General features: G+C 55.1%; 6 protein-coding genes and 1 pseudogene across 21 annotated transcripts; 3 read left to right on the top strand and 4 right to left on the bottom strand.

Annotated features, from left to right (window-relative positions):
* Nucleotides 1-2,945: 2,945 nt before the first annotated feature.
* Nucleotides 2,946-4,439, bottom strand: GPR3 (G protein-coupled receptor 3). The gene has a single exon (XM_037017714.2). The coding sequence runs from the start codon at nt 4,437-4,439 to the stop codon at nt 3,288-3,290; it is 1,152 nt and encodes a 383-aa protein (XP_036873609.1). The 3' UTR covers nt 2,946-3,287.
* On the top strand, nt 4,273-17,064 carry CD164L2 (CD164 molecule like 2). 7 transcript variants are annotated; one of them, XM_017675197.3, is made up of 9 exons: nt 4,273-5,808; nt 9,079-9,228; nt 9,632-9,742; nt 12,151-12,252; nt 13,669-13,836; nt 13,937-14,008; nt 14,481-14,525; nt 16,069-16,213; nt 16,486-17,064. In XM_017675197.3, the coding sequence occupies exons 4-9, from the start codon at nt 12,192-12,194 to the stop codon at nt 16,499-16,501; spliced, it is 507 nt and encodes a 168-aa protein (XP_017530686.1). In that variant the 5' UTR covers nt 4,273-5,808; nt 9,079-9,228; nt 9,632-9,742; nt 12,151-12,191; the 3' UTR covers nt 16,502-17,064. The 7 variants fall into 7 exon arrangements, with proteins under 7 accessions (XP_017530686.1, XP_073089565.1, XP_017530696.1 ...); XM_073233464.1 differs by having other exon boundaries at nt 4,275-5,417; nt 12,145-12,252; XM_017675207.3 differs by having other exon boundaries at nt 4,275-5,808; nt 9,079-9,166; nt 12,145-12,252.
* LOC108406460 (small ribosomal subunit protein eS24 pseudogene) lies at nt 8,802-9,167 on the bottom strand (annotated as a pseudogene).
* A 1,220-nt stretch (nt 17,065-18,284) lies between the features above and the next one.
* Nucleotides 18,285-22,792, top strand: FCN3 (ficolin 3). Its single transcript, XM_073236228.1, is given in 7 exon segments — nt 18,285-18,496; nt 18,792-18,906; nt 19,729-19,842; nt 20,891-21,075; nt 21,132-21,191; nt 21,962-22,201; nt 22,204-22,792. Coding segments are annotated over 7 exon segments (954 nt in total). The 5' UTR covers nt 18,285-18,405; the 3' UTR covers nt 22,353-22,792.
* Nucleotides 22,793-22,973: 181 nt separating this feature from the next.
* Nucleotides 22,974-34,283, top strand: MAP3K6 (mitogen-activated protein kinase kinase kinase 6). Of its 5 annotated transcripts, XM_017675258.3 has the most exons (29): nt 22,977-23,649; nt 24,929-25,068; nt 25,158-25,181; nt 25,455-25,645; nt 25,756-25,924; nt 26,317-26,423; nt 26,843-27,013; nt 27,105-27,217; nt 27,594-27,753; nt 27,856-28,018; nt 28,094-28,201; nt 28,315-28,364; nt 28,444-28,539; nt 28,684-28,771; nt 28,851-28,984; nt 29,344-29,471; nt 29,720-29,856; nt 30,198-30,303; nt 30,787-30,944; nt 31,046-31,238; nt 31,345-31,483; nt 31,780-31,939; nt 32,075-32,251; nt 32,528-32,633; nt 32,877-33,045; nt 33,127-33,239; nt 33,331-33,404; nt 33,683-33,759; nt 33,969-34,283. In XM_017675258.3, exons 1-29 carry the CDS (start codon nt 23,307-23,309, stop codon nt 34,057-34,059), a joined length of 3,885 nt encoding a protein of 1,294 aa, XP_017530747.3. In that variant the 5' UTR covers nt 22,977-23,306; the 3' UTR covers nt 34,060-34,283. The 5 variants fall into 5 exon arrangements, 4 of the variants coding, with proteins under 4 accessions (XP_073089562.1, XP_036873672.2, XP_017530747.3 ...); XR_005061241.2 differs by having other exon boundaries at nt 22,974-23,649; nt 33,331-33,759; XM_037017779.2 differs by adding an exon at nt 24,686-24,843 and having other exon boundaries at nt 23,513-23,649; nt 33,331-34,283.
* Nucleotides 34,284-34,418: 135 nt separating this feature from the next.
* On the bottom strand, nt 34,419-42,777 carry SYTL1 (synaptotagmin like 1). 5 transcript variants are annotated; one of them, XM_017675284.3, is made up of 15 exons: nt 42,651-42,777; nt 40,345-40,573; nt 39,215-39,363; nt 38,916-38,988; nt 38,787-38,832; nt 38,297-38,354; nt 37,870-38,045; nt 37,678-37,791; nt 37,336-37,502; nt 36,962-37,058; nt 36,461-36,619; nt 36,093-36,171; nt 35,873-35,972; nt 34,846-35,051; nt 34,419-34,653 (listed from the first exon to the last, which is right to left on the bottom strand). In XM_017675284.3, exons 2-15 carry the CDS (start codon nt 40,533-40,535, stop codon nt 34,514-34,516), a joined length of 1,755 nt encoding a protein of 584 aa, XP_017530773.1. In that variant the 5' UTR covers nt 40,536-40,573; nt 42,651-42,777; the 3' UTR covers nt 34,419-34,513. The 5 variants fall into 5 exon arrangements, with proteins under 5 accessions (XP_017530773.1, XP_017530783.1, XP_017530756.2 ...); XM_017675294.3 differs by having other exon boundaries at nt 37,945-38,045; XM_017675267.3 differs by having other exon boundaries at nt 37,678-38,045.
* Nucleotides 42,778-46,270: 3,493 nt separating this feature from the next.
* On the bottom strand, nt 46,271-55,554 carry TMEM222 (transmembrane protein 222). Of its 2 annotated transcripts, XR_005061245.2 has the most exons (7): nt 55,329-55,554; nt 51,415-51,499; nt 50,178-50,209; nt 48,622-48,718; nt 48,406-48,536; nt 47,501-47,608; nt 46,271-47,285 (listed from the first exon to the last, which is right to left on the bottom strand). XR_005061245.2 is itself a non-coding variant. In XM_017675240.3 (6 exons), the coding sequence occupies exons 1-6, from the start codon at nt 55,523-55,525 to the stop codon at nt 47,198-47,200; spliced, it is 630 nt and encodes a 209-aa protein (XP_017530729.2). In that variant the 5' UTR covers nt 55,526-55,549; the 3' UTR covers nt 46,271-47,197. The 2 variants fall into 2 exon arrangements, 1 of the variants encoding a protein (XP_017530729.2); XM_017675240.3 differs by lacking the exon at nt 47,501-47,608 and having other exon boundaries at nt 55,329-55,549.
* Between the last annotated feature and the right edge of the window lie 2,786 nt (nt 55,555-58,340).

Below are 58,340 nucleotides of genomic sequence, written 5' to 3'. Positions count from 1 at the left end.
AGGCAAGGCTGCTCTATAAATGCTTATTCAGGAGGAGTGTAGCAAGGTGTGTTGAATGAACCATATTTTCACAGCCACTGGAGGGCTTAGCCAAGCAGGCTTCCAAGTGGAAGCATGGAGGGGGGCGTGGTACAGGGAAGATCTGAGCTCTTATCTGCAGGATCCTGGGAGGAGGGGAGCCAGCCAGCTCCACTGTGCACACAGGCTCCAGCCTAGGGGCAGATTCAGATACCCTTCAGGGTAGGCCCAGGGCCTAGGGCAGAGACCCCAGAGGCAGGCTCCAGAAATGCCTCAGGTCCACCACATAGCTACACCCAGAGAGAGGAGACCTGAAGCCTGGGGATCCACCACAGGCCCTCCCAACATGAGGCTGGCAAGCAAAAAGCCCTGCTGGGTCCTGGAGCCAGAAGGTGTGGTGGGGAAACAAAGGGCAGAGCCTGCCCTGGGGAGGATAGGCATTGGGCCCTTCCCCTTCTGGGCCTTGGAGGGAGGGGGCCCCTTGGGTGCATGGGGGAGGCAGCAAGGAGGCCTTTCCCTACAGTACCCCTTCAAAAGGTCATGGGGTAGCCTGGGGACCCCCAACCTTCTGCAAGCCTGGGGACAGGGCTCTAGTTCCTGGTTTCCTTGCTGTTTCCAAGCTGCTCCTGAAACCCACTCCTCACTGAGGAAAAATACATTTGGAATCAAATGGACCTGGGTTCAAATCTCAGCATAACTCCTTACTAACTGACTTGGCAGATTAAATGTCACCTTGAGCAATGCCTTGGGCAAGCGCATTTAAAGGTAACATGCACTCTCCATGCCCTTCCCTACTTCTCTGAGGACTGTTCACTCTGACATTACCACATTTAAATTTTGTTTTTTAATTACTGTGTTCCCTGGCTGTCATTTACACTGTGCACAAGGATAGCAGTGAATGAATGAAGGCCTATTACTCTCAGAGCCTCCACTTCCTCTTCTGTAAAATAGGGAGAGCAATAGTACCACCCAGTAGGCCATGGTGATACATGAAGTGTTTGGCCCAAAACTTGGCACAGGGGAGGTGATTGCTGAAGGGGGTGTCTTTTCCCAGGGACCTTCCAGGAGGGTGGGAAGAGATGATCCTGCTTGATTTGACCTGGTGGGGCCTCCTCACTTTCTGTCTGGATTGGAGTTGTGTGTAGTACTGCCCAGGCCTGCCCTCCACTAGCTCTGACCCAGCCCCTGTTGGTATATCCATTCCCCTTGGATTCCTGTAGCCATTGTTGGGTTGGGTCTTGAACACCAGGGAAGAGACCTCAGGCCAGGAAGATGAGGAAACACCTAGGTCCCAGCCTGGCACAGTCTAAGTGGCTGTTTCTCTTAGGGCCTCAGTCTCCCCATCTGTATAATGGAGAGATAGGCCAGACTGCTGTGCAGGCCACACCTCCAGGATCTGCCAACTTCTACGGCCTAGGAGGCGTGGCTAGTCAGAGCTTTCTCTTCAGCCACACCCCAAATCTGCCCCTACCCTTCCCTGATGAACAGATTCTCTCTGGTTTCAAAACACTCAAAGCTAGGGTCCTGTACACTTATGTCCATGTGCACACACCATCACCCACCTTTGCACAGAAAAGAAGCTCTTCAGCTGCAGAATGACCAGACCCCATCTACCACCTCCCAAATGTGACTGCTGGCTCTGAGAATGATCTCCAACACAAATCAGGGTCCGGAATCATCCTAAGAAGATGAGAGACCATTGGCTGAAGGAGAAAGCACAGGTTCTGGAAACAGATGTCCCATTGGGCCAGCCCCTCACCCTCCCTCAGCTGCAGCTTCCTCATCTGTAAAATGGAGAAGATAACCTGTGCCATGGGATGCTTGTTAGGCATAAATCAGGTAACACAGTGCCTAGCACAAAATAAACACCCTGAGCAGAAGGTACTGTTGTTATTAAGGAAACTGACATGCTTTGAGTACACGCATTGTGCTATAGACTCAAATAAAGCTAATGCGGGCAGGATGTAGGCATCCTCAACCCAAGAAGGGTACGATAGTCTGGCTCCTGTCCCCAGGGAGAGGTGGAGTCTTCCCCTGCTTGGGTCTGAGCAGAGGGGCCCATCAAATTGGCTTCTGGGGGTATGGAGGTGTCACTTGCCAGTTACACTCCACTCTGGGTCTCCAGCTCTCCAGATACCCCAAGACTGCCCTAGGCCTGGTCTAATACTCCTATTCCAGACTCTCCCATCAGGCCCATCCCATTTGCTACACATGCACACACAAACATTTATCACAAAATCATTTTTTATTGAGGGTTGGGTCAGGGACAGGACTAGGGAAGCACTGGGGGCCATACCCTGGCTGGCAGGGGGGTCAGGTGTTGGCTTGCACCCTGCCTCCTCTAGGGCACCACAGGGTGAGGCCTGGCCTCCAGCCCCTGGCTGAGGTGCTGGATGCCAGGCTGGAATGGAGTTGGGGTTGTGATCTGGTCCCGGCTGCCTGGCCGGCTGCAGTTTCCCCCAAACGGCCACCAGAGGGCAGCCAGCCCCCAGAGCAGAGGAATTCTCGGTTGCTCAGGTGATGGCTTCTTAAAAAAATAAAAAACCAGAGGCTGGTATGTTCCCCCTGCAAACCCGAGGTGGGTGGGCCTCGGGAGAAGGCTCTGGTTTCTATGATCTCTTCGATAAAAAATAAGCAAAAATAATAACAAAATATGTGGTTTCTCTTTCTCCCTTTTCCCCTTCAGGAACTGAGGTCCGAAATGGGGGTATGGGGACTGAGGGTACCCTGGTATGGCCTGGATTTCAAGGTGTGGGTCTTTTTTTTCCCCTTACTACCCATAAACTAAAAAATAAGTAAATGAATAATAAATAGATACTCTCTTTGTATGTGCATATATATATATATATATAGATAGATAGATAGATAGATAAATCTCTCTCCTATCTAGGCAACTGAGTGACTAACCTCTCTGACTCTTTAGCTCAGAAATTCAGAAGTAAAGAGACATGGTCAAGGTCAAGGGAGGAAGATCAGGAACTTGGAATGGCACTGTAAAACACCCAGCAGCATTCTGGATCTCCAGGCCAGCTGGGCTGTGGGACATTTCTGAGTGGAATCCTGACCACCTGAACATTCTAGAACCATAGAGCCTGCTGGGCCCTGCAGGGATCTGGACAGAATCCTGTGAAACACCCAATGTCCTAGAACTCCAGAACCAGCTGGGTCTTGGGGGTGTGGAGCTGGGGAGTTGGAAAAAAGCCCTGAAGGGCCTAACATTCTGGAATTCTGTAGTGATCAGGGCTGAAGGGTCGGTCACCAGGATGTGACTAGACATCACTGGGGGAACGGGATCTAAAGGGAATCTTAGAAGAGGAACAGCAGCAGCAGACAGCCCACAGCACCTTCTGCACGTCCTGGTTGCGGAAGGCATAGATGATGGGGTTGATCATGGAGTTGTAGGTGGCAGGGAGCAGGGTGAGATAGGTGTAGAGAGGTGGGGAGTGGGCATCACCCAGCAGGCAATAGACAGTGAAGGGAAGCCAGCAGGCAGCAAAGGCGCCAAGCACCACGGCCAGGGTGGCAATGCCTTTGCGGGTGGCCACATAGTGGGAGGCAGGCAACAGATGCCGCTGGAGCGCAATCTGCTGGGCATGGCGGCAGACGATCCGGCAGATCTGGGCATAGAGCTGCAGCATGATGCCAAACACCATGAAGAAGGCAATGGCCAGGACCACCAGATGGTTCTTGGAGAGTGGATATACCACACCACATGTGGCCTGGGCATCCAGGCAGTTCCAGGCCAGCACGGGTAGCAGCCCCAGGCCCAGTGCACCTCCCCACACCAGAGACAGCATCACGTAAGTCCGAGTCACCGTTGTCTCTGAGTAGTAGGTGAGCGCATTGTACAGAGAAAGGTAGCGATCAACAGTGATGGCCAGTAGGCTGCCGATGCTGGCAGTAAAGGCCATTGCCAGCACGCCAACCAGCACCAGCCTCATCTCCGCCGAGCCAATGCAGAAGACAGCAGCAAAGTGGAGGACCAGGCCCAGGCCTGCCAGCAGGTCTGCCACAGCTAGGCTGCCCACCAGCAGGAACATTGGGGCACGGAAGGTTGGGGTGCCCACAATGATGGCCACCACCAGCGCATTCTCACAGGACACCAGGGTGCCTGAGATGCACAGCACCACGTCCCAGGCCCTGGGTGATGGCAGTGGTGCTTCTGGGCCTGTAGGCCCCTCTGCTGAGCCCACACTGCTCATGTTCATGCTGCCTGAGCCAGCGGAGAGCCAGGCCAGGGGTCTGCCTGCACCCCACATCATGGTACCTGTAGGGAAAGGTCCTGTAGTGAGAAGCTGGCAGGGCTGGGTGCAGGGTCTGGAGGGGGTTAGGTGCCTCTCAGGATACACGTCTGGGTACTGATGCCTTGTCCCCCACTCATGCTCGGGGGCTCCTTCTAGGATACTTTTGTCCTCTGCCATGCCCCCAGGCCAGCAAGGGTCTCTTTTCCTGGGGATCTCTGTTCTTGTGTCTCTTCACTTTCCCTTCCAACTCTCTGGGTCCTGCAGACCTCTTTCTACCACGTGTGTGAACAGAGGAGAACCAGATGAGGGGCAACCATAAATGGATGGGGAGATGCCCAGAAAGGCCCAGGACTGGGGGAGGGAAACATCTCAAGACTAAGGGCTGCTCTGCTCCACCCCCATCAGGGAGGATGACGCTCAGTTTCTGAGGCTCGCCAGACCCCTCACGACTCTCAGTATTACCATACCCAGACTCCGCCCCCAGGGAATGTGCATGAAGCTCCAGCTGGCCCCTAACCTGCACTCCTGGGCTAACAACACCCACCAAACCAGCACCCACCAAAAACACACCCTCCCAGACTTCTGTCCCCGGTCAGACCCTCTTTCTGCCTGAACCTCTGGGTCTTTAGAACAGACACCCTCTGCTGTAATCCTGGATCCCAGAGTCAGACCCCTCCTGCTCGGATACCTGGATCTCGGGCCTGACTCCGCCTCTTGCCTGGATGTCTGGATCCTTAAGTCAAGACACCTCCTCCTACTCAGACACCGGGATCCCTGCCTCAGCCGCCTCCTGCCGGCCCAACCTCAGATGACCATCAGTCCCTCTAGGGCCTTGGGTCCCTGTAGAAGTGCCCACTCTCCACCTGGTCACGCAGCTGACAGCTCTCCCACCCGGACAGTGTGTCCCCGCCTGCTAGCCCAGTATCTGGGTTCCCGGTCTCGACCTCCGACCCCGGCCAGCAGCTGAGAGCCTTACCACGGCCCAGCGCCCCAGCATCCTGCATGCCCTTCCGGACGCCTGGGGCCCGCGGCGGAGCCTGCTACTCACCTCCTGAGACCTGGCGCGGCCGAGCCGCGGGGAGGCTCCGCTCGGGTCCGGGCAGCGCTGGGTGTGCACGGACCCCAAGAAGCCCCCGCGGCCGCGGGAGAAGAGGCGTGAGTCACCCCGCCCCGCCCCCGGCCACCGGCTCGGTGACGTTAGCAGGCCGGCTGGCCAATGGGCACGTCGCGCTGGGGCGCTGCGCGCGTCGCGCGGCATAGTAATAAGGCCTCGCACCGCCCGCTCCCCCATTCATAAAAAGCGACCGTGGCCGCGGCCCCGCCCCCTCCAGAGACGGCCCGCGCTGTCCTTGACTCGGCGCCCTCTGCGGGCAGAGGGTCTCCGGGGTGCTGGCGGGAGAGCGTTGGAGAAGTCTCAGGGAGGCTGCGGGGGGTGTGCGCGGGGAGCGGAAAGGGGACCCGGACAGGCTGTGGGGCGGTGGGACCCTCGGGTGGCGGAGACAGACTGATGGAATTAAGGTGATGGAGACCGAGTGATGGATGCCGGGTGAGGATGACGGGGGGTTGTCAAGATGAAGGGGTCCTGAGGTGATCGTGACAGGAGCACGAGGGACTAGGGAGGTGGGTGGCAATGACGAGCATTGTGACAGGATCCTAGGGGATGGTGGCCGGGGAACGCTGATGTAGAGAAGGAACCATGGGCAGAGTGAGGGTGACTCTGTGGCAGGATGGAGTTCAGGGATCCCAGGGATGACAGAGGTGGTGGCAAAGGAAAGGGAAGATGGAGTGTCCTAGTGATAGGACTTCAGGTCACCATGACCCTGACATAAGTGCTGAGGTACTGAGGTGACAAAGCTAAGAGGTGAGGTTTGCATGGTCCTGAGATGACCGTACCAGGTGACTGTGGTGAGTGGGCCCCAGGATGAATGGGACAGGGTAGAGCATCTGGATTGATGGTGACCAGGCAGGTAAGTTGCTCCAGGGCAGGTCCTCGTGATGCTGGGGCTGGGATAAAGAGTGACAGGGTGACGTCACTCGTGTCAGCCCAACAGCGCCCTCATGGCACGGGAGGGGTGGGCCTGGCAAGATTTCAAAACCTGAATTATTTATTCAAGGATCTGGAAAGCCAGCAGGGTGGTGTGGTGGGGAGGCACTTCCCCGAAGCAGCGGGAGAGGGAGAGTCAGGAAGAACTTGGAAGCAGAAAACCTAGCAGCTGAGTCCCCAGGGCACGCCCCTCTCAACCTCCTATCTTTGGCATCCTGGCAGGGTAGGACACAGAGAAGGAGCTCTCCCTGCCCCAACCCTGCCTGCTCTTAGTCCCAGGGAACACCCCCTGCTGACTTCTCCCCATGTGGCCGACAAGGCCAGGCCTGGGGGAGGGGACCTGACTGCTCTTCCCCCACCTGTCTCTAGCTTTGATGCTCACTGGACTCATCTAGGCCTGTGGGTTGCAGGTGGGGGGCAGGAATCAGGTTAGAGCTTGAGGGAAGCAGGACAGCCCACATCCCAGGCTGTACCAACTACTACTCCCAACATCGCCACCACTGCAGCTCCCAGTCAGTGTCGGTCAGGGGGAAGGAGGTGGCAGGGTACATGGGAGAGGAGGTGGTTGGGGCTTGTGGTGAGCTTGGAGTGTTTAGCTGGTGGACGCAGTCAGGAGTATGGATTGGATTCAAATTCCAGTTCTTCCATTTCCTTGCTGCGTGACTCTGAATGAGTTTCTTAGGCTCCTAATGTCTGTTTTCTCATCTGTAAGATAGGGATAATGTAAGTATACTGCATAGGCTTGTTGGGAGGGGCTGGTGTGTTATCAGCACTGGCCGTGTTGGCTACCAATAGTATATCTGCCAGGAGGACATCTGGGAGGCCTAGGTATGCAGGTAGTAACAGGTTCTAGGGGAAGATGAAATCACCCAGGGGAGGGAGCAGAGTGATGTGGGGCCTCAGGGAATCCACCACTGAGAGCACAGACTGGGTGGCAGTGTTTCTGCCCCTGGACCTTTGCACTGGCTCTTCCCTCTGCCTAGAACTCCTTCACTTTGTTTAGATCTCTACACCCAAGTCACTTCTTCAGAAGCAGCTTCTCTGGCCTCTATCCTAGATTTAGGGCTTGAGCAAGGATCACCTTGTCCTTATGTTGATTGCGGAGTCTGCATAACAACCAGAGTAGGAGCATGAGACCTCCAAGCATGAACACGCCCATCCCAGCCATGCCCGCCCACTCCTTGACGTGGGAGAGAGCTCTGAGGAACCAGGAAGAGAGTCCTTCTGCTACGGAGATATCTAGACGGGTGGAGTTGATGTGGATTATTTCTCGCCGCAGTTCTTCTAGTGCTCCATCAAAGTCCTGGGACCAGTTTCCTGAAAGATACTGGGACAGGCCTCGTGACAGATTAGTGAAAGCATTTAATACTTCTGTTAGTGATCCTGGCTTGTTTGTGGCTCTGTAATATGGCTGCGGCTAGGCCCGCGTTGGTGAGTGGCCCTCCTATTTCTCTACAGGCTTTCAACCAAGCGTGTATCCCTTTCTGTTTCCAGGGTGTTATCGCCTGTCTGCATTCCTTGGTACATTGTTCAAATACTAATTGCTCTACCAGGGGCATCGCTTGTTCCTGATCTCCAAATATTCTGCCTGCGGCCTCCATCATACGAGCGACAAAGTCAGAAAATGGCTCGCTCAGCCCCTGAATAATTTTTGTCAAATTGCCTGATACTTCTCCTTTGTTGGTGAGGGCTTTCCATGCCTTGGCAGCGCACGTGTTGATTTGTGCGTACACTGACTCCATAAGCCCGAACGGATTCTGCTAACTCCTTAACTTGTTTATGGCTCAGGGGCTGGTGAGAGCGTACACCGTTATCCTCAAATACAGGAAACATTTGTCTAATTGCCTGAAGAGTATCTGGGTGGCAAAAGGAGAGTGCACTCCCCTCCCCATCACTGAAGGGTCCTCCCTGTGCCGGTGATGTTCTGGTTCCCGGGATTCGGCACCACTCTCTCTGCTTTCCCTGATTTATTATTTTTCAGAGCACTTATACTCCCAAAATTAAAAAGTTATTCATGTATTTTCTTTTTTACTGTGTATCAGCCCTACCAGAATATAAGCTTCAGGAGGGTATAAACTTTGTAATGTTTTCTGCAGGAGAACAGCACCTGGCATGTAGTAGCTGTTAAACAAATATTTGTTGACTGGGTGATTAAAGAAAAAAGCAGCCTTTAGAGAAAGAGAAGGAAAACACAGAGGGCATAGCAATATGTGCTGGGCCAAGGTGAAGTGTCAGAGAGAATACAGTGTCATGAGCACCCTAGGCCCCAGGCACCCACTTTCTACCCCATTAGCACTGGGTCCCAGCAACTGCCCAGAGAGGGTGGTCTCAGAGAGGGTGAAGACTGCTAGGAGGTTGGCATGAAGGGGGTGTATGAGACAGTATCTTCTGCTATATTGAGTGGCAATGATCTTTTTTTTTTTTTAATTTTCAGAGGTTATTAATCCTTTCATGAAACATCTGCAGTCACTATAGACACAGTCATTGCAGAATCTTCACTTGTTCTTTCTGCAGCACCAACATTGATTGGCCTTTACCATCCCCCTGACTTTCTTCATTCTGGTCTCACATTCCATTTGCCGTTTTCTTGAGCAGCCATGTCTTGCAAGGTTGTGTTAGGGTTCATTTCTCTTTGCAAAATTCAAGGAATTATAAATCATGCTCAAGCCAGTTGTCTTGCACCACCAAAATGGGTTCTGACTCCAAATATCAAGATGACATCTGGCGTGGTCTTGTACATTCTGGCTAGTTTTTCTCAAATTTCTGTTTTAGGTACTGTTGCCTTTCCAAGGTGAAGAACATCAGTGACCATGTTTCCACTGAAAAAGTTGGTTGGTCATGAAGCTCCTGATCCGGATAGGTACTGTGTGGTTCTTGACGGAGGGCACTCCTCACACAGTCAGGGAGGAAGAGAGTACATTGGTACGTCTAACCATGAGAAATCCCGGAGATCCCAAAGACTTGAGGGAGGCTGTGGATTTCACATGGGAGCTCTCTCATGTTCCCAAACTACCACATGCCAACAGGAGAGTTGAGGCCTTCACTGCCAACCAAGTCACCTCCCCGTAGATTTGCTGCCTAGAGGAAGAGGCAGTCCTTCCTCTCCTCTCCTTCTCATGCCCTCTGCCCTCCCTCCTTGCTTCCTCCCCACCACTGACACTCCCGGATGCCAAACCAGAGCCCAGTGCTTACAACAATTTCAAACCCATTTCATAGGTGAAACCCATAGAAGCCAAAGGACTTGTCCCAAATCACACAGTAAGTGGCAGACTGGGCTCTGACACCCGTTTGCCTGTAACCAAATCCAGCGTGCCTTCCTTTCTAGGCTAGATGTCCCCGACTTGCCAGAAGCAGCTGGGAGTGAAGTTTGACCCGGGCTGACAACACCTGCAGTTCCCCAGATTGCCACCAGGTGGCTGTGAGTGCTCACTGCCAGGTAAGACTTCCTCCTTACCTTGTCCCTCTTCAAATCTGGGGGATCCTGGGAGGCGGGGCTCTCAAAGGAGGTGTACGTGTGTGTATAATAATATCATACACCACTGCGATATAACGAGTTATGAGAAATATATATATGGTCATTCAGATGATCAAAAATATATTTCTCAGAGATACTGGATCTTCATTCACAGTTCCTGAAAATGCTTCCGAGCCATAAAGGTCAAATGGGTGTCTTGTTCTTGCATCAAGAGTCTTTTGGACCCCTCCTAAGGGTAGGGGCTTGTTACCAGGGGAACCAACCGAGGTGGGCACTCTCAGTCTCCAACCCCAACGCCTGGGAAGGGAGAAGGTTGAGGGGCTAGAGACTGAATCGGCCAATGGTCAATGATTTAGTCAGTTATGACTATGCAATGAAGCTCTCGCAGAAACCCTAGAGAAGTGCCTTTTGCTCTCTCTCTCTTTTGCACCCTGCTTCTCTGTCAGAGAGAGCTTCTATGCTTGGGGAACCAGAATGTTTCCACTTGCCACTAAGCCAAGCCCCAAGGCTCCACGAGGATAGAAGCTTCTTTCTTTGGGACCTTGCCCTATGTCTCTCTTCATCTGGCTGTTAACTTGTATCCTTTATTAAACTGGTAAAAGTAAGTGTTTTCCAGAGTTCTGTGAGCCACTCTAACAAATTAATCAAATCTAAGGAGAGGTCCTGGAAACCTCCAATTTATAGCCACTGGGTTAGAAGCAAGATTAACAGTCTAGAGCTTGTGACTGGTATGTGGAGTCAGGGGTGGAGGGCAGCCTTATAAGATGGAGCCCTTAACCTGGAGAATCAGTGCTATTTCTGGGCAGGTAGTGTCAGAATTGAGTTGAGTTTTTGGACACCTGCTGGTGTTTGAAAAGTGCTCTGTATCATGTATAGGAAAGCCCCCCACCGCACACGTTGAAATTAGTTTGGGAACCCTTAGAGGAATTGGTGTCAGTATAGTTGGATTTGCTGGGAAGGAGTTGGGGTCAGTACAGTGGGATTTGCTGGAATGGCCCCATCACACAGAAATATGTGGTTTTCCCAGAGGAAGAATGAAAGGTTGGGGGATGAGGAACCTTTGTTGCCTGGGTGGCTGCTTAGTCACCCAAGGTAGAAAACCTTAAAGGAACCACACAAGAATCTGTGTGTCAGTGCACACTGTTAGCACAGACTCACTAATTCATTCAGTCAATACTAACTGACAGTTCCCCTGGGCTTGAGTATGAGTGGGTGCTATGGACAGAGAGATGACTAGCCACATCTATGCATTTTTAACATTCAATAAATATTTATTGCATATATTCTATTTGCCAGATATGGTTCTAGGCACAGAGGATACAGCAATTAACAAAAATCCCTGCCTTCTTCATGGAATTTCCATTCCGATGGGGAGAGATGGACAATCTACAAAGAGATACTTAATATGATATTAAATAGGAGCCCCTGAGGTTCTCACAGACCAGTGGGACAGGTAAACATGTACACAGTTACTACATGGTACAGTATGGTTACTTAACATGTGCCCACTTAGCCCTTACATGAGCAGGGAGTTAGCTAAAGAAGACAAACATGCTTCCTACCCTCATGAAACTTACAGGCTAGGAAACACATGAGTCATTAATTATACATTTGATACATGTTCTGAAGGCAAAAGGAAATGTCATGATATAGAGGAACCAGGAGAGCTATGTGAAGAAGGGAGGTCATGAAGGAACTCACCGGAAGAGAGAATAAAAGCATTTCAAGGAGAGGGCACGATGACTGAGTCTCTGAGGAGGGAAAGGGTATGTTTGAGGAATGGAGAGGAGGCTAGTGTGTGGGGCACAGTGAGCCAAGGGGAGAGGTGGGGGTTGAGCTCAGAGAGGTGCACAGGGAGACGATCACGTAAGTCATGAAAAGCAGTGAAATGGGAACTACTGCTGGGCTTAAAGCAGGGGAGTGATATAATTTAAGTTTCAAAGGATCACTCTGACTGCTGTGCGGAGACAGACTGGAGGTGGAAGCGGAGGCAGGAGCCCTACTCCGAGGTCACTGCAGTTGCCTGGACATGAGGTGGGGTGACGGTGAGCGTTCAGGAACTGGAAAGCTGATGAATTCAGAGCTGGTAGCTGGGACAAGCGCTGCACCAGCTTAGTCTTGCTCAGGGACAGTCACAGAGGGCCTCCTGCAGGAGGTGACCCATTAGTGGTATCATAAAAGATTTGTTTGCAGACACATGGAGTCAGAGGAGGAGGACCCTCCAAGAGAGAGAAGAGCTATAGGATAAAGGCAGGAGGTACGCAGAGGAGGTTTGCCGGAGTTGTTCCATCTTCGCAGAGAGATCCACAGGAGAATGTATGGTTTGTTAGTAGTAAGTAGTTGTAACTGTTAACTATTGTTAGTTACAGGTGTGCAGCTGGGTCGGGAGCACTGGGCTGGAGGTGGAGAGATGAGGTTTGCTGGCCTTCACAAGGGAACTGGTGACAGAGGAAGGGCCAAGAAGACTCCAGGTGAGGTGGAATAGGGCTCAGGACTGAAGTGGGCCACCAGCGGTGAAGAACGGGGAGGGAGTGGGAGAGAGGGGAGGGAAGGAGGTGGGTCGGAGGAAGAGGAGGTGCCGCTAAGGAATCTGAGAAGTGGCTGCAGGAGAGGAAGCAGAGGAGGCTGACAGGGCGGGAGCCAAGGCGGGCGGAAGGCTGTGGAAAGGCCCCGTCGTCCCACTAACAATGAAACAGTGGCTTGGCCGGAGGGTGTGGTGGTTTGGAGGCAGACGTGGTGGGCTGAGGGGCAGAAGAGAGGAGGTGCAAGGAGTGCGAGGGCTGGGCTGGCAGTGTCTAGGGGGCAGCTAAAGGCCGTTCCCCAGTGGTGGCATCTGGTTGGGGGGTGCACTTGACAAAAACCGCCTTCGACGAGTCCTGGAAGCAGGAAAGCGAACTCGCTTCGGATCCAGGTTTTGTCACTAACTCTGTGACCTCGGATTAGTCACTCACCGTTTCTGAACCCCGGTTGCTGCACTTGTGAAGCAGGAATAACAACTCGCCCCTAAGCAGTTTTCGTGAGGCTGTGGCTGGGGGCATCCGGGGACCAGGTCTGTGGCTTGTTCTGGACTCCGCCCCCTTTTGTTCGAACTCCGCCCCAGACCACTGAACCCACCTCACCTAGTGGCGTCCTCTAGCCAGGCCCTATAGGCCCTCCACCTCCGGAACACCAGGCCCCGCCCGGCGGTGCCATTGGCCAAGCCCGGCAGTGGCCACACCCACAAGGCCACGCCCCACTCGCCCAGGCTCCCCACACCTCCGTGTAACTGAGTCCAGAAGGGACGCGCGCCCCAGCTCTCCGCCGACCCCCAGGCCCCGGCCCCGCGTCCATGGCCGCGCAGGGACCCCGCCCCTCATGGGCTGCGTTCTGTGGCGGCTGCTGCTACCTCCTCCTGTGTGCCCAGCTCGCTGTGGCTGGTAACGCGGGCCAGGGTCTCGCTAGGGGCCCCAGGGACAGGCGGGGTGTGCTCCTTCACCCAGCCGCCTGCGCAGAAGCAGTCTGGACTTGGGGGCGGGAGGGGACTTTCCAGATGCAGGGCTCCAGGGGTGGGTGAAGGGGTCTCTAGCTGTGTGTGGAGCCCCGTGTGTGTATATGTAGGCTCCAGGTGTGGGGGATTAGGGAGCTTCAGATGTATAGAATGAAGCCCCCCAGGTGTGTCTAGCAAAGGCGGCTCCAAATCTATCTGGCAACACCAGGTGTATGCAAAGAGAGGGCAGTGTGGGTGAATGTGGGTAAGCATGTGTTTGTGGAAACTCCAGATGTGCAGTGGACTTAGGGGATTCCGGTGAGTGTATGTGCGCAGAGGGATGAGAGCCACAGTGGGGGGAAAGGGGGGCTGCAGCTCAGCGTCAAGGTGGTGTTCCTACCTGACTCCTACCGACTCCCAGGTAAAGGAGCTCCAGGCTTTGGGCGGGGAGCCCTGCTTCGCATGAACATCTGGCCAGCTGTCGGGGGGGCCTGCAAACAGCTGAAGCTCTGTGAACATTGTGTGGAGGGGGACAAAGCACACAACCTCTCTGGCTGTGTGTGGGAACAGTGTCGGCCAGAAGAGCCAGGTATGCAGTTGAGCCCTCCCCAAGTCAAGTGCCTTCAGTTCTGAACCCCAGGGCCTTGGCCCCTCTCCCCATATCTCTCCCCTACATCTTCTCCCACCAGGATATTGTGTGGCCCAAGCTGAGGTGGTCAAGGAAGGTTGTTCTGTCTACAATCACTCAGAGTCATGTCCAGGTAAGGGGGCTTCTGCTGGCCTAAGCCTCCAGGAAGGATCAGCCTCTCCAGGATTGGGCTATGCCTGGTGCTATGAACACCTGGGGCCAGTTTCAGTTCTGCATTTAGCTCACGGAGAAGTCTCTTCCCCTCTCTGGCCTGCTTCCTCATCTGTAAATTGGTACAGTCAGAGGATCCAGGACAGACATGTGTAGGGGATGGGGAGTTAGCTCTTCCAATGTAAAATAGAGTAAGAAGCTCAGAAAGGAATGGGGAGAGGGCTTCCTGGAGGAAATGGCATCAGAGATGACCCATATGGTACTGTGGAATTAAGGAAGTGTGTGGATTAAGGCTTGAAAGTATGTCAAGTGGACCTAGGCCTGGGACAGGGGGTTTGAGCTGAGTCAGAAGTCCACCTGTTGGCCTGGGCTGTGATCTTGATGGGAGTTGGGGGTGGGAGGGCTGGTTTATTATGGATTATCTGTCTTTTCAGCTGCTCACCACCACCCCACCTATGAACCAAAGACAGTCACAACAGGTGGGTGCTACCTGAAGGCTTGGGGTGGTGGGAGGGCTGGAGGTGCAGAGAAGGGCAGAGCGGGGTCCAGGCCCTCACCTGCTCTGTGACTTCAGCCCTGTGACTTCTGCTGGGCCATTTCCACATCTGTAAAATGGGTTGGGTAATACCTTGCAGAGTTGCTGTGAGGACTTTGTGAGAGGCTGTACAGTGCCTTGTTCAGTGTTTGATGCATAGAAGGTGATCAAGAAATGAAGGTTTCTATCCCCTTTCCCCAACACCAGTTCTGGCAACTCATGGTGACACCCCTTGGGAGCTGCCCTTGGTGCTGAATGTGTATGGCTCAGGTTGCCCATGAGGTGTAATTCAGTGACTTCCTACTGCAACCTCCAGGCCTAGAAAAGGTCACAAAGCAGGTTCCTGGCTGAGCAGTGGCAAGCACCCCACCCCTTGGTTCCCCCAGCTCCTTAGGGCTTGGAGGTCACCAGACTTGGCAGGGACTTGGATGAATAGGCCCTTGGTTAATTAAAGCCAGAAATGTGATCTCAGAGGCTGAATTATTGATGGCTCAGCTCACTTCTGCTTGAGCCCCAGATCAGTCTCATGCAGCTATGGCTTCCCTCGTCTGCTCCTTTTACCCCCAGTGTCCTTTCTGAGGTTCCCTGAGCTGAAGCTGGGACCCACCTCTGCCCTGCACACTCTTAGACCTCTGTACACAACCTACACCCTCTGGAGGTGGACCCAGCTCCCAGCTGGGCCTCTGTCCACTGCTGCAGAATAATATTCCACCCCCAGCCCTGCCCTGCCCTGGGCACCTGGCCCAGGGCCTGAAACAGAATCCCTGGTGGAAGTTGATGGCTAACATAGCACAGCTAGGAGCCACCCAGACAGCCTGGTAACTATGGGCCCTGAGTTGGGGCAGAGGAGATGGTCTGTGTGAGTCTGGCTGTGTCTTAATTGTGAGGTGACTTCAGACCTGTTTGGCCCTCCAAGCTTCATCCTCTGGTACACATTATCTAGTGTCCTTTTATCCACTCAGCAGGGCTAGGGCCTTCACTTCTTCCTCCATTCCTTCCCTCTCTACGAGCTCTGATGTTGGATGGCTTTAGGGTCTTGGGCCTTAGGCATCCTGAAAAGGTACCACATCATCTGAATCTGGGCTTTGAACCCCTAGATCCAAGGCTGAAAGGGACTCTGAGCTGAAGGGGTCCAGGTGCCTGAGCTCTGGGTCTGTCATCAACCTGTTGGTTCAGTTTAGGACACAGTTTGGAAGGGAGCTCAGTCACCTCTGCCCCATGTTGTTAGGAGGCCCAGGGAGGGTGTAAGAGTCATCAAGCAACCCAGCAAATCAGGAGCCAGGGCTGGAGACAGGCTCCACTTATCCCAGCTGGGCACTGTCCCTCCCACCAGGCACTTCCCAGCTCCCCCCAGGATCTGGGCTGAACTCAATCTGACATCCACGGCTCTCACAGTGAGCACAGGGGCCTCCAGGTGACCTGTGCTGTTACTGGGGTGGGGCTGGGACCCTGGTCCACAGTGGCCTGCTATGACCTCAACCCTGCAGGGAGTCCCCCAGTCCCCGAAGCCCACAGTCCTGGCTTTGATGGGGCCAGCTTCATTGGGGGTGTCGTGCTGGTGCTGAGCCTGCAAATGGTGGCCTTCTTCATCTTGCGCTTCCTTAAGGCCAAGGATAGCACCTACCAGACACTGTGAGTACCTGGCCAGCCAGCAGAGTCCCAGCTCACTGCCCCACCCCACTTCTGCCCCTCGGGTCCCCTTTAGTGCCAGTGTACTGTCTTCTCAAATGGGCAGCCCTAAGGGCAATGCCTTCCTCCCAGTGCTCCCATGTGAACCAAACTCCTCCCTCTTCCAGTGGTGGGGTTCTCTCTGCTGGGTGTTGGCCATGGCAAGACTCAGCCTGGGCCCAGTGTCTGAGATCCCAGCTGAGCCCACCTGTCTTTGTCCCTCATGCTGCCAGCAGGGAGGAGAACCAGTAGGTGATAACCCAGGAGAGCCTTTGCCTGCAGCTCTGTGGCTGTGGCAGAATCCTGGGCCATGTGTGCAGTTTGGTTTTCCTCAGAAAAGGGGAGCTTCTCTGAGGCCCCTGTGTGCCGTGTGTGCTGTGGGGTGGGTCACTGCAGCCTCCATTACAGTGTTTGCTCCTCCAGCCATGGCCTGCTCTCTGGAGGTGGCGGTCCTCCGCCTGGCGGAGGCAGGGTCATGGCTCTGTCTGGCCTCTGCAGAATCTGACCCCCTTCAAGCCTGGGTTACACACTGACAGGGAAGGTGGATGAAGAGCCTGCCCTCTTGGCCCCCTTATAGGCACTGGGGGGTGGGAAAAGCTTTGGCCACCAATTCTGGCCCTTGGGTGCACTGAGCAGGCTCAGTGCCCTATACCTGACATCCCTGCCTGTCTTGGGCCTGATACCTGCAGCTGAGAGCATCCTTCAGCCACCTCCCATCTCGTCGTCATCCCTGTGGGCCATCTGCTTGGCACTGGCTCCCCCCGGCAACCTGGCCTGGGCACTGCCCACAAATAAAGGAACTCTTGCCATCACTGTGCCTCATGTTCCATGTCTTGGACTGTGTGTGGGGAGGTGGGGGAGTGCAGCCATTGTCCTCTCCTTAATAGCAATTCAGCCTTGGACTGTTGCTGTCTCCTTTTAAATTATTTTCATCTGCTATACATGTTGAATCCCCTCCCTCCACCGCTTTACAGATGAGGGTACAGAGACTCAGAAAGGGAAGTGTAGCTGTTCAGGGTCCCATAGAGGGACAGGGCAGGGCTGGGATTTGAATGCAGGTTTTTCTGACTCCAGAATGAGCAGAACTCCAGAACTCCCTTGCAGAGGTATCTCCAGACTCTCGCAGCTCCTAAAATGAGGTCTCTGCCTCAGTGACAAGGTGGAGATGCTCCTGGAACTATCAACAGCCATTTCTGGCCTTCCTCCTCAGGCCCTCCTGGAAAGCCCCATCCATGCCCACCTCCCACTCTTCAGCCACCATCCCTAGGCCCAGAAGTCTTCCCTGACTAATAACATCTCCCACTGATGGGGCCTTTGCTGGAAACCAGGCATGTGGCTCAGAGCCTGACATCATTATCTGGTTTAATCCCATGACTGTTCTAGAAAGTTGAGAGGCAACAGAATAATGGCTGAGTTCAGCCTCTAGAGCCTGCTGCTCTGTGTGAACTGGAGCAAATTCCTTAGCTCTGGGCCTCAGTTGCCTCATCTGGAAGTGGGGTAAGAGCAGTTTCCATTTCGGTGGGATGTGGGCAATGCTCAGAGCAGGTGCGTGTGCTCCATGGCTTCATTCCAGGGCATCCATTCACCCTTGCAGCTGTGTAGCCCGCAGGTGAGTCTAATGCACCTCTTCCTGCCTCAGGCCTAGCCTCCCTGCAGGGCCTCCAGCTCCAGCTGGAAGGGCTCTGAAGGCCGCTATTAGCAGTTCAGCTATGTCTAGGCCTCACAGAGAGCTCATCTGCCCACACATCCAGCCACCATCAACAATGCCAAACACAGTCCATCTCCTCGCTCCCCACCCTCCATCCTCGCTTCCGTCAAGACCCCATCCTCTCAGACGACCTCCCCTTCGAGCACAAGGCTCCAGCGACCTGGATCTACCTCCTTACCCAGCCTGCCTTGCTGTGTCTCTCAAAGCCTTTGCTCACAGTTTCCCCTGCCCTGCCCACCCTCCACTGGCCTCTCCACCCAGAACTTAAGTGCTGGCAGGGGTAATGCCATTCTCTCCAGGGCTGAGGGAGGCCATGCCCCACAGCCTGCTGCCTCTAGCCCAAGTGGGGTGTCCCTGGGGAGGGACAATAGGAGGAAGTCTTGCTTCATGTTCTCTTATCAGCCTGGCCCCTTATAAACTAGCATCCTTCCTCAGAGGCACCAGCATAATGGGCCTACTGTGGACCCCACTCTCCCTTTTGTCCTTCTTTCTTGGGGAGCCTGCCTGCTGGAGGACACAGGACCACCCCAGCTGCCCAGGTATTGGCCCAGGGTGCCCTTTCCACCAACCCACCCTCATTTCCTCCCTGGGGGTCCTTCTCCCACCCAGGCTCACTAGCCCCAAGGAGTAGAGGGGGGAGTTTGATAATCTGGGCTCTGCACATAAATGTATGCAAATAAATGCAAATGGTGTGAAACCTTGCCAGCTCCAGAGGCAAACGTCCTGACAGCTAGAATCCGGGAGATGGAAAGAGAAATGCAGAGGGGTCCTAGAGAGACACATCCACTTTCCCATGCTCGGCCTGTACCCACCCAGCCCCGTGTCTCCTTGCAGAACCCAGGAAACTGGAAGCCAGCAAAGCCATTCTCTTGCCCAGTTGTCCTGGAGCCCCAGGAAGTCCTTGGGAGAAAGGAACTCCAGGTCCTCAAGGTGAGATGCTGGAGAGCAGGCAGGGACCTGGGGTAAGCTGGGAGGGTTGGGGATGCAGCTAGTACTGTCTGTGCTGAGATGACAAAGGGGCAGCCTACTGTGTGCTGGACTCCAGGTTGGGGCTCAGCATCCTGAGATTAACTGCTAGGCAGGTGGTACCAGCCACATTCTGATGAAGGGGAAAGGGAGGCTCAGAGAGGGTAAGTCATTTGCCCACAATCACAGAACTAGTAAAGGGTGCAGCTGGGATTTGACTTCTGGCTCCCAAGCCCTCATTGCTTTTTGGCCCTGGGCATGGGGGTGGGACTTAAGTCATCCTGGCTTCTGGGATTTCAGGGCAACCTGGACCACCAGGCAAGATATGTCCCAACGGTGAGCCTGGTGAGTGTGTATGACCGGAGCCTCCTCTCCTTTCAGTGTTTCTGTTTCTGAATGATAAGGGGGCGATGATTATCCTCCCACAGCGAAGGCTGAGAGGAGTGCGGAGGATTAGGGGAAGGGCTTGGGCGTCCTCCCCTCTGGTGGTTCAGAGGCATTGCCTTGGGGGTACTCAGACCTCAAGAGTCAGCACCCTGTCTTTCCCTGGGGCAGGTGATCCAGTGAACGTGCCCCAGGGCTGTGAGGGTGAGGCAGCCTTTGCAGGAGCCAGAACTAGGCATCAGATGTTGCTGGGGTGTGGGTGGAGCACCAGGAGTGGCCCAGCCCTCCAGAGAACCCCTCTTCAGGGGCCCAAAGGAGGTGAGAGGGCTCCCAGGGCCCCACATGTGGCCTGTTTCATTGCCCAGGTTGTGGGGGCTGGAGCATAACTGCAGGCCCCCTCAGTCCATCTCCCCTTTCCCAGGCCCCAGGAGCTGCTAAGCTGGGATGCCACCTTGAAAAGCTGGTACCATCTGTGTCTACTGGAGGGCAGAGTTCTCCCAGTCTTTTGTGACATGGGCACCACAGAGGGCAGCTGGCTGGTGAGTTAAGAGGTGGAAGGACTCCAGGACCAGGCCTAGTGGGCACTTCTTCCTCTTGGCCTCTAGGGGGGAGCCAGAGCCCACTGGAGCTAAGGCATTCCTCAGAGTAATTGAAAAATGTGCGCTGAGCTCCCAGAGGGCGGGAAGTCTGAGAAGGCCTCCTGGAGGAGATGCCATTTGCAAGGGCCTTGAAGGCTGTGTAGAAGTTCTCTAGCCAGATGAGGTACTGAAATGCTTCCCAGGTAGAGGGAAAGACACACTTGGGAAGGCAGGAGAGTACAAGAGGTTTGGGGAGACTGTGTGAAAGAGCTGAGATGGGGTATGAGTGGTCAGCTGGTCTACTGGTGTGGGTCAAGCATGGACTAAGGGCCTCGGCAAAGGCCAGTTTACAGAGGGCACTGGATGACTGACCAAGGGGCATGGAGGGCAATGGGGAGCTATGGAAGAGTTTTCAGCAGAGGAGGGACCAGGTCAGCCTTAGGTTTTAAGAAGACCTCAGGCTATGCTGTGGAGATACATTGCAGTGGGGGCCGAGAGTGCAGGCAGGGACACAGTTAGGAGGACGGAGGGTCCAGCCAAGAGGAGTCAGTGGGCAGTGGTAGCATTTAAACAGAGGCAAATAGACTGAAAGATATTTAGGAGGGAAAACTCTATAGGGCCTGGGGACTACTTGGCTTTGAAGGAGGAAGTGGTGGTGGTGGTGGGGACATCAGGGTAAGGCCAGGAATTCAGCTTGGGCCCTGGAGGTGACCTCTCTGCTCTAATATCTGAGTTCTCATAGTAAATTGAAGTCAGGGATGATGTTTCTTTCATTTCAGTCTCCCCAGGGCTTTTGAGGCCTTGGTGTGAAGTTGAGTTTCAGTAAAAGTTAATAAGGGAATGTAGAGTTCATCAGTAAATTCATAGGCAAAGCTCACTTGGACTCACACTTTATCAACAAACCCCAGTTCAAAGAGGGGGCAAGTATCTGCTCACCCCTCCCAGGACACCCCTGCTGAGCTGCCACTGCCCTGGCTTCTCGTCATCCCAGGCCCAGGAGTAAAGGCTGGTGTTCTAGAGGCGACGAGATGGTTCCATGGACTCCTCCCACTCTTGGCCTTCCTACAAATCAGGTTTTAGGAGCCAGGAGTCCATATTCTGGCTAGGGAATGAGAATTTGCCCGGTTTACTTGCCAGGGTAAGTTCCCAGAAGGCTCCAGGAAGTCTGAGGGGCATTCCTCTGACATTCTGAGTTCCCACCCTGGGATCTGAGGATTTCTTCATCCCTGCTTCCCCTTTTCCCCAGATAACAGGGACCTGCAAGTGGAGCTGTGGGACTTTAAAAGTAACCACACCTTTGCCCACTGTAAGATCTTCTGCCTCTTTGAGAAGCAGATTACTAACAGCTAGTGCTGGGCAAGTTCTCAGAGGGCACTACAGGTGAGCAAGCTTAAGGTGGGGCCCGGGAGCAGGGGAAGAATGTGAAGGAGGCCAAATTCTTTCCCAGAATCATCGGGGCCTCCATGAATGAGCCAGGGCAACTCCTTCCCGTCTATGGGCCTCAGTGTCTTCATCTGAGAATAGCCATCCTGAGACAGGATGGTGCAGGACTGAAGCTGGGCTCTGGAGGCAAACAGTCCTGAGTTTAAATACAGCTCTGTCATTTACTACCTGCGCAACCTTGGGCTTCCTCCCCCGTAAAATGGATGAGGAGGCAGAGAGACAGAGAGCCATCTGAGGCTCTGTTGAGTGTTAGCATTATATGCTTTGGAAGAGGAACTAAGGAAGGCTTTTTTTCAGAGAAACGGCAACTATTAAGGAGACTTGAAAGGGGGAAGTGGTTATGAGGAGGTGCCTCAGGGAGCCCCCTTTCCTGCCCAGGCACCAGAGCAGTCCCTCCTGGCTCTCCCTGGCACTATTACTCAGGCTGCTGATGGGAGATGGGAGGAGACAAAAGAGAGCCAGGGGATTCTGGGGGCGGGGAAAAGGGGGAGCAGCTAGTGGCTTTGCATCCGCAGTCTTGAGTTCAAGTCGCAGGACCCCTATGACAACCTGAGTGACTGACCTTGGGCAAACACCCCTGCTCCTTGGTCCAGCTCTTTTCTCATGGGCCCTGATAATGTCCACCTCACGGTTGCTCTGAGGCTCCTGTGAGATCACCTCTCAAGTGTGCCAGGCATGGTTCTGGGCACCAAGGCTTCTCCTGCCCCTCCTGGCCAGGGGACTCACTGAGGTTCCACAGTGGGAAGCCCTTTATCACCTATGACGCTGACCATGGCATGAGCCAGAGCAACTGCAAGGTGACTGTCCATGATGCCTAGTGGTGCAGATCCTGCTCTCAGTCCAATCTCAACAGGCACTAAGCTATGTCCAAGGCCATACCCACAGCTATGGAATCGACTGGGCTTCAGGTCATGGTGGGAAGTGCCATTACAGCAGGGTTAGCATGGTGCTTCAATCGGGCGCCCTGGAAGCCAGCACCCTTATCTCTCCTGTACAGCTTCCGGACCTTCGGCTACCCTCCTGATTGCTAACTGCCTCAGCTCTTCTGTCCACATTTAAAAATTAACATCATTTTAACCCTTTCCTGGCTTGCAGGACTCTTCCAGGTCCTGGGGAAATCTCAAGGCAGAGCAGGAACACAGGTTTAGCTCCATCCAAGGAACCCACCCTCCTGACTGGGAGCAGCCCCCTGGCAAACGGGCTCTGATGCCAAGTCCCAGGCTCCTGGCAGGCCCAGGAGAAGGCTTTCCAGTTGCACTCCCTCCCTGCCTGCACAGCAGGGCCCTGGAGGACACCCACCCTTCACGTGTTCTGCACATCCTGTTGTTTCTAGAGGTCCGTTCATTCAACAGATCCCTGCAGAGCAGGGCCTACGATTCGCACCTCTTTCCTAACCCTAGCCTGGGCACACATCTTATGAGTGCTTGCTGTGAGCAGTCCACAGCGGTTGGCGTACACAGGGGCACAGGCTGTTCCGGAAGCGGCCAGTCTCAGCGGTTCTGGCGGGAGAGAAGGAAGGGGAGAGGCCGAGTCCCGGGCCGCTAGGGAGCGGTGCTGCCCCAGGGCCGAGGGAGGAGCTTTCCCAGTCTGCTGGGAAAGGGCTGGCCTCAACCTGCATGCGTGGGTAGGAGCGAACTAGCCGGGAGCTCTCCTGCAGAGTCCGGGTGGCGGACACGGCCGGACCGAGTCCCGGGATCTCCCACGTAACTCTGAGCCACGGGTCACTGGATGCCCCAGATTATTGGGACCTAATCCGTGATTTAAGATCCTCAGGGTCTTGCAAGTCAGAGCCTGGATTTAACCCTGGACACCAATTCCCGGAACGGGTCCTCCGGCCGGACTCCGGATCTCTAGATCCCACAGGAGATTCCCTATCCCGACCAGATTCCATATCCTGAGATCCCTGGATCCGTCGCCTCTGGCTCCTGCACCTCCCTGTGTGCCCAGAGCCGAGCGCCCGACACCCGAGCGCCCCCACATGGCGGGGCCGTGCCCGGGGTCCGGAACCCTGGAGCGCGCGGGCAGCTTCTGGCAGGACCCGCTGGCTGAGGCGCTGAGCCAGGGCCGGCCGCTCGCGGCTCCCCCGGGCCGTGGCTGTGCTCGAAGCAGACCGCTCAGCGTGGTCTACGTGCTGACCCGGGAGCCGCAGGCCGGGGTGGAGCCCGAGGCTGGAGCCGAGGTGGAGCCGCTGCCCCTGCGCTGCCTGCGCGAGGCCTGCGCGCAGCTCCCCGGGCCGCGGCCACGGCCGCAGCTGCGCACCCTGCCCTTCGGGAAGCTGGCTCTGGGAGACACCGCGGCGCTCGATTCTTTCTATAACGCTGGTGAGCGCGCGCCCGGGGTGGGGTCAGGAGCGGGGCGGGACTTAGGGTCTTGGGAGGGGACTGGGGCGTGGCTCGGCGACCCCGGGGAGACCCCGAGATGTGTGCGGGGTCTGGGGAACAGTAGGTGAGCTGAAGCTCAGGAGTTCGAGGCGAGGTCGGATAAAAGTGGAATTTAGGGGATCTGGAGCGCGGCCGGGCTCGGGTTGGGACTCAGCGGATCCAGGCCCGCCTCCGGGTTTCACGTTGTAGCTTAAGCACTCTGGAGTCGGCTTCGTGCCTCCGGAGCGGGGCTGGCACTCGGACGAGGCTGCGAGCGGGGCAGAGTGTGGAATCCCAAGAGCGGGTTGGAGAGCTCAGCCTCAGGATGATCTCGCGCGGAGCTCAGGAGGGCTGATCCTGGGAGGCGGAACTTGGACTAGGGAAGGGAGCCATACTTGGAGGGCTGGAGTTCAGGGGCCCTAGCACACCACTTCGGAGGATCGGCCTACAGAGGCAGAGAAAGAAGCGAAGGAACTTTACAGCACCCATTCCGGGCGAGGGAGCTTGGGTTCTGCTGCCCCAGTAGCTGCGAAAGAGTGGGCGGGGCTAGAGGCGGGGCAGGGTCGTCCAGGGGCGCGTCTGGAAGGCGGCTATTTCAGTCGGGCCACCCCCTCCATCCCGACGCCCCGCCCCCAACACTTACTTGTTCTTCCCGAGAGTGCGGGACCAGTGCTTGTCGGATGACGGTAAAATCGCAGCCTAAAAATGAAGGCTGATTCGACCTCGAGGACATAAAGACATACGCACAGTCACAGGCTCACAAATCGCATGTATCTTGACTCACACAGGCTCTCGCAGACTCACCCAGAGATAGACGCAGACAGGCACAGACCTGTCTACACACACTGCTGGTGCTGGCCCCTTTCAAAGGACTGAGTTGAGAAAATCCAGGAACGGGGACTTCTGCGTGTGGACAACTCCTGCCTCTTAAGTAGTTCAGAATAAGCTCTAGGTGGGGAAGGCAGGATGCACAACTCCCCTTTCTCCATGCTCACAGGCTCTGAACAGGTGGATGAGAGTCCTAGGCCCTTGAGGTCAACTCTTCACTTGCACACCACAGATTATCAGTTCTGTGTAACGGCCAGAGGGACCCTAAAAGGGGGAAACTCGGGCCCAGAGCCAAATTGAAGCCTGCTGAATTCACATGGGAGGCAGGTCAGTCCAGGATGGGCCCCCAGGCTCCTTCCCTGCCGAGCTGGGCTTCATGAAGGGCTCAGGGCCTCCTCCTGTGTGCCTGCAGATGTGGTGGTGCTGGAGGTGAGCAGCTCCCTTGCACAGCCTTCCCTGTTCTACCACCTTGGTGTGCGTGAGAGCTTCAGCATGACCAACAACGTGCTGCTCTGCTCCCAGGCTGACCTCCCAGACCTGCAGGCCCTGCGGGTAAGTGACCAGGTGGCTGGTGGGGACAGGCACAGGGCTGGAATGGGGCCTACGCAGAACACCAGTATCTGACTGTCTGTCCCCTGCAGGAGGATGTTTTCCAGAAGAACTCCGTGAGCAGAATCCATTCCTCACTCCAATGTGTCTTTTGACCTCCGCTATGATCTCTGACCTCCACTACCTTTCCTGTGCTCTGCAGACCCTCTGGCCTCCTTAATGCCCCCTGACGTCTATGTGACCCTCTGTTCCTTATTACCTCCCTTCTGCAGTGGTCCCTTCCCAGCTATTCTAATCCCCACTGGTGCTGACCTCTGACCCCCTCACTGCCCCTCTCTAATCTGGTGCTGACCTCTGACCTCTACTGATTCCTGCCTCCTTCCCACCAGGATTGCGCTGGCAGCTACACATTGATCCCCTATGTGGTGACAGCCACTGGTCGGGTGCTTTGTGGTGACGCAGGCCTCCTGAAAGGCCTGGCTGATGGGCTAGTTCAGGCCAGGGCAGGCACAGAGGCTCTGCTCACACCCCTGGTGGGCCGGTTTGCCCGCCTGCTGGAGGCCACACCTACAGACTCTTGGTAATGGGGGCCAGCAGAGAGGGTGCACCAGGAGGAGGCTGGTGAGGGTACAGCTGGGGCTGAGGGACAGACCCCACTATTCTTTCTCCCTCTCCTTCCACACAAATTAGTGGCTATTTTCGGGAGACCATTCGGCAGGACATCCGACAGGCACGGGAGAGGTTTAGTGGGCAGCAGCTGCGGGAGGAGCTGGCCCGCCTGCAGCGGAGACTGGACAGCATGGAGTTGCTGAGCTTGGATATCATCATGAACCTGCTGCTCTCCTATCGTGATGTGCAGGTGCGTGGTGCCCAGAGAGGCAGGCAGGCTGGCAATGGCATTCAGTGTTAGACAAACCTGAGTCCAGCTCCAGACTGTGCCACTCACTCCACTGGTGGCCTTGAGCAAATTATCTGATGTCTCTGAGCCTCAGTTTCCTTGTTTGTAATAGGGGATGATCATGTCACCATCTCTTGCGGCAGTTGGGGAGCTGGGGCACACATTGGGTTTTCCATGTAAGGTGTGATGTCTATACTACCTGCCAGGACTAAGGGAGGTGTGCAGAGGATGGTGGATGGGAAGATGGTGTGTCGGGGTGGGAGGGGACCCAAGCTCAAGATTTTCCTCAGGACCTGGGGGCTAATGGGACCCTCCAGACACCATGTACCAGTGCATGCTATTCCCTCATGCAGGACTACTCAGCCATCATTGAGCTGGTGGAGACACTGCAGGCCTTGCCCACCTGTGATGTGGCTGAGCAGCACAACGTCTGCTTCCACTACGCGTTTGCCCTCAACCGGTGTGTGGCAGAGCAAGGCTCAGGCCATAGCCACATGGGGACATGGGTCTCTGCTGTGTGAGGTCATTGCTGTCTGGGGTTTCTGCTGTCAGAGAATTTGCTGACCAGGGTCACACTGATGTCAAATGATCCCATTAGTTCTGTTACTGCTGCCCGGGTGGAGTGGGGTGGTGGTTCTGCCCTTAGAGTGGCCACAGCTGTCCCAGGTCACTGCTCCTCAGAGTCACTGCAGCTAGTAATCACCTCCATCTGGGATCACCACCTCAAGAAAGGTCAGTGCTGACCTGAGTCACCATTGCTTGTGGTGCATTACTGTCAGGCTCTTGGAAGGAGCTGTGCAGTTTAGGGTCTGGGGGTTCCAGGACAGAGTGAGGCAGGGCCACTGGGCAGGTCCCCAGCCTACATTCCTCTTCCTCTAGGAGGAACAGGAGGGGGGACCGGGAGAAGGCCCTGGCTGTGCTGCTGCCACTGGTACAGTTTGAGGGCTCAGTGGCACCTGACCTGTATTGCATGTGTGGCCGTGTCTACAAGGACATGTTCTTCAGCTCTGGCTTCCAGGATCCTGGGCACCGGGAGCAGGCCTATTACTGGTAAGGGGCACAGACAAGTGGACGTGGGCTGAGGGATGGGGCTGTGGGCATCAGTCCAGCCCTGCTTCTCCCCACCCCTGCCCCACCCCAGGTATCGCAAAGCTTTTGATACAGAGCCCAGCCTCCACTCGGGCATCAATGCAGCTGTGCTCCTCATTGCTGCTGGGCAGCGCTTTGAGGACTCCGAGGAGCTCCAGCTTATAGGTGAGCCCCATCCTGCACCTCTGTCCCCCCACCAACAGGGGATCATAGGGGTCTGGGAGAGAGGACACTGGGCTGGAGCTGGGACTGACCTCATCCCCTTTTGGACCTATTCTTCTTGAAGCCACGTGGGGGTCCTCATACCTGTCCTGGGCCCTCACTATCCTTTGGGTCCACAATTGCTTGTAAGCTCACACCTGTGTTCCTTACCCACTGAACTCCATATACACTTATTCCCAAACCCTCACCTGTGCCTGAGCACCTACATCCACCTGAGATCTTGCTTAAGTTTTCACCCATTTCTAGGTTCCTGCCCACGGGAATGTTGTAGCCCAAACTTACCACCACACTCACTTGGGCCCATGCTGCTCTCTCCCAGGCATGAAGCTGGGCTGCCTGCTGGCTCGAAAAGGCTGTTTGGAGAAGATGCAATATTACTGGGATGTAGGCTTCTACCTGGGAGCTCAGATCCTTGCCAATGACCTTGCCCAGGTGGCACTGGCTGCAGAGCAGCTGTACAAACTCAATGCCCCCATTTGGTAGGTGGCCCTTCTGCAGTCTTAGCCTGGCCTGGTCAGTCAGCTCCTGCCTGTGTGTTAGCTGGGGCCTGGGCTGGGTTGAGGACAAGGCTGTGCCTGCAGGTACCTGGTGTCTGTGATGGAAACCTTCCTGCTGTACCAGCACTTCAGACCCACACCAGAAACTCTTGGAGGCCCCCCACACCGTGCACACTTCTGGCTCCATTTCTTGCTACAGTCCTGCCAGCCACTCAAGACGGCCTGTCCCCAAGGGGACCAGTGCTTGGTGAGGCCTGTGCCTGTGTGGGACCTGGGAGGGGCCGGCCCCTTCTGACCCCTCTCCTCCCCCCACCGTCTGCAGGTGCTGGTGCTGGAGATGAACAAGGTGTTGCTGCCGGCAAAGCTCGAGTTTCAGGGTACAGACCCGATGAGCGCAGTGATCCTGAGTCTGCTGGAGCCCGAGACCCAGGTGAGGCCGCCACTGAGTCCCCCACTCACTGCCGTGCACCCCTTCCCTCCAGCCGCCCCTCATCCCCTCTCCCAGTCCCCAGCACCCACGTTAGGCTGCCTCTCTTCCCACAGGACATTCCCTCCAGTTGGACCTTCCCGGTCGCCTCCATCTGCGGCGTCAGGTGAGGGGCGAGCCCTGGCGTCGGCGCGGGCGGCCCTGTGGGCCGGCGGCGCTCAATGAGGCTCTTCATCCCTCCCCAGCGCCTCGAAGCGGGACGGGCGCTGCTGCTTCCTCTACGCGCTTCCCCCGGCTCAGGACGTCCAGCTGTACTTTCCCAGCGTAGGGCACTGCCAGTGGTGCGCGCAGCCTCTCGGGGTCGGGGCACTCAGGCCGGGATGCTCGGGGAGTGAGGGGAGGGGAGGGACATATGCCCTGGTGCTCTCGGTATAGGAGGGGACAGTTTCTGTCCCTCCGGTCGGTCTGACCGCTCCTGTCCTTAGGTTCTGCGGCTTGATCCAAGCCTTGGTGACGAATCCGGATTCCACGGCACCCGTGGAGGAGGCAGAGAGTGTAGGGGAGGTGCTGGAGGTAAGGAAGCGGGGCTTGGAGCTCGAGGAGGGGAAAGGTCTGAGGGCCCGTGAACCCCCATCTCACCCGTCCCCTGCAGTTCGATTACGAATACACCGAGATGGGCGAGCGGTTGGTGCTGGGCAAGGGCACGTACGGGGTGGTGTATGCGGGCCGCGACAGGCACACGCGGGTACGCATCGCCATTAAGGAGATCCCGGAGCGAGACAGCAGGTGAGCCCAACACGGCCGGCCGTGCGGGTGGCCCCCATCGCTAGGGCCCAGGTGTGAGGGTCAAGTGGTGGGAACCACGAGTTGAAGGGGTCCCATTTGCTGGGGAAGCACCGATGCGGGAGTGGTTTGGCTCATACATGCGAAAGTCCGAGCCGGTGGGTGCAGGTCTGCAGGCAAAACAGCAGGGAATAGGCGGGCGGGCTGCGGTCTGGAGGGGCCCCTGGGCTGGGTGATGAGGTAATGGTTGGAGTGGGGCTTGTGGGCGGGGCAGACCCTGGGGGCGTGGCTTGACTGGTGCTGGAGTTGGGTGAGCATCTCTGCCCGAAACTGGCCTCTTCGTTGCTGCTTACCTGCCCCAGGTTCTCTCAACCCCTCCATGAAGAGATTGCTCTGCACAAACGCCTGCGCCACAAGAACATCGTGCGCTACCTGGGCTCAGCCAGCCAGGGCGGCTACCTCAAGATCTTCATGGAGGAAGTGCCTGGAGGTACCTGCCCTCCTTGTGTGGGAATGGAATGGAGGTGTGGGGCATGGGGATGGTGCCAGGCATGGGTGGAGAACCCTCAGGGAAAATGAACCCTATAGTATGTGGGTGGTGTGGCCCAGAATTAGCTGATGCAGTGCAGTTGGGTTATGGAGTCTGGGCTATGGCATGGGTGTGCCAGGGCCTTCAGCAGAGAGCTGTGGGCTGGAGTAAGTGGGTGCCAATGAGGACCTTGAACTGCATTTGCCCAGGCAGCCTGTCCTCCTTGCTGCGGACAGTGTGGGGACCCTTGCAGGACAACGAGAGCACCATCAGTTTCTACACCCGCCAGATCCTGCAGGGACTCAGCTACCTGCATGACAACCACATTGTGCATCGAGACATCAAAGTAAGCCCTGTAGCTGGCCTACCCTAGCCTGCTGGGGGTGGGGTGGGTGTTAGATACCGCCTCAGATGGAGGCTGACAGTTTAGACTAAGTGGGCAGACCCTTTGCAAAGGGTGAGGAATTCATCAAGGAGGTTCCCTAGAGAAGGAGAGAAGTTGAGATCTGAAGTCAAATAGGTTCTAGTTCCCTGAGGGGCATAAGTGGAGTGGCAGGGTGAAGAGGTTAATATAAGAGGCAGGGTCAGGCTACGATTTCCAAGAGACAGGATCCTAGGAGAAGGTCCATTTGGGGGTCTCAGGAGTTAAGCCTGATGTCCACTGAGCACAATGTCCACTCTACTCAGGGGGACAATGTGCTGATCAACACCTTCAGCGGACTGCTAAAGATTTCTGACTTTGGCACCTCCAAGCGGCTGGCAGGCATCACACCCTGCACCGAGACCTTCACAGGTAACGGGGTGTGGGGTGGTGAGTGGGGAAGAACTCTTGGGGCCTTCCAGGGACTGTTGTCTCTTCTAGGAAAGGCACTAGAGAGTCCTAATGGGGGCTGGAGCCCAGGGCAGGTAGTTGAGCAGGGGTGAGGTGATGGAATCTAGAATTGGAGCTTAGATAGCTGTTGATATTGAGTTTAGTGCCTGAAATGGAGCCCAGAAGTGTTGATGCTGCCAGAGTGAGTGACAGAGTTCAGAGTGGAGGATGCCAGCCAGGATATATGATGGAACCTACTGTGGGTGATGGAGTCCACGAATGTGATGGAGCCTGGGATGGGTGAAGAAAGTCAGGATAGATGTTTGACAGCCAGGATAGGTGATGGGAACTGTTCTGGATAATAGAATTCAGGGTGGGTGCTGGTGGCCAGATGATGATCAAGCCCCCTGCTACCAAGCAGTAATAAAGCCTAGACAAACATTATTGCTACTGCTCCTATCCTAGGGACCCTACAGTATATGGCTCCAGAAATCATTGACCAGGGCCCACGAGGTTATGGGAAAGCAGCTGACATCTGGTCATTGGGCTGCACTGTCATTGAGATGGCCACAGGTCGCCCACCCTTCCATGAGCTAGGGAGCCCACAGGCTGCAATGTTTCAGGTAAGACCTCTCAGAGCCTGACTCATGATGTGAGGTGGGGACAGGTGGCCTTAAACACCTCTAAACTTGACCCTTGTTTACCTTCCCTGTCCACCTCCCAGGTGGGCATGTACAAGGTGCATCCGCCAATGCCCAATTCTCTGTCAGCAGAGGCCCAAGCCTTCCTCCTCCGAACTTTTGAGCCAAACCCCCGTGTCCGAGCCAGTGCTCAAGCACTGCTGGGAGACCCCTTCCTTCAGCCTGGGAAGAAGAGCCGCAGTCCTGGCTCCCCCCAACATGCCCTGCGGCCCTCAGGTACAGGCGGGTGGAGGGAGTGAGTCCCTTGAGGTGAGGACAGAGGAGCTGTTGGAGGTAAGAGGGCTGAGGGGGACCCAGGCTGACAGCCTCATTCCCCCCTCAGATGCCCCTTCAGCGAGCTCTACTCCTTCAGCTGACTCCACCACGCAGTCCCAGACATTCCCACGTCCTCAGGCAACCCCTCAGCACCCACCCAGTCCCCCAAAGCGCTGCCTCAGTTATGGGGACACCAGCCAACTCCGGTGAGAGCCCAGGGTCCTGGAGTGGGGTCACTTCATCTGTTTTACGCTTGTAGTTGCTCCATAAAAAGCCCTCCTAGGGCACATAGGCACCTCGACCACTTGCAAGGATAGCATTTGGTACCTACCTCCCAGATGCTCTTGTATTTATTGTGCCTCCTCAGTGCCAGGTTTATCAACTTTACCCCTGAGAGGTAAGCATAAAAGTAAAAGGCGCAGCCAGGATTCAAACCCTAGGACCGAGGTGGGTGGACGGTGTAGCTACCCACCCTCCATTTGCCCTTCGCTATCGCACCCAGGGTGCCTGAGGAGCCCGGGGCCGAGGACTCCGCGTCCCCCGAGGAGAGTTCGGGAATGAGCCTGATGCACCAAGAGAGCAAGCGCCGGGCCATGCTGGCGGCTGTACTGGAGCAGGAGCTGCCCACTCTGGCGGAGCAGCTGTGCCTGGAGCGGGACCAGGTGGGAGGCCCGCCCCAGCGCCCCCTGGTGGTCGCGTACGGACAGAAATCTTCCCGACGTCCTCCTTCCATCTCCCTCAGCCGCTGCCCCGCGTCTCTCTCGGCTCAGATGGGAATCATCCCTCTTTCTTTTCAGGATCCCCGTCTGGGCAGGAATCACGTGGAAGAGCTACTGCGCTGCCTTGGGGCGCATATCCACACACCCAACCGCCGGCAGCTGGCCCAGGAGCTGCAAGCGCTCCAAGGGCAGCTTCGGGCCCAGGGCATTGGGCCTGCGCTTCTGCATGCACCGCTCTTCGCCTTCCCAGAAGTGGTGAGGAGGGAGTGTTCTCGCAGTTAGGGCTGCCCACACAGGTAGCGAGCTCCCTGTGCCTGGGACTGTGCGAGGACTTGATGTTACAGGATTCTGTGTCTTCCCTGTGAAGATAAAGCCATTGGCAAGGGGACATCTGCCCAGTGCCAACTTCCCAGGCCCTCCCTTGACCCCAAGCCAGCCCACCCACTTGCCTCTGGCAGAAGACTCTCTAGGCCTTTCCAACTCAGGCACCACCTCTACTGATATTCAGCCGCGCCCTCCCTCCCTCTCCAGGTGAAACAGATCCTCCGCAGGCGCCAGATCCGTCCACACTGGATGTTCGTGCTGGACTCGCTGCTCAGCCGCGCTGTACGGGCAGCCCTGGCGGTGCTGGGCCCAGGTAGGCGGCAGAGTGGAGCCGGCCTGCAGGCGAGGGTGGCACCCTTGGGCGCGTGAGGAACACGAAAGGACCCGGTAGGGGGCGTGGTCAGTAGGGGCCGGGCCCCACGGGCGGGCGGGGCAACGGACTCTCCCAGACTGGCACTGCATGGTCTGTGCCCAGAGCCCCGCGCCCTCTGCCAGTATCTGGGGGTCTCAGATGTGTGACTCACCCTACCTGAGCTTGCCCCACTCGTATTGGCAGAGGTGAAGGACGCAGTCCCACCGAAGTCAAAGGAGGCCAGTAAAGAAGAGGAGTCCCAGCTAAAGCAGCAGGAGACCTCAGTGCATCTGAGCCGGCTCCCTGGGGAACCAGAGCAGGAACCCACACCTCTGATAGTGCAGCTGGGCCTTTTGAGAGCAGAGACTGACAGGTAAAGCACCCGGGACTGGCCTTTGCTGGAGCTTCACCCCCACTGCACTCACAAGGCCACTCCATTCTACGACTCCGACAGGCTTCGAAGCGTCCTGGCTGAGAAGGAACGAGAGTGCCAGGCCCTGGTGCAACAAGCTCTACAGCGGGTGAATGGGGAAGCCAGAACCTGTGTCCTAGCCTCAGCACCCCCATGTGAGTAGACCTGGCTAGAGAGCACCAGTGGCGGGTGTGCGGCAGCTTCTGGCAGGGCCCTCCCAGGGTTCACCAGCTGACTTCTTGACAGCTGCTCTCACAGTGGACCAGGGCCTGGTGCTGTGGCTACAGGAACTGAACGTGGATTCAGGCACCATCCAGACGGTGAGGGGAAGAGAACTTGACTCCCACCAACCAAAGACCCCTCCTCTGCCTATCTTTCAGCTCTTTTCACTTTCTCCTCTGATACAGAGAATTTCAGTACTGGAAGAGCACTTAGTATCCCCCGCCTATCACGCAGATGAGAAAACTAAGGCCCAGAAAAGGGTGCGATCTGCCCTAGCACGTTGGTAGTAGAACAGAGCTAGTATGTCTCTGGACACATCTTTCTCTTGAATTTTTTCTCTCACTGTTACTGCATATGGGTCTTTGTCCATAACCAGCTGCTGAATCACAGCTTCACCCTCTATGCACTGTTGACATGTGCCACTCGAGATGACCTCATCTACACCCAAATCAGGTATGTCCTGGGCCCTCCAGGGATGCCCCGTGAATGTGGCCTCATGCTGGCCAGATGCTGACACCCAGCTACAGGCCTGCCTTGGTTCCTCCCTGGAAACTACAGGGACATCAGGGTCCCCTGGGGACAGAGGGGGCATCAGGCAGATAGTGCCAGAGAGAGCCCAAGGCTGCCTTCTGGGCAAGCCACATTGAGCCTGCCACCCCCAGGGGAGGGATGGTATGCCGCATTTGGAGAGCCATCTTGACAGAGCGAGCAGGATCCACACCAGTCACTCCTGACCCTCAGAAGGCTGAATGAGGGCATCAGAAGGCCAGACCCAAGGATGGATGAATGGAGAAGACACAGAAGCTTCTGACACATCTGTCTCAGGACCCAGGGGCAGCAGCAGCAGGAGGCCAGAGAGTGGGAGGGGAGGCAGGGTAGGGCCCAGGCCTAGTCCCAGCAGGGGAATCAACCATAGAGATGCCCTAAGCACACCAAGTATCATCAGGCAAAGACTAATAAAACAGAACACTTTTGTACCTTTGTGCCTTGGCAACTTCTGAGGTAGGGGGATCCTGAGGCCAGCTCCCTAAGGTCTTTAGGACTGAGTCTAAAAATCCTTCCACCCTGCTCCCTTCACTCCTCCCACCCAATTCCAAGCAGACATCAGCCTCTTGTTGCCCTCAGAGTAGACTTTATTGACTTTAGCCAAGGGCAGGCCCTGAGATAGAGGTCCAGAGAGAGGGGCTTGGTAGGACTTGTAGGGATGCTATGTTCTGGGGGCCAGGTTGGTTCTGAGGGGCAGAAGGCCATCCACCCACTCACATGGCCGCTCCAGGAGTGTCTGCCACAGCTGCTTCTCCTCGGGTGTAGAATCCATCCAGGGCACCTGGAGCCCATAGCTGCTGCCTGGATATGGCAGGCAGGGGTGGAAGCCATGGTCACAGGACACCCCAGGTCCCAAGGAACCTGCTTGGTCCCAGGTTATGCGTGGCCACTCCCAGTTCTCAGGGAGTGAGACACCAAAGCTCAGGAGAGGGCAGAGAGGTGCCCAAAGCCACACACTGAGCCCCTCCCTCTCAGCATTGGGTCCCCATTTACCAGTGCCCAGGCTGAGGCGTGTGCCCCCCAACTGGCGGCTGGTCAGGGCTCCATGATCCCAGAGGGAGAGCTCGGCACAGGCCTGGCGCAGGTCAGCAGGCCCAAAGCCATCATAGACCATGGTATGGTTGAACATGGGGCTGAGACTGCGTCGCACTACCCTTGTCCGTTGGCGGCTTGCCCGACTGTCATCAGGCAGCACCGAGCTGTGGGGGGGATGGGCTGGTGTCAAGTAGCCACCCCCTCATCCTCCCCAGAACCAGCCGGTCACCAAGTGATTGGCCATTCTCCCTCAATGTTCATGTCATCTGGCTCCTGCCTGAGACCTGGCCTCAAACCCTTGCTACCCTGGGACCTTTGCACCAGCCTCTTCTCAGTTCTCCTGCCTTTAAAAGTTACAACTTCTATTCATAGGACCCTGAGTAATGTCTTTGAAATGCAGTTCTGTTACTCCCAGTTTAGTGACCTTCATAGGCTCCCTGTTGCTCCCCCTGACCCCCAAGTAGTTTCCAAAAGTTTTTAATGCCTTAGAACACTTTCTGCATGATAATATATGGCTCAGAAGTACAAAACCTAAATGAAAAAAATGTCTCTAGTGTTATCAGGGCTGGGAACTCAGAACCTGATAGACCTATCTCCATTACACACTCTGGCAGGGTAAGGGGGTGGACAGCATCTGGAGACAACCCCTAGAAGTCCCCGGATCTTATTTGGAAAACTACTGAACTATAAATTTGGGCCAAGCCCTACAGTCTGGACTTGGTCCTCCATAGAAGGGTCCCTCCCAGGTCTTAGCCTCAGCTCTCCAACAAGTCCTAAAGGCATCAGACACTGAAATGCAGGTCCTCATAGGTGTCCTTAACTTTCCTGACTCCAGGCCTTTACTCAAACCATCCCCCCTTGATGCCTGCTCAATGGTCAATGGTCAGACTGAGGGGATCAAAGGTGGTTGATAAGGAGTCTGTTAGAGGTGGGGGGCTCCATGCAAGGGAAGGAAGGGAAGTGGGGAGATCCTGATGCCCCTCACCATTGTATATAAGTGTCCAGGGATCCAGAGCGCAGCGGCACGAGGTTCTGAGCTTCCTTCACCCAAAAGTGCAGCTCCCCGCTCTGGGGCATTCCTGCACCTGCGGACAGGCTCGGCTTAGGGTCAGGCCTGGCTGCATGGACAATCTCCCACCCCACCCACTATGTCCCCTGTTTCCCAGAGCCCGGTCAGCTTGGCCCCTCACGGGGCTGTCACTCACCCTCTGAGCCTGCAGGGATGTACTTGAGTGACAAAGAGAGCAGCCCACGGCTGGGAAGGTCATCGGGAGAGGGGGGGACCTGCAAGGAGAGGTTAGTCAGGGGGCCTAGGCAGGGTCCAAAGAAAACTGGCGTTAGCGGGTGGAGTCACCAGACCCAGGTGGGTCTTGGTTAGTGGGAGGGAGAAGGACCAAGTCCGTGGTGGCACCAGAGGCCATCGCGGGGTGGTGGTGGTGGTGGGGAGATAAGGTTGTGAGGCCGAGTGGAAGCTCCGCCCGAGGCAGAGTCCGAGACAAGCTGGAGGAAAGCCCGGTGGGGTAAGGGAGGGAAATCTGCTGCAGGTCTTTCCCAGCCGGCCAAGCTGCCTCACCCGGGGCTGCAGGGGGAGCCAGATGGGCTCAGAGTCCCAGTCCCACGTGTCCAGGGGCACTTCGACTTCGCCCATAAAGATGTTGCGACCCAGGCTTTCGCGGTGCCACACGGACAGGCTCAGCACGCGGTCCCGGAGCTCAGCCTGAGGGACGGAGTACTGGGGACAGGAGGTGCGCTTTAATGGAGCACCGCTGATGGCCCCGGCTTCAGCGCTGCAGGAGTGTTGGCTGGGGCTTGAACTACTATGTTCTGTGCAGGACGGACTCCTGGGGAACCCCGAAGGGTATTAATGGGGGTCTGGACTAGGGCCATGCCCACCACTAGTCTGATCTACTGGAGAATGCTTTAATGGGAGGGGCTTCCTGCCGTTCCTCCTGCAGAATGGAGGATTGGCGCGACGGGCAAAGACGATGGATCCTACGGCTGCCCTGCCGCCGGGTCCCCGCAGGGAGGGGCGTCACATTCATTAATGGGGGCAGCCGCGTCGTCGCAGCCTCACCCGGAGAGTCTCGTTGAAGACCGGATTCAGATTTCGTTTCTTCACGGCCGTCTTGCGCTTGCTTTGCTTATCAGGGAGGAGGTAGCCTTTGACGTAGCTGGGGCGGGGGAGGCGAGGACGGGGGTAAAGGGTCGCCTTCCAGCCGCTACTCCCCTGCCCGGGGGGCTTCCCCAGCCACAGCCTGGAAAGCAGCTTCCCGTGCCAGGCTTCATGCAGCGTTTTCAGGGGATTATCTCACCCAACCCCCACGCCTCCCAAGAATGCTGTTATTCCCATTTTGAAGATGAGGAAACTGAGGCCTCAAGCAAAGCGGTGGGGCCGGACTGTGAAGGCGGCTCCCTTGCGCCTCAGACTCTGCCGGGTCGGGCACTCACGGGTCGGAGCGGCTGCGCCGGGCGGCAGCAAGGCCGTGGCACTGGATCACGTGCACGCGCAGCTCGGCGGCGCCCGGCTCGTAGCGCAGGCCGAAGTGCAGAGAGCCATGCACCTGCACCGCGGCCGCCTCCGCCTCCCCGGACAGGCTCATCTGGCTGCCGCTCAGCTGCGGGCAGAGGGGTGGAGAGGTCAGGGCCGGGGAGCGGGGTTCACGTCCGGGGTCGAGGGAGCGGGAAGCGTGGGGAGGCGAGGGGAGGGGTCCAGCAGGGGTTCCGTGTCGGCATGAGGAGGGGAAGCACCACCTTTCTCCTACTCCCCAGGCCCTCTCCCTCACCCCTCACCGTGGAGGAGTTGAGACTGGACACGGAGGAGCTGCTGCTGAGCATGCGGTCGAGGGAGGGGCCGGGTCCTGGGGATTCCTCCCCGTTCTCCAGGATCTCGGGCGCCGCCTGGGTCTGGGGAGCAGGGAAATGACGGGGGCGCCCCTCGCTCCCAGCCCCTCCCCCGACAGCTTTCGGTCCCGGGCGGCTCACAAACTTGGGCGGGAGCACTCCCCTCCGGGAATCCGCTCCGGGTCTTGAGAGCAGCCGCGGGCCGCTCCCGCCTACCTGGGCTGGGCGGGGCCGCGGCTCCTGCGCGTCTGGCGCCCGCGGCTCCGGCTCCGGGTCCGCCTCCTCCGAGCAGACCTGCGCGCCCCCTAAGCCAGGGGCTGGGGTGGGGCACAAGCTGCTAAGCGAGCCCCTCTCCTGCTAGCCACTGGGCAGAAGTGGAGGGACTGGTTTACAACCCCCTTGACCTGCAGATTCAGGCCCCCGTGCTGCGATGTACCCGTGGGGACCACACACACACACACCTCCCCACCGTTAGAGGAGGAGGGTGCACACCGGCGCTGGGGGGTCTTAGAGGGGCCCCTGATCCTCGTAGCCTCTCTGTGCTCCACAGACACACCTTCCCACTAACCTTCCTGGGCCTCAGTTTCCTCCTCATGATCTGAAGACTTTGGGGGGGCATCAGGTGTCTGAAAGCAAAAAGAGTAAAGGTCACAGTGGAGGCTAATGATGGGGTCAAAGGTCATAATGGGGTTAGAGACCAGAGGCTCCAGGGGGCCATTCCAGCTTCGGGTTTAGCACAGCCCTCAGGGCAGGGCAGGCAACCAGCTGCAGGACCTGTTGGGCCTGTAGTTCACACCCCCTTCACACTTCAGAGCCTGGGTCCCATTGATGGGGGTGGGGGGTGGGGGCAGTAGTATCTGAGTCCTGGACCTTGCCAGCTTCATCCCCACTCCAAATCTAATAGCTGGATTCAGAGATTAACCTTAGAGGTGGGGTCCATATCCCCATTTGATAGAGGAGGATGACAGAAGCCAAGCCAGGGTCTCTACCTCACATATCCCACCTCCACTCCAGGGTCATTGTATGTTCATTAGCTTGTTCAGTCACTCATTACTCACCTCAGCCTCACTGAGACTCTCTTGGGAGGCCCTGTCCATGGGGCACCTAGGAAGAGGGAGAGGTGGTTGTCAGGGGATGGGCCCCAGGTGACTGCTGGGCACCCTCCCCTCCCTGCCACACCTTCTCACCTGGGTTCCAGCTCCTCTTTGGTCTCTTTCCCAGCAGCCTCAACTTCCCTTTCGCTGCCCGCAGCCTGGGCTCCTGCACGGTGGTGAGAAGTTCTGTGAATCTTGTTGCCCTTGGAGATTCCCACCCACCTCCTGGAAGCTCATGGAGGGGTGGTGACCACCCAAAGATGGTGACCACCCAAAGATACACAGTACCGGGGCAGCCAGGACTGGAACCCAGGGGCCTTCTCTCCCTGTCCACACACACCAGGTGCCCTGAGCTGCAGAAGGCCTGCCCTGCTCTGGGCATCTCCTCTCACCCCTGGAGCTCTTCTTCCTGCGGATAGAGGCTCGGACAAGGTCAGAGCCAAGGTGGGCATGGTGGTGCCGCAGGGAGCGTGCTTCCTGGAACCAGTCCCCCGTCAGGATCTTCAGCTGCCCGGGGTCTGCCAAGGATGCCCGGAGCTTGCTGGAGGGTGGGGGAGGGTGTGGCTGTTACCATTCACCCCAACATTCCTGCCACCCACTCTGCCAGGCCCTGTACCTGGGGCTAGGGACACAACAGTGAATCAGACTTGATCCCCTGTCCTGGAGGAGCTCAGATTGGTGGGGAGACTGAGTCCAGTATAGACAAGTACACTATAGTGAGGGGGGTGTCATGATGGATTTGAGAAGGGCCAGCTTTGCCAGTGGGAATCCAGGAAGGCTTCCAGAGGTGACATTTGAATTTCTTCTTAAAGGACAAACTGGAATTCTCCAGGTAGAGAAGGAGAATAATTATTATTAATTAAATGTCTGCTGCACATAATCCCTCCTAATTCTGTGAAGTAGTGCTCCATAGCCCCATTTACAGATGAGGAGAGTGGTGTTGGGGAGGCCAGGTAGGTTGTCCAAGGTTACAGAGACGGACAAGGTGTCCATCTGTAAGTCCCTACTTTCAGGTCCCAGGCTTCTTGGCCACTATGCTCTCCCATGAAGAAGGAACAGAACTGAAGTGAAGGCGGTATTCAGGGACTGGAGCGCCTGGGTGGCTATAGTGGATATTTCGTGTATATGTATCTGGGGTAGAAGCTACTGGTGGAAAATGAGATTGGGATGGCTGGCAGGAGCCAACCAGGGAGGCCTTGTGCATCACCTGTAGGAGCTTGCTCCTGATTCGAGGTGCTGAGGAAGCATGGGAGGTTTCAGAGGGGACATTAGGACAGATCTGGGGAGCTCCAGCTGCAGCTGGGGAGAGGGATGGAGAGGGCAAGCCTGGAGGCAGGCATGCTGGAAGGGCTTTGGGCAGCGAACCCAGGAGAGGTGATGAGCTGAGCTGGCCAAGGGCAGAGACAAAAATAAGAACTACCCAGATATCTAACAGGCTGCACATTGGTGGGGGCAGGGTGGCGGCCACCTAAACCTCCCCATGCCTGAAGTTCTTTCTCCTGGGGTCCCTCACCCTCCTCACCTGACCCGCCCCTCCTCCAGCTGGCGCAGGTGGGCATCTCGCTTCAGGACATCAGTAATGGCCTCCTGCTCCTCTTCCGTCAGGAAGCTGAGGTCCAACAGCCCACCGGCCTCAGGCTCTGCTTCATGTGCCATGAGGAGGCAGGACAGGGCCCAGAGCCCCTCTTGAGATGGGTGGCCTCTGTGGGGCATCAGCTGGGGCAGTGCCCCAGCTGGGCACACGCAGCTCCCTGGGGGCAAGCCAAGGTTCACGTCAAACCCTGCCCAAATACGATGCATATCCTAGAACTAACTGCCCTTTTCTGCCCAAATATATGCCCAGGTGGTGGGCAATGTACAACCCCAGGAAGGCTGAAATTAAGGTGGCGTGAGACGCACCCACGGACAGTGTGTACACTGGCCCACGAACACTCAGGACATGCTAGAAGACATGTGCACAGACACATAGGCGCCAACACAGACACAAGTACCTGTAGTGAGATGTACACCCAGTCACACATGCACACTGACACCTATATAAGGACAGGCACATGCACACCTGTTCCCCATGAAGGACCCTAGGTAGTCATAGGCCTAGACCCATGCCCAGACCAAGTGACCTACCTAACATATTCTTAAACCTGTACACAGGCATGTGCACACAAAGGGAGACAAGGGCCCACACATGGGTTCACCTGAATAAGTCCAGGGACAAAGACATGTCCCTAGATAAACACAAATCACACAGACTTTTGTGTACACACGTTGCTCCCCTCCCCGCCAACTGGACCGTGAGCTCCTTGAAGCTAGGGACATCCCCAAAGCCAGTACTTTACACACAACAGATGGTTGGTAGTTTGATTAATAAGTGAGAAATATACTCATGCACACATGCGAATGCACACACACTAGCATGCACTCAGACACACGGGCATACACGCACATCTGCTCATCCCCCTGCCCTGGGAACCTCCCAACCTGGGTCCTTTCCCTCCACCTCTCACCTCCACCCTGTGCTGGCCCATTTGGCCTTCCTGTCTGAGGCAACCTCCTCCCAGCCCACACCTCAACTTCCTCCCCCAGAGGTAACCGCTGCACCCACTCCCACTCAGGCCTCCAGCCTGGGGGTATTCCCGCTATCAACTGTGCCCTCTTGCCCAGAGCCCCTGGGCCTCTCTGCTCTGGCCACATGGTTGCCGCCTCCACCTCTTGGGACCTGGCTGGGGTCCCGGTGGGGGAGGTCAAGTGCTACAAAGCAGCTTAGGCTGCTCAGGTACCACAGTGACTCCGGAAGGAAATCATCTGCCCAACCCTGAGGGGCGTGTGGACGTGGCAAAGGGCCCATGACTAGGCTGTAGGCAGAGCAGAGTCTTGGCCTGAGCCCACCAGGCTGGCTCTCCTCCTGCCCCTCCCATGCCTTCTCGTCTGGCACTAGGCAGGGCTGAGGTGGGAAGAGGGTGCTCAGCAGGCAGGTCCCAGCTTGTGCCTGTGTCCTGCCCTCCCAGCTGAGTCAGTGTCCAAGCCCCAGCAAGCCCTTTCCTCCCTGGGGCCTGGGGTTCCCTCATGGCCATGTCGGGTGTTGGGCAGAAGGCTGTGTGAATGCCCGCGTGCCTGAAGTTATCAATATTTCCTGAACATCTACTGTGTTCAAGGTGCTGCGTGTTACCAACACACTGCTGGGCTCTTCTGTGGCATGGTGTGCCAGCCCGTGTTGGTGGCTGTGTTATGTTGTGCTGTTGTGAGTCTCAGTACAGCAGGCATGTCTGTGAATGGTGCAATCTGTGAGCCTGTATGTTTTGTGGATGTGAACCCTACGACACTGTGTGTGTGTCTGTGTGCCATGTCACAATGTGGTGCTGCATGGGTGACTATTGTCTGTGTGGTGTGTTCAGTGACTTTCTGGTTGACAGCATTGTAAAGGTGTACACTGTGAATTTCTTCCTATTCTGTGTGTGTGACTTCGTGTGTGCTGTGTGGTGTGCTCTGGTCCCCTGGGGGCCAGCAGGTGTGCGTGTATGAGCATGGAGATGGGGGGATGTTCTGTAGAGCTGTGGGCACCCGAGTCCAGGGTTCCCCACAGCACCCCCTTCCTTGCAGTCCTCGCTCCTTCCAGAGGCAGAATCAAGTGTCTGGTTCTCCACACTCTGTTTCCACACTATGGGATGGACCTGTTGGTCAATATAAGGTTCTGTCCATCTGTCTGGCTGTTCCAGTCCCAGACACGCTCCCACCTCCCTCACCTCAAGGTCCCAGAGGGTGCTCAGGATACCAGGTAGCAGCCTACTCTTTGGGACACTGGCAGGGTACCCTTGCCCCAAGGTGTGTTACCTGTAGGGGTCCAGTATGGACGGGATACCTTTGTAGGGTGATCCCAGCTCTCCTGGCAGCGAGTTCGGGGACCAGAAGAAGAGCAGTGAGGGACTAAGGCTGACTCAACCGCCAGCCCAGTCCAACAGCTGCCCCAACCAGGAGGAGGAAACACCCTCTCTGCAGGGCCTGATGCAAAACCAGGCCTGGACTCCTGGATTCTGGGGGACGGGGCACCCAGGCCTAGGCTCTCAGAAAACCCAGAGCCCATTTGGTGGGCGGGAGATGCCCCCAGGCTTGGCCCCAGCTCCAGCGCAGACTTACTCTGTAACTCCTGTAACTTCAGCAGGCCCCAAGACTCAGAGCCTGGCTGTCTCTTCTGTAGAGTGGGTAGCAGCCCCACCCTCACTGCTGGGGAGCTGATAGGAACTGGCTTTGAAAGTGAAGTTAGAAACCTTTCTAAGAACCTTCTATGGAAGTGCTGCAGACTACAATCAACAAGCCTGAGTAGAGTTCCTGCTCTGCCACTGTGTGACCTTAAGCAGGTCTCTTAACCATTCTGAGCTATAGTTTCCTTCTATGCAAACTGGGCAGCAGAGTGTGAAGAGCCTATTATAAGGGAAATGAAAAGTACCTGGCACTAGCTGGTATTTGTAGGTACCAGATGTCCCTCTCCAACAGAGTTCAGTTCACCACCACCTCCCGGGAGTGCTGGCCTCAGCAGAGTGCTCATTCTGTCCCCTTTGTCCACCTTGGGCCTCATCTGTCTGACGAGGCTTGGATTCTTCTAGGGCCGAAGTGAGACTCCCAACCCCTCTCTGTCCATGGGAGCCCCTCTGAGCACCCCATCCTGCTCCTAGCACCCTGAGAATAGGCTTGGGTCCTAGATTACATTTGCTTTGGGACCACAAATGGAGGCCATGTCACAGGATACCCCTAAGTCAGCTTCATTCCACTCTGCCTGTCCTGCCCTGCCCGCCACCATGGCTTGTTATTAATTAGAGGGCACTTCTCAGACCCCCAAGAGAAGAAGACATGGTCAAGGAGTGGGCCCTAAAGAAAACCCCACTCCTCCTCCCCAACATCAGAACTGGCTACCGAGGTTACCACCACTCTGAGCACCTGAGGACCCTCCTACATCCTCAGCCCCAGGTCCAGACTTCTGTATTTATTTTTTGCAAGTCAGTCTAATTTTCTGAGCCTCTTTCCTCATCCATTAAATGGGGGTAATAATCCCTCCTCAGATGGTATCGGCTACAAATCAGCGAGACCCCTGAAGGCCCGTAAGTAAATAAACATACACATTTGCAATATCCAGGGAGTGTCCCCCAGGGGAGTATGCGAGCAGTCACTGTGATGCCAGCCTCCTCCTCAAGTCTCCCAGACGGGGAGGGCATGGCCAAGGGCATCCTTAATCCTTCCCACAGACCCTGAACTGGCTCTGACCAAGGATTTCTCTAGCCCTCACCTCTCAGCAGCCCTCAGTCTGAAGGCCACCAAATTTCACCGCCTACTCTTCCACTTCTAGATGCCTTTCCTCTCTCTGGTCTGTCCCTGTAGCTGGGACTCTCCTGAACTTTTGATACTTCATCTAAGTGTCCTGCTGTCTCTTCAACCTGAACTCCTCTTATCTTCCCCATCTAAACCTCTCATTTCCAAAGTTCCGCTTCTGTACACAGCCCCCACGTCTCAGGTTCCTGCTGCTTACTGCCGGTCACCAGTCACCCTTTCCTTGGCGCTCTCCCATCTCAGTCATGCTCCCACTGCCCAGGTCTCAGTCCCGCCTGGCCTCTTCTGGAAGCCTGCTCCTGTCTCCTGGCCTCCACACTCAGCCCCAGCCTCTGCCTGCGCAGCTGTAAGAGGGCCCTTCCAGCAGCCTGCTTTGATCTGTCATTCCTCGGTTTTAGCTGGCAGCAACTAGGGTAACTCTCTGGCTCATTCACAAATCTGCTTCAAACCAGCCCAGCCTCCTTTAAACACTTCCATCGACAGGGGTCTCATCACCTTCCAAGACAGTCTATCTTTCTTTTGAGCTGCCCTATAACTGCCTTCTGTCCCTTCAACACCCAGCCCATCGTGCCCCCTACTCAACTACGGCGTACTCTCCCCATTGGCTGCCACCCTGCCAGGAGTCCAAGGCCTCCCATCCACTAGTCTCCTGGCAGCTTCCCTGGTGAAGAGGCAGGGGCTTGGAGGCCAACAGAGCTGGGCTGAAATTCTGGCTCTGCCACATGGTCCCTGGTGGCCTTGGATCAACGGCAATCTCCATAAGCCTCTCCCTTTATGAAACAAGGACAACAGCAGCTATCTCACGGGGCTACCCGAGAACTGTTTTGGTTTGCTTGCCCCCAGCATCCACTCTCCCTTCTGTTCCAGTGAGGCCATCTTGGCGGGTGGTTCTGAGGGAGCTCTGGAGTCAGGCTGCTGGGTTCGAACATGGTTCCACTCCTCCTGTATCTGTGAGCAAATCACTTTACCCCTCTGTTATTTCTTCATCTGTAAAATGGGGATGCACCTACTTCGTAGGGCTGTGTTAAGGATCAATGATACAGTGCTTTATTATAAGGCCTGTCACACAGTACACACTCAGTAACTGTCGATGATTTTTGTGGCACCTGTTTATGCCCTGTCTGTCCAAGGCTAATTTAAAGTTCTGCTGGGTGGGAAAAGGCCTTAAAACTTTTTCTATCTCCTTTGCTGTGACTGTCCTTTGTACTATAACCCCACCCCCAACCCCACCAACCAACTCGGACCCTAATATGCAGAACAGATTTTTAAAAATGGAATTACTCTGATGTGGGGAGAGTAATACCTGTCTTGCCCTGGAGAAAGTCCAGGCTTGGAAGCCACAGCACTGCAGGGTCTAAGATGAACCAACAGACACCTCATCCGGGACCCGGAGGGCCGGCAGCTAGAGCTGTCCTCAAGGCCATTCTCTGGATGAACGCAGAGGGACCTCAGGATTCAGAGGCCAAATCCTTTACTAGTTCACCTAGTGACTCATGGAACAGGGCAGGGTTAGAAAGACTTCATCAAGGAAGTAGCTCTTAAGCTGGACCTTGGGAAGGCTACAATTTCAACAGGTGGAAAGCAAAGGACCAGAAGTGGGCAGGTGCTGGGAAACAGGTGCTGACTTGTCTCACTGGAGAGCAGGGTGTGTGGAGAGCAAGGACCCTAAAGGCCACAGAGTAGAGGCACCGTGGAGCAGAGCAGTGACTGGATCACCGGAACCAGCACAGAAACTTGGCAACACGCACATAGGCAAGTCTATGGCAGGGGCCAGGGGCTGGGGCAGTTCTCTTGGCTTATCTCAGGCAGTGCGCCCCTGGTTGAGGAGACAGGTTCAGGGCTCTGCCAAATTCTACCCAACAGGGACTACAGGGGGCGGTTTCAATACTTACTTGCCTTGAGGAGAAAACTTTGGTAGTGGGTATGGCATGGTGGGGAGCTCCCTCACCACGGGCAGGATACACCTGAGGAATGCTGACTTCCCTGCCAGCTCTGGGCAACGCAGGTGCTGCATGAGGACCAGCCATGGCCCTGGCAACTGGACCCCTCACTGAGGGGCAGAGGTACCACCAAGATACCAGCTGAGGAGGCAAGGGGGCCACTGAAGGGAGAAAACAAGGCAAGGCACCGTCTGGAGTCAAAACTCTTTATTGCCCTGCCTGGGGAGCCCCGCACAAAGGAATCACAGGAGCAGGGGCGAGGGGGGCAGCACAGCCCTCTCCACAACTTGAAGAGCAGGGGAGCTGTCGAAGGTGCAAGGCAACGGCTCCCCTTGGGCTCCCTGATGGCATGGGCTGCTCTGACAGCCCCCACATCTTGGGCCCAGGGAGGCCCACCAGCGTGAGACCCACAGCGGGGGCCAGGGCCGAGCTTCATTTACATTGCTCTGGTCTACAGAGGGTCACTCTGGACATTTCTGAGTCATTGGTTTCTCCAGCCTGGCTGAGGGCCCCTAACTGCAGGGGGAGATGGACTCAAGTGCTCAGAGGCCTTGGGAGAGTAGGCAGTGGGGGCTGCATGGGCTGGAGGATGCCAGGAGATGGGGCACAAACTACCCCTAGTGTAGCTTCTGGCAGACTTCTGAAGGGGGTGCCCATCCAGCCCTTTCTAGAGGCCAGTGATGAAGACCTCCAGGCAGCTTAGCTTACAGACTCGTTATTCTCCCACCCATCCTGGGACCAGAGGCCGAGACATCCTCCTTCCTTTACAGGGCACTGGGCTGAGGCAGAGGGAGCCGAGCAGGCAGTGGCAGGAGCAGCTGTACAGAGGGAAGCTAAGGCCTTTCCAACAGATGAACAAAGAGTGTGCCTCAAGGGCAGTAGTCACAAGCCTGGGAAGGAGGGGACAGGGAGCCTCTGAGTGACCAGTCAGAGCCCCCACCCCCAGCCCCCAGGCCCACGCTCATCTTCAGCCCTTGTCCCATCCCACCTAGCTCAGACCCTGGGTCAGAACCGGCAGGCCCATCCTGCTTTTAGGGGTGAGAAGAAACAATCTGGAACCAAAAGGGGTGGCAGCTGTCTCCTTAGGAGCCTGGTGGGTACAGGGCCATGTGGCAGTCATCACCGCAGGTTAAAGACCAAGCTGGCAGTTAGGATGATGCCCAGGAGAAGGGTGAAGGGGAGCCAGGTCTTCACGAATGCCCCGATGCTGACGGAGAGGAGAGAGAGGGGAGCCGGGTGGGGAAGGCCTGATGAGTGGGTGGGCGCCCCAGAGCCCATCCACCCCAGGCCCAGGTGGGGCTGCTGACCCTAAAGAAGGAACCAGCCCCTCATGTTAAACTTGGCGAGTCAGGGGACTGGACTGGCCCTGGTGCCTGAGCCACTGCAGACAGGGACTGCTCTAGGCTCCTGGTGGTCTGACACCTTGCTGGGTGGGCACAGGAGACGTGGCTGTTCTCCATCTTCACTGCCTCCATCCACAATCAGCCCTGCCTCTGAGGAAGTCTCCAGTAAGGCACTAGGAACTTCAGTCTGGGCATGGAAACCAGGAGGAAAGGGATTGGTAGGAGTTAGCACAGTGCTGTCACAGGAGTCAGGGCCCAAGTCCCAGCTCTGCCTCAGCTGCTGTGTGACCACAGTTTTGGTTTTCTCAGGGGACCTCCAAAGGCCTTTTTCACATTAAAAAAAAAGACCCCAAGAGTATACTTTTGAGAAACTCTTGAAGACGAGCACAGCGAGAGGGAAGCTTGGAGAGGTGGCTGGGTTAGCCCAGGTGTGGGTTGCCCCCGAAGGGGGTGAGTCTTTCTACCTCTCAAGCTCCCTTTACCTGTGAACTTGGATGAACATTTTTGTCCTCACAGGTTATGAGGCTGTGGCTTCAAAGGTCCTCCCAGGCCACCACTGAGGCCCACCTGCGCAGAACCCTGCCTCTCAGAGGGATGCGGGGAAGGGACCCTGTGGGGCAGTCACCACACCTCCTGTGAGGGTCTAACTTTTCACTGGACCTGAGCACAGGGTTTTGTGGCCTCACTGTCTCTCAAGGAGCCAGAATTATTATCCTCATTTTACCAAGGAAAGTTGCAGCTTAAGAGAGGCCAAGGCAATCAACCAAGATCTCAGTGTGCGAGTGACAAAGCTGGGCTGAAACACAGCCACCTCTCTCTCACCAGGAACTCAGCTAGTTATTCTAGAACCTTCCTGGCTCCAACCAGGATCTGCTTTGTCTGTTTTGTCCCTGATGGCTGAAAGACTCCAGAAATGGCCCTGCTGGGATCTCTCGGAGAAGCAACCCTGGGGAAGGTGGCGATGGGCAGGGGAGGGCAGCTCACCTGACGTACTTCCCATACAGCAGGCAGAAGAAGCATAGCGTCATCATGTTCCAGTTGGTGCTATTGTTGTAGCGCATCAGGTTCAAGGCCAATGCCACATGTGAGTGGCAGTTGTCACAGCAGAGACTGTGCTAGAGACACAGGAAGGGTTGGTTCAGGCTGAGCTGCAGGGGAACCTCCTACCCTGGTTCCCACACTCAGGAGCGGCCCACCTACCATGCGGTGCTTGTACTCCTCAGAGGCGTCGTGCACAGCTGTGTCCCATGCGTTGGGTCCACTAGCATATACCTGAGCAGGGTCCAACTTCCAGTACCTGAGGGGAGAGGGAGTTCTAGGCACTGGCTCAGCTGCCTTGCGGCCAACCAGCTCCACAAGTGTTCCCTGACGCCTGCTCTGTGCAGGGCCCTGAGCTGGGTGCTAGGTGAGGCTACGGGGGCGAGCCAGGAACAGGGGGAGAGCTGTACAGCAAATTCTAACTGTGATGTGTCCAGTGTGATGCAGATCCTGGGGAAGATATGCACTAACTCAGTTGGAGTGTATGAGAGGCTTCTGGGGGTGACAGCTGAGTCCAGTTTGAAGGAAGAGGGATTAGCTATGCACAGAACAGGAGTGGGCATTCTAGCAGAGGGAGAGGCACAAAACTGCAGTGTGCACCAGAAATTAAGTGACAGGGCACTGCTGGAGGATTCACAGGGGAAACAGGGTGGCGGGATGTTGGAAGACGAGTCTGGAGATGATGGCAGGACCACATCATGGGAGACTTGAACGAATTTGTCCCTCAGTGCATTCGCCCTCATGGGAGACTGGGGTGGGTGGGAGGGCAGCCTGGCTAAAAGCTCATAGACCTCCCGCTGAGTGAGGATGGCTATTCCAAGCAACGGAGTGCCCCCAGTCTCCAGCCAGGAGGTGCTGGTCAGCCAGCGCCCTCTGGCTGCAGTGCGGCAAACTGCTTGATGGAGGAGCCTAGAGATGGGCCGGTGAGAAACCAGTGGCCTGGGCTGGGGCTGCTCAGGGGTTCCTGCCTTAAAACTGTTCTTGAGAAGCAGCCTGGCAGCAGACATCCAGCCCAGAGGCCCCTGGCCCATATGTCCACCTGTCTGAGGAAGTCAGCAGGGGTCTTGGAGCCTCCTACAGGTCACCTCTGCTGTTGGGACATCAACTCTACCTTGGGCGCCCCTTCCTGGGTACAGCCTCGGGCAATAGGGGCTGCTCTGAGCATACAGATGGCTGAGGTATTGTCACCAGGCTGCCAGCTGAGATGGGGCCCCCAAGACAGAAATAATGAAGACCAAAAATCCCAGGCAAAACAGCAATAGCTCCCAGAAGGCCTGAACTACTTTTATTCTACCTAGAACTTCCCAGCAGAGTTCCAAACAATGCCTCCCTTACACTTTAAATGGCTTGTTCACTCTGAGAGACAGGAGAGTTTACGTTTTAGAGTGAAACACCTGGGTGTCAGTCCCAGCTCCACTGTTTCCTGTGTGATCTTGACCAAGTCCCTTCCATTTCCTCATACTTCCAATACAACTGAAAACATGACGTTGCAGAGCTGAGGCAAGGCCTACATTTGATGGCCTGTGGGTGAAGGGTCAGCTAGGGACTGGCGCAGGAGATGCTCACTACAGGGCTGTACACTCCAGTGGGAACTGACTGGCCTCCTCTCACACCGTCCTCAGGGTGCTGGCTCCTGCTGGGCCCCAGAAGCTTGGCCTGCTGCTCTGGGCAGGAGGAACCTGGCCCTAGGGCTTGTCACACAGGTGCTCGTCACTTACTTGGCAGGCTTCCCAAAGGCCATGTTGTCTTCCTGTTGAGGGACAAGAGCAGAGGTCAGTGGAGAACCCGCTCCAGCCTGAAAGACAGACCTGAATTGGTGGTGAAACCAGTGACTCACAAGGGGTATGTCAGGTGGGCGCGAGTGGGGTCTGTGCCCTGCTCTGGAACTGGCACAGTGTCTGAAGTGTGAGCCTCAGCCCCTCCCTGGGAAGAATGGAGCGTACAAGGCACTGCAGTAGAGACCAAAGACTCAGGGTGCAAGCTGTACCTGCCCCTCTGTGGCTCCCTCACCCTCTCTGGGTCTCAGTTGCTTCAGGTCCTCTGGTTGATATCTGATCTTTGGTCACAGGGAGGCGGTTTCCTGTGTGGTGTAAATGATAATATCCTCTGACCTCCTAACCCCTTGTAGTACTGGTAGCCTGACTGCATTCAGAGCAGGAGTTGGGGGCAGGGGGGTCCTTCTTACGAGGCACGTTTCAGCAAGTCCTAGGTTTGCCACCTAAGATCTGGGCCATAGGAGTTACGCAGGGACAGATTCTGGGTTCAGAATCAGGAAGACTCTACTGACAGAGCTGGTCAAAGATGGATCATCATCGATGTATATGACAGTGAAAGACCTCTTCTGTGTCAAGATGATCATGACAACTACTGATATAAACAGGTTGGTGCCACCACGCCCCTTCATTCCAGCCTCTGATAGAGACGCACCTGCAACCTGGACATGGGCTGGATACTGCCTACCTGGGGCAGGCCCATGGCACCCATCTTGGGCACACTGCCTGGGCGTATCTATTCTCTGAGAATAGACCTAAGAATGGAGCTGGTTCATTCTAGAAGCCCCACCCCTCTTCTCCAAGGCCACACTTGGGGAACCATGTCAGCCTACCCTGTGGCCCCAAACTGTGACTCCCATCTTTGAAGGTCCAGAGATGTGGTTCCTGGATGTGCTGACTCTCCATTCTTGCCTCTAATCCCTACCCATGTCTTGGTACCCGAGAAGTGGGCAAAGGCTGGGTGAGTTACTTAAGAATCTTTTGGGCCACACTACCCTCCCACCCTGCCCTAGAGGCAAGAGAAGGGGTAAAGGGGTCAAACACTGGTAAGGAGCGGAGGGCCAGGGCCAGGACTGTGTTCGCCTGGGTCTTGGGGAGACAAGAAGGCTGCCTGTAGGCAAGATGGGCCACCTTCCATTTTGGCCTTAGAGCCCTTCAGAGGGGGGAAAGAATGGGGACTCACCGAGACAAAGTAGGGGCCAGCAAAGTCCCGAATGACTCCTGTGGATGTGCAGATGCCCATGTGGCCGATGATGGGGAAAAACCACCTGTGAGAAAGGAGAGGGAAGGGGCAGAGCTTAGGAGGCCTTTCAGCTGTTTAGACAGATGCTGGGGACACTCCAACCAGCATGACAACATGTGAACGTGCTGTTGTGTGATGAGTGCCAATGAGGGTGGCAGGAGGGGCTGAGAGAAGAGAAAAGGGGCAAAGGGCAAATGGTCAGCGCCACGGGACCACCTCACTCCACAGAATGGCTAAACTCACTGGGCTGGTGACATGGAATGTGGTGAGGATGTGGAGCGACCAGAACTCTCTTTCACTGCAAGTGACAGTACAAATGATTTCTGCCACTTCCAAAAACTGGCAATACACTCTGCGCCTCAGCAGTTCCACTTTAGGGTATATACTCAAAGGAAACAAATGCTTGTGTCCACTAAAGCTGGGTATGAGAACCTTCATTAGCACCTTTATTCAAAATCGCTGGAGACATTTGTCAAAACTCACTGAACTGCACACTTAAAATGTATGCACTTTGTTGTATGTAAACTATATCCCAATAAAGTTGATTTGAAAAATAGCTAGAAAAAAAAAATCCAAATGTCCAACAATAGGAAAATGAGCAAGAAATTAAGGGTATGGAACAATGACAAAGAACAAGCTTCTGCTACACACAACGGATTCTCACAGATACGAGGTAGAGTAAATGAAACCTTACACAAAGGTCCATACATAATCTTCTGTTTACATGGAGTTCAAGAAAAGGCAAAATTAACCTATGATGCTAGAGGGCAGAAGAGGGGCTATTTCTGTGGCAGAATCAACTGGCACCAGGGAGCCCTTGGGTACTGGAAATGCTCACTCCCTTGACCTGGATGATGAGTATACATATGCAAAAATTCACTGAGCCATATGCTTACAATTTCTACACTTTATGGTGTATGCTATGCATCAAGAAAGAAGAAACACACACACATCTCAGTTGGACCCCCATGTGCAAAACACAAAGGAACCCCAGATCTGTCTGTAGGTGGGGAACCATGGCTCTACAAGCCTAGGTGCTGGTCTCAATGCTGCACAATGCTAGGGAGGTAAGGAAAACCTACAGAGATGCAGCTCAAAGAAGCGATTATGTAGGGGTGGGAAGGAGTCAGCAGACTCCACAGAGGAGGTATCTTTTAACCTTGACCTGTGAAAGGACAAGATATTAACAGGCAGAAAGCAAAACTCTGGAGCCACAAAGTACTGCATATGTCTAGGGAATGTGAGGGGGACAGGAGTGGAAGGAAGAGGCGGCCAGTTCATGGGCTACTCTGGAATAGCGGCAAGAGACTATGGTGATCCTGACTACAGTATTGGTGGTGGGGTGATAAACAGATGGATTCAAAAGATCTTTAAACAGAAGGCAGGGCAGTATTATGATTGAAAGAATAGAGGTCTTCCAAGTCTGAAGCCTGAGCACCTGAAAGGATGATGTGGTCTAAGTAGTCCTTTGAGAACATAACTCATACCCCATCATTCCCTTGCTTAATACCCATTAATGGCTTCCTATTACACTTACAATATATGTCAAACTCCTTCCAACAGCTTGGCTCTGCTAATGCCTTGCAGTCCCCTCCCTCCTCTCCCCAGCTACACTGCCCACGTTTGGTTTCTCAAACACACCAAATCCTCCCAACCTCTCAATTCCTTTCATCTGGCTGGGGAGAATGTCTGGGTTTGACCAGTACTCTACATACCACAGTTGTGCTGGAAATAAGAATACAAGCTGGGGACAACAACAAAGCCCTGTACCCAGAGAAGCCCTAGAGAAGAAATGATCAAAGTATTTATCAGTCTGGAAGATCCCCAGAGGCAAGCTCCAAAGCTGCTTTGTGGACTACCATTTACTCAGACCTAGTACATAATTGACCCTCAATAACTACACATTGAATGAATGAATGAATGACCCTGGAGCTCTAGCTGGTAAAAACAGCTAGCGGAAAAAGCCCTGTGTGAGCTTCTAAGCCTTTAGTTCCTCATCTATAAAATAGGGACGACAGTTTCTATTTTCATTAGGTTGATGTAAGGACTGGATGAGATAGTGAATTTAAAATGTTTAGAATAGGGCCCAGAAAAGAGTAAGTATGCAATCTTAGCTGTTTTTATTAGTAGCAGTAAATATTACCTGGCTTTTCATGAAGAATTATCAACACTTCTGAGGGGGTAGACAGATTTTTGGATTCAGTTGCATCTTCTCTGATACCCTCTCCAAAGTGAGATGACAGTCCCTGTGTCACATCTATTCTTAGCTCTGTACTCTATCATCACAATCATCACAATACAATGTGATGGTTAGTTCACCTGTCTTGTTCTTTAACAAGAACATGAGCCCTTTGACAGGGGACCTATGGTTTATTCATCCTATGAACATCTGTACATAGATCTGAATGGAAATGGGGTGTGAGCTGCTTCTGGCCCAGATGACTGGCAATTGTGGTGTTTCCACCTCATGTTACTACCAGCTCTCTGAAGAGCAGAGGACCCCATGAATATGTTTTTGAGAACAGGGAAAAAACAAAGAAATCTTAGGATAACAAACCAGGTTTTTTTTAGCAAAACCAATACATTCTCTGACTGTCCCTCCCAGTTAGTCATATTAACATTTTATTTTTTTCATAGTACTAAACACTATCAGAAGTTCTCTTATTAGTTTACTTGTTTACTGTCTACTTCCTCCCGCCATGATTTAAACTCTATGACAGCAAGGATTATATCTACTTTATTTGCCACTGTGTGTTCTTTCCACCTAGAACTACTCTAGGCACATAGCAAATGTGTTAAAGAACACTGAATGAATTAATGAACATGCTTTCTTAAAATTTTTTATTTTTAAAGGACTCAGACTTGGATGTTCTTAAATGCATAAGCATTTGAAAACACAAAACAGTTGTAGTATTTTAACATAATATAAAAATTAAGGTCATCTTAGGATCAGCAACATATAAGGTCAAAAGTAATTTCTTCTCCACACCACCACTTGGCTGCTTTTGAGAGAGGGAACAAATCCATCAGGTGAGAGTCATAAAATAGCAAGTTATGGAGTTAGAGACTGAGTTTGGGTGCCTTTGCTTATTGGCACGTGAACCTGATAAAGACATTTAATGGTACATCATCTGAGAAGATAATTCCTATCTTAGACAGTGGCTGTGCAATCCAGAAAAAATGGGTGTGAAAGAGATTGGCCAACTGTCCAGCACTGTGTGCAGTCGTTATTATCAGCTACCAAGGCCGAAGGAAGGCAAACCAGCATCCCCAACCCAGAAGCTACTCGTTAAAAGGCTGCAGCACTAGCGGAGCACCTGCTTTCTCTTCTCACAAAGCTGATGCCATCGAAAGAAATTTGGTCTGGGGGGCAAACATGCTGGGACCTTGCAGCTGGGACGGTGTGTGGTATCCGGACTTATCGGAAACGAAGGGTTGGGCTCCCAGTTTTTTGGGGGCCTTTCCAATGTCGACATCCCCGGAGGCAGACTGGTCCCAACCAAACTCCCACTCTTGCCTCCGACCAGCAGGATGTCTTGCGTATAGAAGGCGATCAGCCATCATTTGCTCAATGATGAATAAGCCAGTGAATGAATGACGCGGTCTCCTCACAGGTTAGGGGCCCCTCTTCTGAACGTTTACAGGTCCTGAGCTTCCTAGCCACAGAACCTTTCCCGCTGGTCTCCAACTGCCTTTCTCCCTGACTAGACCAGGTGTAGTGAGGGCGTGGATAGTGACCCATCCGTCAGCAGAAACTAGCACTGCGTGAGTAGCGGGGTTCTGGTGACAGGGCGAGCTCGTGGGCCGGACCCGAGCCCCGGCTCTCCTAGTCCCGGACGCCAGAGGAGACTCACGTGAGCACCGGGATGGGCGTCCACACTACACAGTAGGGGAAACGGCTCCGCTCCACGTCCATGGCGCCCCCGCCGGAGCAGCTGACCTGCTTCTTGTCCGTCTCAGCCGCCGTCGCCACCTCCACTTCCGCCATTCCGGGCGGGGGCGGTAGAGGCGGTGGCAACAGGAGCGGGGAGCTCCCTTCCGCTTCCGCCATGCTGTGCGCGCCCTGCTCCAGCAGTCCCCGGCTCCGGCGCTGCTCAACCCGTGGCGTCACTTCCCGGAGGTGTGGTCCGCCGGCTTGTCCTTCCCCCGGGAATTGGAGCCGCGTCCTTCTAGGCCCGACCTGCCTGGCCTTCTCCATTTGCCACCTGCCAGCCACGCGTGTTTCCACCTACACTGCACGGCTGCTGAAGGAATGCCCTCCGGCGGCGCGCAGTCTAGAGCGGGAGACCTACCAAGAACTCTCTATAATTCCGTACGCCGGGGCTCCTAAGTGGTGTGATATAGTCACTATTTATTAAGCACTTCTAGGTGCCAAGCACTTGATGTACGTTCTTTTTAATCCCCATAAACTGGTTAGACATGCGAATTTAGGCATTTCCCCCAGGTTAGAAGTGAGAAACTGAGGCTCAACGGGTGAGGTGGAGTGGCCACGACTCATTGTCTCTCTTGTCCTTTTCATTCTGTGGTCTCTCACGAGGTGGTGGTAGCATAAAAGGACAGACTAAAATATTGTGTGCGCGTGTGTATAGAAGCAGGGGAGACTTGCCGGATGGTTTGATGTTTGCCAGGTGACACGGGGGTGGTGGTGGTGGAGGAGGGATGCGTGGAGCCGTGCAAAGAAAGGCCTTGCAGAGCGCAGGGTGCAGGAGTGTGAATATCACCTTAGCTGGAGTACATCACAAGCCTTAGATGTGATGATTCCTTTAGTGTGTAAATGGAAAAACTGAGGCTCAGGAAAGTTAAGTAATTGTCTGAAATCATACAGAACCATACAAAGCCAGAGACTCAAACTTGGATTCTTTGGGCTTTTTAAAGGAAGCCAAGATAGGCAAAGAAAATGGGATCTGCTGGAGTGGGAAGGGTAAATGGGGGACAAGAAGGAAGGCAGCAGCTAAAAATCAGGCTAGAAGGAGGTATGATCAGATCCACTCAAGGTGGGGGCTCTGCCATTTTGAGGTCTTTCTTTCATTGAATTACTCTTCCTCCACACTCATCTGATATGATAGAAAGCCTGCTGTCCTGTTGTTAGCACCTACTATTTTAATGTATTTTTGGGGGTATGTCTGTCTCTTGATATAGAACTCTAAGGTCTGTAATTTCAGTAGCTAGCCTAGTGCAGAGCAGATGCCCATTAGCTGTTTACTGATGTACTGAATGGTTGTTTTATGAAGGCCTCTCAGATATCACACTGAAAATGATTCCAACCCACTCAACAAATTTTAGATATGTTTGTGCCTCTCCAGTAACCCATGTGTAGTGTGTGATCCTTGAAGGGCAACAATCAGCCATCTAGGACAGGGTTTGGAATAGATTAGGTATGCAGTAGTATGTTTGTTGAATGAAAAAATTAATTACATTTTGATTCACTCACTATAGGTTTTAAATCTCTTTTGGGTCACATCCTTTAAGGAAGGTCTATGCCTTGGATGTTCGTCTACCATCACTGTTGACCCATAATTCTAGCAGGGCTGGTGGCCCTTTAAGACATCTATTGTATGTATGCATGAATAAACAACCAAAGTCAGTCTTTCTTAGGGCCTGATACAAATTTGGTACTGTTAACACAAGTACCACATTTAACCTGACAACCTTCAGTGGCTTCCCATTGCATTTAAGATAAAACACAAATATTTCACCAGGGCTTACAAGGCCTGGCACCAGGCCATTTTCTTACTTGTTCACTACACTACAACCATTGTGGCCTTTTTTTTCAGTTCCTCTCATATGCCATGCTTTCATACCACAAGGGAACAGGCACTGTTCTCTGCTTGAAATGGGCTGCCCCCCCTAACCCCCCCAACTCCAAACTGGCTAACTTGCATTTATCCTTCAAGTCTCAGATGAAATGTTTTCTCAAAGTGCCCTTCCCCAGCCTCCCAGACTAAATTAGAAAGCCTGTTAATCTCCCTTGGAATACCGTTCTTTCCTTCCATAGCACATTTGTAGCTATGTACTGTGGGAATTCCATACCAGGCTGGAAACACCTTGTGGGCAGACTGTATTTGTCTTGTTCACCTCTAGAAACACAATGCTAGTAATATCTAGCACATAGCATTTGTTTAATAAATATTTGCTAAAATTGAATGAATGGCAAACACTTATAAGCTTGGTATCATGTGCCAGCTACAGGCTGAGGGCAGGAACCTAGCCTGTCACCTGCTACCTCTTGGTGCCCTAAACTTTTTGAAGGGGCCCATGAAGGTTGGGGGCTCAGGAGTGGGGTCTGATGAGAGAGCCCTAACTCCCTTCCCTATGGCCTGCATGAGCCTACCCTTACTGGAGGCTGCAGAAGCGGGGGCATAAAGAGTAGGTACCTGGAGGGAGAAGCCAGCCCCTTCTCTGATGCCTCTGGGGCCTCTCTCCCAGGCTTGTTCCCTACCACAGACTGTCCACCAAGATCCTTCTCACACATACACAGACCATGGTTTTTTCACCCAGTGTAAAAGTCTCCCTGGCCCGTGCCCTTCCCTCCTCTGCTGTGACCACCATCACCCATGGATGGGAGATCGCCATCAAAGACAAACATTTCCTCCCGGGCTCGGAGGGTCACAGGGTCCTGGAAGAAGCTCCTCTAACAGTGTGCTCAGGAAAGGATTGATAGGGCTCAGAGCTACCCCTCCCCCCAACGCACACACCAACCGAAAATAGGAATGGCCATCTGGATCCACTTACCGGCCCACTGGGGGAGGGAAGGACGGCAGAGCTGTAACTGTCAAGCTGGGAAAGCTTCAAGGTAAGATGCTATGTGTTTGAAGGGTGAACTCGGGGCATGTCCTCTCTTGGTGGGAGTTAGGGCATCCCCTGAA

Source organism: Manis javanica, chromosome 4 (assembly GCF_040802235.1).
Source record: "Manis javanica isolate MJ-LG chromosome 4, MJ_LKY, whole genome shotgun sequence".
NCBI lineage: Eukaryota > Metazoa > Chordata > Mammalia > Pholidota > Manidae > Manis > Manis javanica.
This window is presented reverse-complemented; position numbering and strand designations above follow the sequence as displayed.

Excerpts from the sequence above, each read along its gene's own strand:
- GPR3 (XM_037017714.2), bottom strand. The coding sequence starts at position 4,439 with ATGGCAGAGGACAAAAGTATCCTAGAAGGAGCCCCCGAGCATGAGTGG.
- CD164L2 (XM_037017715.2), top strand. The coding sequence starts at position 13,110 with ATGGCCGCGCAGGGACCCCGCCCCTCATGGGCTGCGTTCTGTGGCGGC. Across the intron at positions 13,198-13,668 it reads TGCCCAGCTCGCTGTGGCTG|GTAAAGGAGCTCCAGGCTTT; the intron begins GTAACGCGGGCC and ends ACCGACTCCCAG. Across the intron at positions 13,837-13,936 it reads GTGTCGGCCAGAAGAGCCAG|GATATTGTGTGGCCCAAGCT; the intron begins GTATGCAGTTGA and ends TTCTCCCACCAG.
- MAP3K6 (XM_037017777.2), top strand. The coding sequence starts at position 23,307 with ATGGCGGGGCCGTGCCCGGGGTCCGGAACCCTGGAGCGCGCGGGCAGC. Across the intron at positions 25,069-25,157 it reads CAGACCTGCAGGCCCTGCGG|GAGGATGTTTTCCAGAAGAA; the intron begins GTAAGTGACCAG and ends TGTCCCCTGCAG. Across the intron at positions 31,484-31,779 it reads GGGGACACCAGCCAACTCCG|GGTGCCTGAGGAGCCCGGGG; the intron begins GTGAGAGCCCAG and ends TATCGCACCCAG.
- SYTL1 (XM_017675267.3), bottom strand. The coding sequence starts at position 40,535 with ATGCCCCACAGAGGCCACCCATCTCAAGAGGGGCTCTGGGCCCTGTCC. Across the intron at positions 38,989-39,214 it reads CAGGAAGAAGAGCTCCAGGG|GAGCCCAGGCTGCGGGCAGC; the intron begins GTGAGAGGAGAT and ends ACCACCGTGCAG. Across the intron at positions 37,503-37,677 it reads CCAGTCTCAACTCCTCCACG|CTGAGCGGCAGCCAGATGAG; the intron begins GTGAGGGGTGAG and ends CTCTGCCCGCAG.
- TMEM222 (XM_017675240.3), bottom strand. The coding sequence starts at position 55,525 with ATGGCGGAAGCGGAAGGGAGCTCCCCGCTCCTGTTGCCACCGCCTCTA. Across the intron at positions 48,537-48,621 it reads AGGAGTACAAGCACCGCATG|CACAGTCTCTGCTGTGACAA; the intron begins GTAGGTGGGCCG and ends CTGTGTCTCTAG. Across the intron at positions 47,286-48,405 it reads CTGTATGGGAAGTACGTCAG|CATCGGGGCATTCGTGAAGA; the intron begins GTGAGCTGCCCT and ends CCTCTCCGTCAG.